Source organism: Indicator indicator, chromosome Z, assembly GCF_027791375.1.
Source record: "Indicator indicator isolate 239-I01 chromosome Z, UM_Iind_1.1, whole genome shotgun sequence".
In the NCBI taxonomy this organism is placed as follows: domain Eukaryota; kingdom Metazoa; phylum Chordata; class Aves; order Piciformes; family Indicatoridae; genus Indicator; species Indicator indicator.
Genome location: NC_072053.1, coordinates 457,006 through 528,117, shown reverse-complemented (window position 1 = coordinate 528,117; position 71,112 = coordinate 457,006). Strand labels below are relative to the sequence as shown.

The 71,112-nt window shown below is 45.4% G+C and overlaps 1 protein-coding gene across 4 annotated transcripts; it reads left to right on the top strand.

Annotated features, from left to right (window-relative positions):
* The first annotated feature begins 46,665 nt into the window (after positions 1 to 46,665).
* NR2F1 (nuclear receptor subfamily 2 group F member 1) lies at positions 46,666 to 57,142 on the top strand. 4 transcript variants are annotated; one of them, XM_054397390.1, is made up of 4 exons: positions 46,666 to 46,746; positions 46,873 to 47,113; positions 50,761 to 51,288; positions 56,862 to 57,142. In XM_054397390.1, exons 1-4 carry the CDS (start codon positions 46,666 to 46,668, stop codon positions 57,140 to 57,142), a joined length of 1,131 nt encoding a protein of 376 aa, XP_054253365.1. The 4 variants fall into 4 exon arrangements, with proteins under 4 accessions (XP_054253365.1, XP_054253364.1, XP_054253363.1 ...); XM_054397389.1 differs by having other exon boundaries at positions 46,666 to 46,788; XM_054397388.1 differs by having other exon boundaries at positions 46,666 to 47,113.
* Positions 57,143 to 71,112: the final 13,970 nt, after the last annotated feature.

The following is a 71,112-nucleotide window of genomic DNA, read 5'->3' as shown; positions in this document are numbered from 1 at the left end:
TGGATGTGATTCTGAGCAACCTGATCTAGCATGAGGTGTCCCTGCCCATGGAAGGGAACTAGGTGATCCTTGAGGAGCCTTCCAACCCTAATAATTCTATGATTCTATGATTTACCTTTATTGACCCTTCCAGTGTTGCATAACCTTGATTTGCAGAAATAATTAAACTCACTTCCCGCCACCCCCCACCCCCAATGTGTGTGCATTTGTTAAATTGTAGTATGTACATTATTTACATGCATTTATTAACCACAAACCAGGAAGCAAAGAGAAGGGAGAGAGGTTCCCAGTTTGCCTAGTATCTCTCCTTAGCATTCTTAGTATACCTAGTCCAGTGCTCTGGCAGAATTTCTAAGGGTTTTCAGGAATGCAGGATCAAGATGTTACCTGCAGCCTGGGGCCTCGTACAGTGTCTCTCAGCTACTGTCATACATGAAATGATATCACAGCCTTTGAAACTTTCTCATGTCTTTGGAGAGATGCATAGGTTCTACCATAAAATGTTATAAAACTTATCTTTATATGACAGGGACTTTGTTTTATACTCCTCATAGAAATATCTAGCTGTAAAAAAAACGTGTGGGACTCAACTCACCCACCTTTAACTGCCTAAAATTTACTTCCTCTCATCTAGAAGTGTTTATTTCCCTCCATGGATATAAAAGGGCAGGGAACAAAGAGACACAGCAGAGCTGGTGTCTTGATGATTCTATGATTCTATGATTTCAGGTTGAGTACCCAACCACCTCCTCTTTGAAAGAGGCTTCTCCATCTGGGCAGGCTTCTCCACCACAGTGTATTGTAGATAGATGTCTTGGCTTCTCTCATTGCCATTTTGAATGGTTCCTTTTTTCCAAAGATTTCATGTGTAGAAGACTTAGAAATAGAGAGTGGTTTGGGGGATTTAAGACAAGGGATGATCCAACATTTTATTCCATTTAGCCTGGAAAAGACCTTTAACGTGACACTCTCTCAAGTCCACTGCTAAACCATGTCCCTCAGCACCACATCTACAGGTCTTTTAAATACGTCCTTCAGGGATGATAACTCCACCACTGTCCTGGACAGACTGTTCCAGTGAATAAATTTTTCCTCGTGCCTAACCTAAACCTCCCCTGAGGAAACTTGAGGCTGTTTCCTCTTGTCTTGTCACTGTTTATTTAGGAGAAGAGACCAATTCCCACCTGGCTCCAACCTCCTTTCAGGGAGTTGCAAGAGACAGAAGGTCTCCCCTCAGCCTCCTTTCCTCCAGGCTGAACAATTCCACTTCCCAGAACTCTCACCGCAAGACTTGTTCTCCAGACACTTCACCAGCTTAGCTGACCTTCTCTGGATGGACAGACTCCAGCAACAAAACATCCTTCTTCTAAGGAGGGGCCCAAAACTGAACCCAGTACTCAGGCTGTGGCCTCACCACTGTCGAGTACAGTGATTTGTGTCATGAAAAGGATGGAGGGAGTGAAGGTCATCATGGAGGAAATCATGCTGCACATCACAGAGCAAGGCTTCCATCCTTGTGCAAGAAAGATTAAATCTGCCATACAGTCTCACATCTTAACTATTTGATTACTATGAGAGGGTGGACTAATGGCAACCTTTGTTTATTCTCTCAGCATCTACAAGACCACTTTGGAAACCAAAGTGAGCAAGTTTCATCTAGTCTGTTGTTCAACAGCTGTGTCATCCCAAGCCGTTCATTTCTGTCATACACAAACCAACCAAACTGCTGCCATTGCATGGAGGCCACACATAAATTATATTCTCCACTCCCAGCATCAAGGTTGAAAAAATTATTTCACTCTTTCTGGGTGGAAAAAGGGGGAAAAAATCAACATTCATTAAAAACATATCTGCTGAAAGTTACCCAGTTACAGATACCCTCCTCAATATCTTTCTTTACTCATGAATGTTTTAGAAGCAGAACCAGATGCTTGAAAAAGTCTGTGGGGATAAAATATATATAAAGTAACCTAATTTTACAGTGTCTGGGGAAATCCTTAGCCCTGAGTTGATGCCTGTCTCTGCTTTGCTGCAACTCAGATCTGTACATGTCTCACCAAAGCTGACATCCAACCCTGTGTCTCCAAAAATGCACGAAGCTGTCTTCCATGTTGATGTTGTTTTATAACTGACTCAGGGATTAGGACTGATCCCCTGATGGTTTTTGGGTGAATGACTGAACTACTGGTTTATGCAAAGCTTGGCTCTATTCCCAAGACACCCCACCCTGACTAGTTCCCTCTCACTTTCTGCCCCAGCTCATAAAAATATTCTCTAAGAGAAATTAAACCAGTCTGGGACGAGATGGATAAGCCACCCAGAAAGCTGATGGCAAGCTTTGGCACCCAGGACCTGCTCACACCTCTTACTCCCACAGAGAAGTTGCCAAATTGCTCACGTGGGTGAGGATTTGGTCCATTTACAGAACAATTTCCTGAAATTCTCATACTGAAGACCTTTAATCAGTTGGATGCACTGAAGTGTAGGTTAATAAAGGCAGATAGATGAAGAGCCAGGCTGTAAATCAATGGCACAGTTGGAGAGTCAGTAATCTTATCAATACTCATCAATATCTAAAGAGTGATTGTCAAGAGGATGGGGCCGGATGCTTCTCAGTGGTGCCCAGTGACAGGAGAAAGGGCAATGACCACAAACTGGAACCTGTGAGGGTGCTGGAGCAGGCTGCCCACAGAGTTTGTGGAGTCTCCTTCTCTTGAGAGATTACAAACCTTCCTGACCATTATGTTCCTGGGCAAGCTGCTGTGGCTGCCCCTGCTTTAGCACAGCAGGGTTGGACTAGAAGATCTCCAGAGATCTCTTCCCATTCCCACCATGCTGGGATTCTGTGTGAGTAATCATTCTCACAGGAATATTGGCCACCTCAGCTGGTGGTGTACACCAGCAGGGAGATTCACCCTGGGTGCTCATCTAGAAGTAGATCACAGAATCAACCACGTTGGAAAAGACCTCAGAGATCATCAAGTCCAACGTACTACCTAATACCTAACACCTCCTGACAAATAAACCGTAGCTCCAAGTGCCACATCCAAGCTTTTTTTGAACACCTTCAGGGATGGTGACTCCACCACCTCTCTGGGCAGCACATTCCCTGGCCAGTTACGCTTTCTGTGAAGAACTTTCTCCTCACCTCAAGCCTAAACCTCCCCTGGCGCAGCTTAAGACTGTGTCCTCTTGTTCTGGTGCTGGTTGCCTGGGAGAAGAGACCAACCCCCACCTGGCTACAACCTCCCTTCAGGTAGTTGTAGACAGCAATGAGGTCTGCCCTGAGCCTCCTCTTCTCCAGGCTGAACACCCCCAGCTCTTTCAACCTCTCCTCACAAAGCTGTGCTCCAGACGTCTCCCCAGACTTTTTTTCCCTTCCCTGGACACATTCAAGTATCTCAATGTCCTTCTTAAATTGAGGAGCCCAGAACTGGACATAGTACTCAAGATGTGGTCTAACCCGTGCTAAGTATAGGGGAAGAATGACTTCCCTGCTCCTGCTGGCCACACCATTCCTGATCCAGGCCAGGATGCCATTGGCCTTCTTGGCCACCTGGGCACACTGCTGACTCCTGTTCAGCTGTTGTCAACCAATCTCTGTGTGAAAAGAGGGGAGAAGTGGGGAAAGGTTGTTTCTCTGCAGTCCCACAGATTGCTTAGGGGGACAACTTTGGAAAGTGTCCTGTCAAAATCAAGCCCTACATCCCCAGCAACAAAGCACATCTAACTGGATGTATGAGAAGCTCCTCCTTGCTCCATTCAGGAATGAGAAAAAAAATATTTTCTTTTTCTCATCTAGGGAAAATGCAAAGAAAGATAGAGTTTAGGTAGCTAACATTTAAGAAAACCATAAAGGATCAGAAACTATTAGCTTGAAACTTTCCTCCTCACCATGGTGGATCATATTTATATGCCTTTTCCTTTTTTTCTTCAGATTAGTCAGTGCAGCACTTCCATTGATAAAATTAATAAACACCACCCAAGCCAAGAGACAACTTGAGGGCAAACAGCAGAACTTGGGTTTTCTTCTCATGAGCTTGCAGAGGACTGCTTGCTGTCATTGGGGTGTCATTTGGCTTTTTTGGTGTCCAGCCAGGGACACTAGGGGCATTACTAACAAGCCCTAGTCACACAGATGCCTCTGAAACATAAACAGTTTATGCTTCCAGCATTGCTGGTTTCAGGAGAAGCTTGTTAATGCTTTTATTCATCATGCCCTTCAGGCCAAAGGATAAATGTACAGTTGTTTATAGTAAAAGTCAATCTCTGTCCACAATAGCTGGTATTTCACACACATACACAACACAGTTCAATTCTAAGCTCAGTAACACCAACAGCAAAGTTAATTTTGGAAGCAATCCAAGAGTTTCAAGCTTAGTTTCCTCATTCACTTCATTCTATTCAACTCATCCACAGCACAACCCTACTGACTGTAAGAGGACTTTAAAAAGGAGTAGAACATCTCTGTGGGGAGAAACTGAGGGAGGTGGGTCTCTTTCTCCTGGAGAAGAGGAGTCTGAGGGGTGACCTCATTCATGTTCATAAAGATGTGAAGGACAGTTTTGGGAGGAGAGAGCTAGGCTCTGCTCAGTGATGTCCAATGATAGGACAAGCAGCAGTGAGTGCAAGCTGAAGCATAGGAGGTTCCATGTGAAGATAAGGAAAACGTTTTTTACTGTGAGGGTGACAAAACACTGGAATGGACTTCCCAGAGAGGTTGTGGAGTCTCCTTCTCTGGACACATTCAAAACCTGCCTGCATGTGTTCCAGTGTGACCTGCTATAGGTGATCCTGATGTGGCAGGGGGATGTTGGACTTGATGATCTTTTGAGGTCTCTTCCAACCCTAACATTCTGTGATTCTGTGATTTACCATAGGTAAGACCAGCCTGTACATCCTGCTGCCCAAGAGGAGGAAGAGCCAGAACTGCACCAGCTGCCAGAAGAGGCAACACTGGCTCAGCTCACCAAAACTCTCTATTTTCATCAGAGTGAAGACTCAAGCACTTTTTAAGGCTTTATTCTATTTTTAAGGGGTTATTCTTCCCATTGACACTTCTCACCTACAGGTCTTGCCTCTTCAGTTAGCAGTAGGTAAAGCTTCTCTCCTTAGGTGAGACGCTCAAGGCTTCCAAAACGTTTATTTGCTTTCTCTGATTTTTATTCCCCCAACTTCAAACTCTCTCAGTGAAAATAATGGACGGAGATCTGAAATGGAATAAGTAATTGCTTGATAGCTCCTTGCTAACTCTTTAAAGTGCTGTGCAGCTGCCGATGTGTGTTTGTGCTGGCATCACAGAGTGGAGCCTTGGGAATAAGGAATCTGATTTCAGAGAAACAAGAGCCAGCTTCAAAGAAGTGAGCAACTCTCCCCAGCTGATAGAACTTTTACTGAAAGAAAACAACAATGAAGTAAGAAACACACCAGCCATATCTCCTGTTACTCCTCTGCAATCCTTTTCAAAACTTTCTTCTCATTTATCTGATTATGCACTTACATTTCTAAATTCTCCCTTGTGTTGGTTTTTACCTTTTCTGTTAGTTTAGGTGTTTGATTTTAGATTTCAGTGTGAGACCACATCACTTCAAAGCATGTTATATTAGTTATTAAAAGTGTGGGAGGGGAGGCTAACTCGTGTAATTGAGATATATCCTTGGAGGTCTTTCCAAAATGGAAAACCAATTTGAGATCTACTACACAACTTCACTTTGCATATATATATAAGTACATATATATATGTGTGTGTATATATATATATGTATATATATGTCTGTGTGAGGTGAGTGTTGGTCTCTTTTCCCAAGTAACTAGTGATGATAGAACAAGAGGCTGCACCAGCAGAGGTTTCAGCTGGACATTAGGAAAAACTTTTTCTCTGAAAGGGTTGCCAGGCATTAGAACAGGCTGTCCAGGGAGGTAGTTGAGTCACCAACCCTGGATTTGTTTAAAAGCTGTGTAGATGTGGTGCTTGGGGAGATGTGGCTTAGTGGTGGTCTTGGTAAGGTAGGGTTAATGGTTGGACTCGATGATCTTGAAGGTCTTTTCCAACCTATATGATTCTGTGATGCATATATATACACATACATATATATGTATATATATATGTATACATATATATATGTACATATATATCTTTACATATCTGTACATATATATATGTAAAGAGAAGTTCTATGTATATATATACACACACATATGTATATATGAAACATACATACACACACACACACATACATATATATATATAACATAGATGAAGAGGCTATTATCCTCTAATGATTATCCTAAACCACAGGGTTTGTTTGCTGATGCTACAGTATGTAAATCTTACAGCTGATCTAGTCTGATCCTAATTAGCCAGGAAGGAGATCCCTGGTCAGACATTGGATCAGTGGTGGTGGTGGTATCACTATCCCTGGAGGTGTTCAGGAAACATGGACACAACACTCTGGGACATGGTTCAATGTCCATGGTGGTGTTAGGTTGACAGCTGGAGTCAATGATCATAAGATCATTATAGGTCTTTGCCTTTTCCACCCAAAATAATTCTAAGACTGTATGACACTTTGGCCACCAAACCACCAAAGTATGTTCTTGGGCTGAAAAACACATGGTGCAAGGGTCTGTGTTGAAAACCTGTGTGTTTTGTCAGTTTCCTTTTTCAGACAAAGAAGAGGAGAAGAGGCAGCCTTTGCAGGACCCAGCCTTACCCCCATGTCTCCTAACATTGATTTGGCAGGTTGCTTTAAGAAGAGTAAGTCCAGATTCTCACAGTTGTAAGTCTACTCACTCCTACAGAGAAAATTCCTGGACTGAACAAAATCAATATATCTACACCAGCCAAAGAACTGTTTACGAGCCAACCTCCCAACACACATTATTGATGCATGATAACATCTCTGCCTTTCACTTGTGGAAGATTTTTCCTTTTTTTTTTTTTTTCCCTCTTAACTTTCCAAGCGCAATTTCCTGACACTAATAGGTTGGGATATTTCCGTGGGAAGGCTCTGTGAAAGTTGTTCTTTGAGCAGGGAGAGAGCAGCACTGGTTTGTTTAGGTATTCTGAGTGTATGATGGATGAAATGTCAGAAGTAATTCCACAGGCTGCTGATGTCTAATCCCAGAGGACAAATGCTGGCATTTGAAATCCCACTGCAGGTTTAATTTGCCCAAATGAATCCCTGTTGCAGCACCTTTTGTTACTTTTGCAAACAGTAATAAAGTAATGCTGACAAATTGTAAACCAAGAGCAAAGGGGCAAGAATTATTAGGTATCACTCACAACTAAATTCAGCTGGTAAACTCATGTAGGTAGAAAGAACTTTAACCAGGAAATACTTTTTCTAGTCCCAAAGACTGAAGACATTAAACATCTTTGGACCACTAAAATAACTTTAGTCATATCTAAGGACACTCAGGAGTCCCATTGATTGTGAACCTCTCTTGGGGGTATAAAGTAGGTGGGATTCTTTCTCTGAATTTGAGAATGTGCGATAGTAGATCTGGCCACAAGGTTTTCACAGCAGTAAAACACTGCATAATTAAAAAAAAAAAAGGGGGGGGGGGGAGGAAAAGAAAACCAGGTGGCCTTCTCACTCCTAGAGTGACATTAAGGGGCTAGAAGCAACCATAGGATCACCTGGTTGGAAAAAAGACCTTAAAATCTGCAAGTTCAGCCATAACCTAACATCTCCCTGTAGAAAACTGTTAGACTGCATCCCTAAACACCTCATCCAAACATCTTTTAAACACCTCCAGGGATGGTGACTCCACCACTTCTACAGGCAACCTTCCTCGGGAAGATGGCCAGAGGGATCATCAAAAATGAATTAGAGGAGAAAAGATGATGTAAATGCAAATTCAATTCTAATTTTACATTTACTACAGACAATAAGCAACTATTGTAATCTAAGGGTTCTTCTCTTAACTTCTGTGGCCTCCCAGAGACTAAAACCAATTACATAACCCTGACAGTTATTCCAAGATCTGCCTGCCCTTACTTATTTCTTAATAAATGAGCCCAGAAGAAGGAAAAAGAAGAACCCAGCCTTGATTTTTGGAAGTGCTCTCTGGTGTTCCAAGTATCACTATGCACCTGGGTAGGAAAAGGTTTGATCTCAACTTGCACTAAACGCACAGGCAGAGAATTTTTTAGCCCTTAAGTTCTCTCACTACATCTACAGTTGTACTGTAAAGACTGCTTCTGTCATCTCACTCCTATTGCAAGTGGAAAATCAGACCCTCACAGTTGTGGATTACCTCTTATGGCAACAGCTCTGACAGACCTTATTGCTCTCTACAGCTACCTGAAAGGAGATTATAGTGAGGCCCCTGTTGGCCTCTTCTCTCGGGTAACTAATAGCAGGACAAGAGGAAATGGCCTCAAGTTGCACCAGGGGAAATTTAGCCTGAATATTAGGAAAAAATTTCTTTACTGAAAGAGCGGTGAGGCATTGGAAGTGGCTTACCAGGGAGGTGCTGGAGTCACCATCCATAGAGGTGTTAAAAAAATGAGCAGATGTGGCACTTTGGAACATGGTCTAGTGGTCATGGAGGTGTTGGGCAGAAGGTTGGACTTGATGACCTTGTTGTTCTTTATCAACCTTAATGATTTGATGGTTCTATGATTCCATTTCACTCTTAGCTGGGTTGTCAGGTTGAGCTTCTCCTTCTATTTATTTACCAGAGATGAGTTTTACTTATGGAGGTTAAAAAAAAAAAGTCAATTTAAGAAGAATACAAATATCAGATAAGTTTGAAAAATCACTATTCCATGTAAGCAGTGTAACAACTGCTTCCCTGGAACAGCAGTGCAGAAAACAGTTATCTTCTCTCTTTGTTTCCTTCCTTTTAATTTTCTTTCCATTTTTTTTTCTTTAAGAATGATGCATAAAGATCCAGGATAAAGAGATGTTCACAAGGTCCTTGACTAGATAGACATTGGCACACAAGATTCACTCGGTGTTAACAGGCAAACTACTCTACAAAAGGGGTGGAGATCTTATTCTACCCTCTCTAGATAATGGATATTTTCATTATGCTTATAGATGCCTAATCCTTTTTGAATCCTACTAATCTCTTGACCTAAGTTTACTAGCAATGAGTTCAACAGGTTAATTACAGCTTTTGTTTTAAAAAGAAAAAAGCTTCTTTGATTAAGTCTGTCTCCCACTTTCTACTTCATTAAACTTTGTTTCTTAGTGGATAAAAGGAAGAATCTGGTTTACCTTATCAATATGATGAACTCTCAGTGATGTTATATCCCTTCTTACTCATTTTTGTCAGCTGAACAGTGCCAGTCTCTCCCATTACAATTTCTGTGAAACCACATGCATTTTATACTGTTTTGTCAGGCATGGTCCATGTTGTGTGGGTCAACAGAAGGCAGTGAAACCATGCCACTGTGCCATCCCAGTCCCAGGACTGTGCATGCTTACGTAAAAGAAACAATCCTGGGAGAAGAGAGTGGAACCAAAGCGATGCCCTGAGCCCTGGAGCCATGCTCCCTTTCATCTTTGTTAGGCTGCCTTGACAAATTCTAAATCCTCCCTTTGACTACAGACTTTTCCCTAAAGGTTGGGAAACATGGGTCTGAGTTGCCTGAGGCAGGAGGGGAAATGGGACCCACCAACCAAACCCTCAAACTCAGATTTCAGACTCTAGCAAGGAAATAAAGACCATTGTTTTTGGTGCAGTTTGAGTGTCACCAACATGGGTTTTGGTCTGAAAATAGTTTCTGTTTGTGCCGGAGCCCCTGCACTAAGTTTTGCCTGGCCATATTGCACTTCAGCAGGAAGTCAGATTCTTCCTTCTATTTGGCATGTAGAGTTCAGCTGTAACTATTTGTAATTACTCCAGCACTTGTTGCTAAACACTGTGGCATATGTTTTGTTGGAGCAATGGCTTCTCAGTGACACAGGTCCTATTACTTCATTCTTCAATGCTGATGTCATCAGCCACAATAACAGTTTCACTGTAAATGCCAGAGTCCCAGCATGGTGGGGTTGGAAGGGACCTCCTCTGCAGATCATCCAGTCCAACCCCACTGCTGGAGCAGGGTCACCCACAGCAGCTTGCCCAGGATCACAATGGACAGGTGGGTTTGGAATCTCTCCAGACAAGGAAACACCACAGCCTCTCTCAGCAGCCTGCTCTAGACCTCCAACACCCTCACACCAAAGACTTTTCTTCTGTTCTGATTGAACCTCCTGGGTTCCAGTTTGTGCCCCTTGTCCGTTGTCCTGGCACTGGGCACCACTGAAAAGAGTCTGATCCCATCCTCTTGCCTCTACCCTTTAGCTCTTGCTGAGCATTGATCAGATTTCCTCTCAAGCTGCTCTTCTCCAGGCTCAAGAGCCCCAGGGCTCTCAATCTTTCCACCTCACAGAGATGTTCCAGCCCCTCAGCATTTTCATAGCCTCTACTGAACTCTCTGCAGTATTTCATTGTCCTTCTTGACCAGGGAAGCCCAGAACTGGAACAAGGACACCACATGTCACCTTACCAGGGCAGAGTAGAGGGGGAAGACAACCTCCCTCAACCTGCTGGCCGTGTTCTTCTTCATGCACCTCAGAAGACCATTGACCTTCTTGGCCACAAGAGCACATTGCTGGCTCATGGTGAACTTGTCCCCCAGTCCTTCTCCACAGAGCTGTCCTCCATCAGATTAACCCATCACCTCTATTGGTGCAGGGAGTTATTCCTCTCCAACTGCAGGTCTCTGTGCTTGCCCTTGCTGAACTTCATGAAGTTACCCTCTGCCCAGCTCCCTGTTTTGTCAAGATCTGGCTGAATGGCAGCACAGTCTGAGTGTCAGCTAGAACATTCAAGAGAAGTGACAAGAGCTTCTCAAACTCTATCAAAACACTGCAACATCAAGCAAAGTAGCACATCTTTGTCAGTGTCTATCAACAAGTGTTTTGGATGACCAAAAGGTGTTTCCAAAGCATCTCATTCACAAGGATAGCTACACAAATACCAAGAATATTGGCTTTAGCTAAGTGTTTATTGATCTTTGTTGAGTTTTGCTGAATTTCAATTCCCTTTTCTGTTTTTATCCATGCTTTCAGTTGGACTTAGGGTGTGATTAAAGGGGTTAACTGGTCTATACTATCACCCAGCTGACAAGACCATGACCAAGACACAGTTTGACATTGCATTGTGACACTGAGGTACTAGATTTACCTTTGTGCCTGCTATTGTGGTAGGTGGGCAATGCTGGAGGCTGCAGACTGCTCCTCTTGGTCAGTCCTAAGGCATTGTTGGTCTTGGAATCTGTGTAAAAATCTGTGAATCATGGTCTCTGTTGCTCTGCTTGAAAAGCAAAATAGAGGTTTGCTGTTCAGTGAAGCAGTTGATCGGAAGCTCAATGTTCATACACTAAACATCTCAACTTCCCTTTTTATTTTTTTCCCAGTGACTTTTTTTCCACAAGGTGGAACTCCTTTCACAGCAATGACTGACAGTGGAGCACATTACAAGAGAAGAAATACTTGTGAGACAGTTTGTTCTCTGCTTACAATGGTGTGTAAACTCCCACAGCTCCTGTGTCTTCAAAGTCCCTCGCAAATGCTAAGTAACTATCAGTTTATCCCCACCTTACAAAGGCACATCATTTAAGGTTATACCTTAAATGGTTTAAAATGGGTTGGTTTAAAATGCCCAACTACACTGAGGCTCTCACAGCACAAGCTCTGGAGAATCTGCTCCAAGGCTGGTAGCAGCAGGTGGTCCTCAAGCATCTCCCTCCAGGAGACTGAAGCACTATGAAACACACACCATCTGTGTCAGAGCCAGGAGAGCAACTTGTGGAGCACTTGAATCCCCACCCTTGCACTCAAATCTTAAGACTTTCATGAAAACTATGTTTAAAATGTCACTATTGTTTTAATGTAATGATCTGTTTTAATGTAATGAACCTGGAATGGGTTGCCCAGGGAGGTGGTTGAGGCCCCATCCCTGGAGGTGCTTAAGGCCAGGCTGGATGAGGCTCTGGCCAGCCTGCTGTAGTGTGAGGTGTCCCTGCCCATGGCAGGGGGGTTGGAACTGGATGAGCCTTGTGGTCCCTTCCAACCCTGACTGATTCTATGATTCCTATGATTCTATGATCTCCATTACTTTCTATCCATGCCATGTCTATGAATTACATTAGTACTGCAACTATTGTTTGCAAGGTTGACAAGCACATTGTCTTTATTTTTCTCATAAACACCCTCAAACCTCAACTATCCCAGAGAACATATTTTGTTGCAGAGTACTTCCTAATGGGACATGTGCACCAGAGAGGAAAATGCTTCTATAGTAGCAGAGAATTGTGCTTTTCTGTGAAGACAACTACAACTGTAAAGTGATCCTTTGAATACCCCTGACATAACATACAGATCCAGCAGAGCAAAATGTAAAAATCCATAAAGTCAAAAAATATGGTGCTCAGTCACCCCACTAGAGGCACGAGCTAGCTTGACCCAAACACCAGAGTCAAACTCTTTCATGTTCCAACTCATCTATTTTGTTTCTTTGCACACACACACACACACACATATCAAGAAAAAAAATCCAAACTAGAAAGAGATGCAAATTTTTATGGCGCTAAGCATTTCCTTCCTTTTCTTTCATAACATGCATCATGTCCTATGACTCAATACAAGTGCAACATATTCACTGAGGTGGGCCCATTAATTATGGTATCTCACTAGACCTTTAAAATGAAAGCTACTGCCTCTGGAGGTTTAGGTGGAACAGAGATATATAACCTCCTAAAATATCTGCAGTAGCCTCAAGTTAACAGCCAGTATTTTTTAATCCTTTTAGTTATATTAATACTCCTTTTTTTTTCCCTTTTTCTTTTCCTGGAATGGAGTTTGCCAGTATAATTTGCAATTATTACTTTGCATAATAAATTCATCATTTTTGAGCTCCTGACTCTGAAAAGCAAAATCACTCTGAATATATTATCTGTGGGAAATGAATTTGTTTGTGTGTTTCACCCAGATATATACAAAATATTCCTCCTCCTGGGGTGGAAGGGAAGGGTGGGATAGATTTTAATAAGACAGAAGAAGAATCGAGACAATTTTTTGTAATAAAATCCTGCCTAAGCCAAGCTCTCACAGTAACAAATCCCCTGGCAGGAGGCCTGTTGGTGGACTGTGTCCAAGACCTCATCCTGAACAGCAGCCAGGGGCTCTGCAGAACAAGCCCAGTGGCTTTATCACCTTTCCCCTCTGACTCTTCACCCCACCCAGGACGTTGCACGAGAGAACTCCCCCACCACACACAGCTTACACACAGCCTGTTTATTCCCTAAGAACTGCTTTGAAGGACACATCCAGGTTGCCTAACCCCAGCTTGTCACTTTTCCTGCATACCAGCCAAAAAAGCAGGAGCATTAGACTGCCTGGCAATGGCACTGGCTCGCTAAACTGTCAGCCCACACTTAATTCAGCACCTACCACAAACCCCATCTCAAGTTTTAACATGTAAAGATGCACTTAAGACGTCATTGCTCAGTCTTGCACTCACTGGCTTTTCACAGCCTAAGGATGGATGCAGAAATGAACTGGTGAGGATGAGGTAAACAAGGGGGAAAAAAAAAAAAAGGAAATTTTTCCTGTTTACCTCACCCTCACCAGTTAATCTCAGTAACCGTTTTTTCCTTTTATTCTTCCCGAGGTTTAAAATTGTGCCGGCAGCTTTCTGCACATTCCTTCCCCTTATTAGTTCAGTTCCCAGGCTGACTTTTTTTCTTTTTTCTTTTTTTTTTTTTTTTGTCTCTGCTATAATTTTCATTTAAGCTAACAACTTACTTGCTGGGCTGCTCATTTGAGTCAATAGTCATGAGGGTTTGCCGAGAACGCTAGCCAGGAGGCAATCGCTTGATGTTGTTTTGTCGCTGCAGTTGTTTCAGAAAGAGAATATAATAATAATAATAATTAGAAACAGTGAGTCAGTGTGGGTGCTCTCGTGGTCAGATATCATTTCTTTCCTGTTAACATGAAGCCACACAATGACTTCTAGGTTGTATCGACATACTCCGCACCGACTCGCAGGTCAGGTTATTTCATTTGCTTTGCTCGTTGCACAGAGTGAAAATTAGGCAAAGAGTTTGACCTTTTTTAACTCTGTAAAGCATTTCACAAGGAGCCTTTTTAGAAACCATCCCCCGCTTCTGTCCTAATTCCATCACTTATTAAACATCCACATTTGGGTTTGTAATATGACTTGGTAAAATTACTCATGTTTGCCTTTCCTTCCCTGTTGATACCTTGGCACAGCAGATCAGAGCACAACAGCAAGGTCCTGAGTTGCAGACAAAATTCATCTGCCTCTTTGCAGACCAGAGGCTGCCTGTGAATACAGTATTCAGTAAGTGCATGAGGAAATATTTTCATTAGCTTTTTTTTCTTTTTTTTTTCTTTTTTGTGAGGCACAATGGACTACAGTTGCTTTTTTTCTCTATTTTCTTCTTTTTTTTCCTTAAGAAATAAGACTGCCACTACCACATGTGATATTAAAAAGCCACTACCCCCACATCTCTTACTTCTGTAGTCAATGCTGAGATCTCAGCCAAGGGCACAGCCTCGGCATTTGCATGTCAAGATGAAAATAATCCATTTTGATCCTCTATAGAAAACGTGGTAATAGTGGAAGAAGATCAGAAAACATTACCCATCTCTCTGTGCCATGGGAGTCTTGAGGGAATAGCATTCCAGAGAGGGGTGTGATGCTGCAGTGCAGTGCTGCCTGAAACGCTGGGAAGAGCACAAAGAGGAATTCAGACACAACAGAAGTTATCCTGACAAAAATTGCATCTATGCTTATGGGAAGAGAGAAATAAAAAAAAAAAAAGGACAGAAAAAGAACTGCAGAAATAAAGGCTGGCTTCATCCCATCTAGTGGTAGCACTTAACTGAGATGTCTAAACTTGGGGTGTTGGAGATGTCTAAGCTTGAAGTATTTGAGACGTTTAAGCTTGAGGTATTTGAGATGTCTAAATTGGGGATATTTTGACCATGGATACTCGGTGGGGAGGGAAAGGATCCTGAGATATTTATTAACAATGAGTGGGTTGAATTAAAACTAAGATGGATTGGGCAGACACTGAAGAGACCAATTTATATGTAGATTTGCAGCTGGGTATCAGACCTGTGCTTTTAAAATGGGTTATGGCTGGGCTGACCTGGCTGGGCAAAGAGCTTTTCAAATCAAGCAGCATATGCTCATACTCCATAACACTCTTATTATTTTTTTCTCCTCTCTGGAAACAGATGATTTCTCCATTCAGAAAGTTTTCAGGCAGTGGGGAGGACCCCATGGCCACTACTGTAGTCATGTATATCTCCTGCTTTCGAGAGCAGAGAGGCATTGCCAAGGTATTGTGCAAGTATGGCAGGTAGAGCTTCTCCTGGGAGCTGTTTTGGATAGTAGGTTTTGGAGAGCACCACATTTTTATCCACCTCCTCACCTGTGAATACCCTTTTTCCTCTTTGGATCTGGAAGAGGAACTTTGCCTCAGGAGATGCATTATTTCAACCTTAGCTGAGGTGGGTGGAAGGACAAACAGATTTTGAACCTGCACCACTCTCCTGAGCCACTTTCTCCCAGGGCTCTCACTAACACCCAGCACTAACTCTAGACCCTGGTCTTCAGGGGCATAGTCAACTCATGTTGACTTAAGACTCCTTAAATAAGTTATGGCTACAGGTTGTGATGGCCAAACAAACACAAAAGCTAACTTACAGGAACTGAGAAAGCAAAGAGATAAAGAGTGATCACATGAGTCCAACCCTCTCCAGTGTTTTCAGCCTTTCCAGCTGAGACACCACTTTGCTTGCACATCTGCAAACATCAACAACCCTGATTTTAAACGTGGCCTTTAGAACATCTATAAAGTGCTAGAGGAAATGCTCCCTCACAGATCACCCCTACACATTTAGTTAGCTCCTTCCTCTTCTTCAGGACCTGGGCAAATAAAAACTCCCCATGAACTGAAAAGAAAGAAAGGGGAAGAAGAGACTTGGAATTGGGAAAAGCAAATAATACAAAATAAAAATTGTGGAGAGTAATATGCAAGAAATCCACAGGCTTAAAAAGAAATCTGCTACAGGCCAAGTTTTAACTAGAAGAGTATTTCTGTGTATTAATGAGGTAACAATGATGATGGACAGATACTGGGATTTATGTTTTTCCTTAATTTTGGGGTTGTAATCCCCCTCATTTCAAATATGCACTTTATTTATTGCTAGAACCTTCACAGAAAGCACACCCAATCTGTAAGACTGAAATATGGGAGCCAGGAAAGTAGCTCCCTGCTTGTCTTTCTGCCTCTCTTAATCCTCAAGGATTCCTCCTACCAAACTCTCATTTCTTTTCTTATTCTCCTCCAGAGCCAAGCTACTTTCCATGCTCTTCTTCCTCAGATCACCTGAGAATTATCCAGGGTCCTAAGTGTTAAGACTGAGAATTTTTTTGCAGCAAAACCCTGTGTTAAATCTCCTGGATATTTGGTAGGAAGCAAAGAGACTCCAAATCTGCAAAAATAATATGTGCTAAAATTTGCGGAAGGAATAAAATTAATGCATATGCCACGGCACTACCCTGTGCTACTTCCCATCTGGGAGGAAAGAAATAGGCATTTCAGCTTAATAATATGCATGGTTCTCCCATTAGATTCCAGAATCTCTTAATGTAGATACACATCATTTTCTGGATATCAACAAACCACTTGAAGTATTATTTATACTCAAGGCTAGAATGATTGCCATGAGAATAATTGTGTAAAGGCTGGAATAGGAAAACAAAATTAACATTGCTGAATGGTATTCAGGCCTCAGTGATTTGGCAAACTTAGCAAAGATCACATGTCAGTTAAATGACAGATATGAGCCGTTGCAAAAAATATAGTGGTATTTCTTGAAAATATCTGATAGAGTAAAGGTTAATGTTATTAACATTCTGCTTGGTATGTAGTTGGTGTGAAAGCAATATGTTCTTTATGATTTCTGTTTTCAAATATCAATGATACTTGTGTTGCTTTTTTTTTATGTTTTTTTATTAATAGTGTGTAAGGACGTATTGATTTTCATCTTTTTTTTCTTCTTCCCTCCCCCTTTCATTTTTAAAAATAATTAAAGCCGTTAAGCTTGGAAGAAAAAGACCTAAACAGATTAAATCCCAGCCTACATAACTGAGCCTACGAAACTAATGTTTCCATCAGTCATTACAGCATATTATTATTCTTGGTTAAATTCAAATTCATTTTCTGCTTCTCTCTCTGAGGTTTAAGAGCTCCTTCTTTCCAAGTCAGACTCTCTCCAGCTCCTTTGGGATGTATAATGTTTTAGATCCACCTTTGCACCCTGAATATGTGCAAATTCTGTGAAACCAAGTTCCAAAGAGGCAGCACATACTGTCCCCGCAGCGTCCCTGGTTCGTGGACTGATTTATCCTCCTCTTCCTACAGTTGCTTTGATTCAGAAATTAGGCTATTTTAAGTGCAAGGAATCATAGAATCATAAAATCACAGAATTGTTTTGGTTGGAAAAGACCTCTGAGATCATCGAGTCCAATCTACAGCCTAACACCACCACAGCCATTAAACCGTGTTCCAGAGTGCTACGTCCAGACAGTTTTTTAACACCTCCAGGGATGGTGACTCCACCATCTCCCTAGGCAGCCAGTTCAAATGCCTGACCACTCTTCCAGTAAAAGTTCATTTTGCCATATTCAATCTCAAGGCAATTTCCTCATGTTCTATTACTTGACACTAGGCAGAAGAGACTGACCTCCACCTTACTACAGCCTCCTTTCAGGAGTACAAGCAATATGCACACAGTAGCTTCTCTGAAGCCAACCATATATGTTAGTCTTTATCAAGATGCTTTTGTCCACTTTTCAAACAAAGGCTCCCAGCCTCCATCATCCCTTCCTGCTAGTTGAAGTTCTGCACCTTGCTTCTCATTTGCTCCCCTGTCTTTCTTCTCCCCAGTCTCAGTTTCACAGGCACTGGTTTCCTTTCACTTCCCCAGTAGGGAACTGCAAACGGTTCTGCAGTTTCCATAAGGACTGATGACTCCACAAATCCCTCCAGTACGTGAGTTCTCCAGTAGCTCTTGCAGAGTTTAAGGAACACAAGCAAAAATATCTTGCCTGGTTTTCTGCATGTTAGTTATGCTAGAGCTATGCTCTAACAAGCAGTGGTGGGCTGGGAACACCACATGTGAAGCCCTCTGCATGGTGAAGGAGATGGCCTCTAATGAGAAAAAGGAGATGGCCACTGAGGAGAAAGCAGTCACCAAAAAAGCTGACAATGATCATTTTCCAACCAATGTTTTAGAGCAATTGGAAAAATAACCCAGAAACATTCATGCTATGATGACAATTAGTGAGTTACCAATAAATGTAAGGACAGGAGAATGATGCTGGGAAGGCCCAAGTTTGACATCCTGAACCAGATGCATCCAAACTGTTGCTCACTGCCACTCCATGGCCTTTCCTCCTGCAAATCTTTGCCTGATTTACCTTTTTACCCACACATTACATCGTGTGTCATCACACACCATTCCCATGTAAGACGTCCTAAAGGTAAGAGAATTTTCTATTCCAACCATTCATTCATTTTTTTGTGACCCTCCACCTTCTCCATTCTGACCAATCTCTTAATCCACTTGATTTTAAAACTAGGCAGGCTTTGATTTTACCCCTTGCTCACCCTTTAAACCTCATTTCTTACCCCCTAACTCAATTAACACAGCTTAGTTAAAATTGTTGCAAACATCTTTTGGGGGATTATCCTCTTAATCATAATTTTAAAGTGAATGGAATAGTCAATAATCTGTACTCATGATATAATCAGAAATACTTTTTTAAAATACTATGAAAGCTATTTAATAATATTCTAAACTACTCAGCATTTAATTAAGGTTATTACAAGATTAGAAATGAGATAGAAAGATGAATAAGGAATAAATCTGAAGCCTGCAACCATTGTTTCTAGAATGAATGACCACATTAAGGTCTTCCCAAACCTAAAGTGGCAATACATCTTTCCTCCCACAAGATTCTGCTTTAGAAACATGCTTTTGTGTTTGGGAGGGGTAAAGGGAGAGGATTAAAAGTCTTTGAAATCATTCTATAAATAATGTGAACCCACTGAGTATCAGCCTGTCCCTTCACCAGAGCCAAAACAAGCACCCAAAACACCAGGATCACCTCCCTAACCAGAAGAAAATTCCTCTCCCTGCAAAACTATGTTGAGGCTGCTGCACAGAACCCATGTGGGAAGATGCTTCAGAACGCATACCAGAGGACATCATGTACCCTGTCCCTCAGACATGATGGTGTCTGGTGTACCCACAATCACCTCATCCCCAGCCCATGGCACCATGGGTGGAAACTGGGACACAAGCATCCATAGACCATCATGATCAGGAAAACCCAGCCAGCAATCCTGGCTACATCTGACAGGCAGATGCGAGGCATAAATGTTGTTTTCAGAGGTTTTCACCTTGGACACTCACACAGATTTTGAGTCTGGTCTCTTTTTTATTTCTTTCTTTCTTTCATTTTTTTCCCCCTTAATTTTGTTTCCTTGTGGCCATTGGAAGGTGAAATGCACCTCACACTAAACCTATTCTAGGGGGATTTGGGATCTGATTGTGCATTTGTTCTACAAATAACTCCCACCCCAGCCTGCCAGTCATTCCCCTTGCATAATTTCCACAAAAGCCTGAGGGAGTTTTTCATGCAAGAGGACTTGAGGGTCAAGCACACTTTAGAAGAGATTCATTTTACTTCTTTTTCTTTTTTTCTTTTTTTTTTTTCAAAGTAAACTTAAACAGCTTTAAAACTCTTGCAGCATTCCCAAGCTGAGATCAGAGCCAGGCACAAAAGGGCAAATTGTGGCCCATGGTTTAGGTGTCCAAGGTTTTCAGCAAGGAAAAAAGGGATCACTCACTGCTCTGAGCCCTAGCCCCAAATTTCAACCAAGGTCAGCATGCATGGACCAAGGGTGTGAGGCTCTTAAAATCATTTCAGTGAAGTCAAAGGCTCAAAAGCTACATCTGAGAAAAGCAGGAAGGAATTACATTGCACACTGTTAGAATGTTAGCAACCACATTTTTTTTCCTCTCCTTTTCTTTCTTTTTTTTTTTATTTTTTTGAAAAGGCAATTTATTTGTCCTGAAATAAAGAGTTGATTATATCTCTTATTACTGTTGCAAGAACTTGATATATCACAAAGTGGAAGAGTTACAGCATGTACCAACTCTCAACCAGGAAAAATGAACCTGATTCATAATTCACTTTGAGAATGTCTAGTTAGTCAATCAAGTGATTTGTAATCATAAAGGCTGCCAGGAATTGAATGAATAATAGACCGTACTAAAATCCTCGGATTTTCTAGTATTCTTATTTCATTATGTGACTTTTATTGCTGTTTCTGATAGTTGTCTCTCTTTCAGCAGAACAAATTAAACTATTCATATTTACTGGAAGGAATATATTTGGCTGTTTAATGTGCATAATGCATACACAAATGGAGTGACCACCAGATGTAACAACAGAATGGGAAGGGTTTGTTTTTTGGTTTTTGGGTTTTTTTGCTTCACAGAAGCTAAACCTTTAGGTTGTGAAGCTTGGATAAGAACAGTCATTCCCTCTCCCCCCACCCCTTACCCCCCACTCTGTTTTTCCTCTTGAAAGGATTTTGGGGCAATCAATCCTAGCATACATCATATTGTTACAGAACATTTTCTCGAGTTGTTTTATAACTATGGAAATGACATAATTCATATAGCGTGGCATCTGTTAAAGAGCAACTGCTTCACCCTCTTTCTGTAGTTGAGAAGCATCTTTACACTGTATGATTATCTAATAAGATGTGACCTCCAGCTCTGCATTTTTACCAGTAATCTAGCAGAATCAGATAGATAGTTCTAGACAGAGCTGGAGGAAAGAAACAACCACCCTGAGCATGAAATGGTGCAGAAGTTGTAGCTTAATATGTGTTAATTATATTCAAATGTGCAGATTTCTTAATGTTCAGTTCCTTTTTCAGGCTTTTGGTGAAGAAAGAAAAAAATTTTAAAGAAAAGAAAAAAAAGGGAAAAAAAATTCTTTTGGACCACGCAGCTAGCATTACCCAGAAAGTCTCTGAACTGCAGATTTCTCTTACACTGAAATTTAACTCATTGTTTGCTGTACTATTTTTTTTCTCATGCATCCCTAAATATATTTTTGATACCCTAACAACTGAATCAGGCAATGCTGTGTTTTTAAATGATTGTACCCACATTGAGAACTACTTTATTCTTGGCATTTCCCTCTAGCTACCCTTGCCAACACCCAGTATCAAGAAGCCAACATCCCTTAGTAGGTTTCTGCCCTTTTTTCTCATTTTGAGAGACCTGGTCTGGTGGAAGGTGTCCCTGCCCTTGGCTAGAGTGTTGGGACTAGATTATCTTTAAGGTCCCTTCCAACCCAAACCATTGTATGAGTCTATGATTTACGTTTATGTTGGTGCTATTTTATTTTTGCTTGATGGGGGTTACGTATGACAAAGAAAAGAAGTGTTAAGCAATAAAATTAAATTCTGGTTAAAATACAATTAAAATATTTTGTTGATATCTTCACCAGAGGGATTTTTAAGGATTTTGTTGGCCCTGTATTTGTCATTCAGATGTGAGGTTTAGACTTTCCCAGTAAAAACAAAAGTTATTTCTTTGTTAAAAAACATCACACGGGACATGGGCATGGCTTCACCCAACAGTACAGCATAAACAAATCTAGGATCAGAATGTGGCAATGGGAAAACACTTATTTCAGGAGATTTTGGATCAAGCTCACAACTGAACCTGAATTTAGAAGACCAGTAGTCAGCCAAACTGGAATATAGCCAGGACACTGCTCCTGGAGTTACAAGCATTCTCATGCTATTTTACACCTTCTCCAAAGCTGTTGTCGTCTCAAAGGGACAGTATCAAGCCAAATGTAAACTACAACTGAAGTCTAACTAGTTGCAAACATAAATGTGCCTCGGGACATCTTTTGTTTCCACTAAAAGCACAACATTCTGAACTAAACCCTGTGGAAATTCCCCTAGCCCAGAAAGGGTGCCACTACATCAGTGTTTGAGAGGAGATATGGAATGTCAAACAGCAAAATTGTCAAGAAAATTTTCTGTGTTAACTAAACTTTAAAAAAAAACAATAAAAGCATAATAAACATTTAAATACTCCAATCTTTACTATTCAAATGCTAGAACAGTCCCTAAAACGTTAATCAGAAGACAAAAGACAGTTTTGGTGAAAAATATCACAGGTAATTTTAATGTCATTTCTGGCTACTAAAGCTGTTTGTTTAAAAAAAAAAAAAAAAGCTTAAAACACACAAAAAATAAAGGACATGAGGTCAAAAAGTGGTGTAAGTCCAGTGTGCAGTATTGGCTGGAAATATGTATTTTTTCCAATACAAGTCACTGTCAATGTTTCTAAACGAAGGGGAACCGTAGAAGATGGTCAACAAACTTCATTATGGAATCCCAGTATGGTGGACGTTGAAAGACACTTCCAGAAATCATAGAATCATAGAATCAGTCAGGGTTGGAAGGGACCACAAGGATCATCCAGTTCCAACCCCCCTGCCATGCCCAGGGACACCTCACACTACAGCAGGCTGGCCAGAGCCTCATCCAGCCTGGCTGCAAACACCTCCAGGGATGGGGCCTCAACCACCTCCCTGGACAACCCATTCCAGGCTCTCACCACTCTCATGGGGAAGAACTTCTTCCTCACATCCAGTCTGAATCTCCCCACTTCCAGCTTTACTCCATTCCCCCCAGTCCTATCACTACCTGATAGCCTAAAAAGTCCCTCCCCAGGCTCCCCATCATCCAGTCCACTCCCCCTGCTAAAGCAGGGCACCCACAGCAGGTCACCCAGGATTACAATGGCCAGGTGGGTTTGGAATCTTTCCAGACAAGAAGACTCCACAACCTCACTGGGCTCCTGCACCCTCACACCAAGGAAATTTCCTTATAAAGATGGAGCCTTCTGGGTTCCAGTTTGTGCCTGTTGCCCCTTGTCCTGTCACTGGGCACCGCTGAGAGGATCCTGGCCCCATCCTCTTGCCTCCCACAGGCCCTTTAGCTCCTGCAGAGCATTCAGAAGATCCCCAAATTTCAGTCTGCTTTTCTCCAGGCTAAACAGCCCCCAGGACCCTCATAAGAGTTTACGTTGAGCTCTCTGGAAGAGGATGTTCAACTAGGATCATTTTCCAGTCACAAGCTCAAGCTCCCATGCTATATTTGTCATGTTAAAAATCAGTGGATCTTGGGATGAGACCACCATACTTCCTTCCCACAACCACAATTTTCACCATCATACAGGTATAGTTTGCTAGTGATGATCTTCTTGGTATCCTGAAAGAGAGTAAAGCTCAAAAGCTGCTTAGAGCCAGAGCTATATTTTTAAGAAAGTGTAAATTGAAAGAAATTACTGCTGCAGCTAGTTTTAATAGCTCTGGAAATACATAGGATCCCTCTACCTTTATTTCGCTGCTGGTGATGGTGATAATGAAGCACTGGTGTGGTAAGCCATGTACTTTTAATTTAAAAAAAAATGAAGTATGAATACAACGAGTGCTGTAAAATCCAAAGTGAGAAATCCCTGCTCAGCTGTTTGGTCTTTTCATTCAAGCCCATGGTGGACAAGCAGAGATTTGTTACTAATTGAATACAGAGTTCTACCTAAACAAGGTAGATTTAATTGTGCCATATTTTCCATGTTTTCCCAAACTACAGAACTTTGATCTTTAATACAGCAACAAGTACAGCAGGGAGGTGAATTTTACTGGTGCTGGTATAAAAGCCCCATAATAGCAGAGGTTAATGGGTGGGCAAGGGGCCTTATTTCCTCTCCTTACACAGTTCAGAAGCTCAGGAGTGTTAACTACTTGAATGATATTTCCTACATTAAGCAACTTTAAATTTCTAGGTGGCCAAAAAGAAAAAGAAACAAAAAATCCTGGGAAAGTTGCAGTTAACCCTCAGTGGACTTTTAAGTGACCAATATAGCAGCTGGTGCTTATGCTTGTCTGCCTCCATGGATAAAGTGAAACAATTGGACTCGAGGATCTTAAGGTCTTTTCCAACCAAAACAATTCTATGATTCTCTGATTTACCAAGACAACATTTGTGACAAGCAGGACCCCTGTACTCAAGTACTGGTAAGGCTACATCTAGAGTACTGGGTTCAGTCTTGGGGCTCTCACTGTAAGAATGACATTGAGGTGCTAGAGCAGGTCCAAAGAAGGGCAACAATGCTGGTGAAGGGTCTGAAGAACAGGTTTGGTGAGGAGTGTGGTTGCTTAGCCTGGAGAAGAGGAGACTGTGGGGAGATCTTCTTACTCTCTAGTGTTACCTGAAAGGAGGTTGGAGTCATGTTGGTGTTGGCCTCTCCTCCCTAGTAACAAGAACAAGGACAACAGGAAATGGCTTCAAGTTGCACCAGGGGAGGTTTAGGCTACATCTAAGAAGAAATTCCTTGGGTGAAAGAGTTCTCAAACACTCAGCCTCCTTTTCTCCAGGCTGAACAACTCCAGCTCCCTCAGCTGCTCCTTTTAAGACTTATTCTCAAGACCCTTCACTTTGTTACCCTTGTCAACTGATGTATTCCTCTAAAATGTTCTCCTGTCAAATCAGCAATTTGTTTGGAAACTGTCCTGGAGGATAATTTTTGGCCACTTCATAGATGGGCCAGTTGCCAGTACAGGTCCTGTCCCACCATGTATGCTGGAGTTCCTTCTGATGTCCCATTCAATGTTGGACAGCAGGTTTCAAGAATCAAGCAGCTCCAGCACGAGTCAGTTAACTACTGCTAGAAATGTGCTTGGGGTAAAAACCTCAACCCAATAAAGAACAGGGCTCACCACTGTGCTGAACTTGGCGACCTGGCAGCACTGGGTTAACAGCTGGGCTTCATGATCAGAAAGGCCTCTTCCAACCAAACAATTCTGAGATTCTATGATTCTGTGACTCTATGATTCTGTGAACAAAGCTGTGCCTGCAGTCCCTTCACAAGGACCACTAGCTTCTTCCAGACCCTTAATCCTGTGATATATGTGCTTCCCACAGTAATGTTCAGCCCAGTTGCTATGGTTACAAAAGGGGTCTCAGACCTCTACCCCTTTTAAGCTAAGCTTGGATTCATGGGACTGGGATGCCATCAACTGCATCCCCTGGTAGGTAATACATAGAGGATGGTTTAGGAGCTTTTAAGAGCATTTGGGTTGGTTGTTGCAAGTTTCAATTTGTCTCTTTCTCCTTCCCAGGGGGACTGAGGTCCACTTTGCCCACTCCTCATTTCCCTGGGAGGAAGCTCCTGACAGCTCAGCTCCAGCATGCTGCCTCTGCTCTTAGCAGCTGCTCCTAGCTCAGTCAGTGCTGTTCCAGCAAAAGACCATGAATGTGAAGCTTCTTGCAGCCCACTCAGCCCAATAGGAACCCAAAACATTGTTTGCAAACATTTCCCTCCAGCCACACATAGCCCAGAAGAACCAAAGTGTAGTATTTTGAGCAGGTCATGGTTCAGTGCACTAACAAGGACTGGGTATGACCATCTGTAGAGGACACACCTGCCTGCAAGCCTAACTGTCTCAGATAGCTCATCTTCTCAGTATACATCTCAGCCACAGAAAGCTTGGGTAGAAAGGCACTGTCTCATCCTCATCATCTCATCTCAGTTTCATCATCTCATCTCACCTCATCTCGTCATCATCTCCTCTCCTCTTCACCCAGCTGCCTTTATCAGGCAACTGACACTGGCTGAAGGCTCTTCACAGGCCACCATGGTCCCTACTGCCAGTCAGTGTCCTCTTTTGGGCACCCTGCAAGGAAGACAGGTTCAGCTGAGTTTGTTCTGGGGGGTGCACATCTCTTCTTCCTTCAGTGTACTTGGAAGCCCACAGCACAGTCATTTCTCCTTCAACCAAGGGATGGAAAGTTCAATATTTGACATCTAAATATTTGGGTGGATCAGACTCCAAGAAATTGTTCATGTTTAATATACAGGCTCAAACAATAAGCATTTATTTTCATTGAAACAGCTAAAATAAGTCTGTTTTCAGAAATGCACTGAACTTGCTGTTACTTCCGTGGAATTCCTGTGTGATGAGAAGAGTTAGACTAACACCAAAGTAGGGTGTGACCAGAGTCCAGCCCAGTGTTTGTACCTCATCCAGCAAGCCCTAGGCAGCAATCAACCTGTGTTTTTATAGCATGGAGATTACATGTTTTAATGGGAAGAATGTTTGGCAAATATATTATTCACCCTGTTCCTTCTTTTTGATTAGAGAAGGGGGTAAAGAAGGAAAATTTTGGAGAGGAGTCTCTCCAAAATCAGCTGAAAGTGGGGATATGCTGATACACAGCCAGTGAGATCCCCACAGGGACTCCAAACCCCACATGGGCAGAGTTCAAGCACTGCTGTGCTATTTGCAGATCCAAGATTGGCACAGGTCTGTGTCTTGCCCAAAAAACGAGCCGATCCCAGGGTCACAGCTGGAAGTCGTGTGTGGTCTGTAGGCGGCAGAACCTCGGGGTAAAACATGCAGATTTCAGCTCATCTGCAGTGTGGATGCCAGAAGCGGGAACTGAGTGGTTTAGCATGTTGCCTTCGCAGAGCACAAATGGCTTTTTCCAGCCCCAGTCTGTTTTGCTCCCTGGTGGGGAACGCTTCTCCACACAAACTTCTCCACGATCAATAGAGTGACAGCCCTAATGTATAGTTAGTGTATGTGTGAGGGTCATACAGCTGTCCCTTCAGTAGACATTAATCCTACACCCAGAACTATGCAAGAGGTTAATGTTTGCTAATCTAACAGACTCTGTTTCTCTCCAGTCCTGCAGGGATGAAAGGATGTGAGCTTCACTTAAGCTTTTTAAGTTTGGTCTGTGATGGATTCTGCCTGTTTTATTGCAAACGGGAGAGATGGGGGTGGAAATCTGTCTCTGCTCCTAACTCAGGCTTTCCAAGCCAAGAATACTGTTATCATTATTTACCAAGAGCAAAACTTTCCTCAGTGCCTAGTGAAGGAGCAGAAGGATTCTCCTGTGTGAGCCAAAAATGAGAATCAAGAAGGACGGGGCAGAAGGGCTGGGAGAGTTTGCTCCCAAGCAAGACAAGCTCTGCGTTCAGAGCCAAAGCCTCCCTGGGGCTTGGCTATCCAAGCAGGAAAAATGTGAACTGTTGCATTTTGTGCCTTTCCTTTTAAAGTTGTTTGACAGTGAAAAACCATCAGGAGTGAGAACACTAGGCAAAGTGATGCCAGGAAAGAGAGGGGGTCCCTGTTCCACCAGTGAAGTCTTTGAAGAGACGCTTGCAGCATTCCCCAAGATACCAGCATTTTCCAGGCTGCTGTGCCTGGAGGCAGCTACCCTTGTCTTACTGCAGGCTAACCCACGCTGCAGGGTTTCCCCAGACAATATAGGTATTTCTAGGAATTCCCAAGAGCAAAAACATAACCCTCTTTATGGCAGTCCCTTCACAACCTGCATTGTGTGTAGAAGGGAGAACCTAGACTCTGCGCAGGGCAGAGGGATCTCATTCGAGTAAATACACCCTCCAGTCAGGGCAAGGCATATTTGTTGACATGACGTCAAGGAAATCATGCTGTGGCCCAAGTACTGGTATTTGGATTCAACCTGAAATTACAAGAAATTAAAATAGGAAGTAGCAGGCTATCATCCTCCTGGAAAGCCAAAGACAGGGGGAAAAAAGAAAAAATATGAAAGAAAAAATGAAAGAGAGAGAAATAATAGGGATGTAACTTCAGTATTTCCAAGGTTTGCAGTGTGCTGGATCTGTGCTATCTGCCATGGTAAATTTACCACCCTTTTGAAAGCAGCTATTGAGCCACTCTCATCACAAGGCAGAAAGAAAGGAGTGAAATAAATGCTTCTCTACCCTCAGTGCTAGTTAAAAGTGCTGTTTCAACACAGCACAGCTTTTCCCAAGCCCAAGCTGGAAAGTCATTAGCACATGACAACATTACTTTTTACTGCAGGACTAATTACATCCCAAGTTTAACTTGAGAACACTAAATCAATACCATTTTTTTAGCCCCACATTGTGGGAACAAATATATCAGCACAGCTGACCCATGTCTGCTGTCAGTGAGGCAGGCCTGAAAAGAGCAGTGCTGTGGGTGGAAGAGAAGCAGCCAGCTACACAAAGTGTGGGATCTCCTCTCCCCACCTCACCCTTCCCACAACCCTGCACTGAAAAAGGTACCCAGATGTTTTTTTCCACCACATCTCAGCACTTCAAGGACTGATTTTCCAATCAGATTATCCTGAAAGAATGCAGACAAATTGATCTGGGAGAGTCCTGTCCTATCCACCCCCCTCATCAGACTGGTGACTCCAGGTCCTGGCACAAACCACATTTCTTCTCTATACCCCAGACACGCAGATGGGTCAATAATAGATTAGCTATAGGCAGCCCTGTGATTTTAAGAGAGGATGAACTGAGAGGTTCACTCAGTTCTTCAGTGGTTTCTAACCCTGCTCTTTGAACATGAAACTCTTAAGTTTAAGGGAGGCAGAGCACTGGAGCAGGCCACCCAAAGAGATGGTGGAGTCTCCATCTCTGGAGACGTTCAAAACCTGAATGTGCTTCTGTATGACCTTGTCTAGGTGAACCTGCCTTGGCAGGGGAGTCGGACTCAGTGATCTCTAGAGGTCCCTTCCAGCCCATATCACTGTGTGATTCTGTGATTCTCCCGCCACCAAATGCCCACCATTCACATGCATTCACTCTTGTTGAAATTGCTCTTGAAACTCCACAATCTCCACACCAGGACTCTGCAACGTTTTACATAACAGGGTAGTGGGGAGAGAAGATGGACTTGCTTTAAGAACTGGTGGGTTTACAACACAAGGGAAAAAACTTCTTTATGGCTTTTCTGGGACTTGAGGATTTTGTGTTTCTATTTTTATAAGAATGGGCTGATTTGTCTTAGGCTATTACTGTCTATTACTGCTGGAAGTCCTGGGGAAAGGTGGGAAGCAGAGAATTCTGGCAATCTGCCTAAAGAGAAATCAATGAAACAAATTAATCCTTTGCAGGCTGCAATGACACAGTAATCCATCATTCAGAGCTGCTTTTATACACCAAATCAGAGAGCAGAGGAAAGAGCCCTGGGGGACATCACAGACAACAACTTACAGCAACACTGGGAAAATACTAAGGAATCAGTTTATTTAAAGAGGATAGATTTCAGTTGATTGCCTATTTCGTTTTATAGAGATTTTTTTTTTTCTTCCACAGTGCTGAGAAGTTCTGGGTGGATGGCTCTATCTGCTGAGCACTGGCTCTACAGGTCCCTCCCTGGGCTTCCACAAGGGTGGGAGGGAGTGGAATTACATACATACATAAAGAAAGAAATAGATAAATAAATAAATATTCTTAAAGTAGTATTTTTACCACTGATGGGCTGAAATACTGACTTTTGTAGGTGAGGAGGGAGAGGGCATTCCTGAAATCTCTCCTGGTTCTGTTGATCTTGATATACCTTTTCAGCTTCATGGGATGGGTGTGGGAATAGAAGGGAGGTGCAGAGGGAGCCCGCCGCAGAGGGGCTGGGCAAGGTCAGACCCGTTCCATACCTACACTCCCCCCCTGAGATCACCTTCTCGGGAAACCCAGTTTGGGAGAAAAGAGGATTTGAAACCATCGAGCTGTGCTTAGAAGTGGTACCCAAAGGGCTGTGGGGGGAACAGAAGGAGGGCGCTTTCCGGGAGAGATGCTCGCTTCCGGCAACACCCCCTCTTCCACCTCCCCCAGAAAAAAAATCCACTCATAGTGAGGGCCGCGGAGCCTGAACGGTCCCAGGCTCCTCGTCCCTCCCTGCTTGGATGTGACCGACATCTCACATACTGCGATGATCCTTCATCCCCAAGGGCGACCCCCAGTCTGGGACACCCCCGCAGCTGCGGCTTCTGCCTCTACGATCCTTGCCCTGCCGAAAGCAGGAGGGGGGAACGAGCAGGAGTTAGGCAGAGGTTTGGCCACACGCTGGAAACCAGCGCGAAACGGCAAAGCGCCGGCACCGAGGTGTGATCAGAGGCTTATTATGTTATTTTTTTTGCTCACACACACCCTCAATAATTTTGGTAGCCCTCTCGCCGATGGTTTCACCACCTTGGGCACTTGGGAGGCATGTATTATTCTGGTTTCCCCCTCCTTTGAAGATATGGATAATGTAAGGACCTGGTGGTGCTGCTGGGGTCAGGAGAAGTATGCTAATTGGGGAGCCTAATTGCTTCAAGCAGTCATGCCTCTAAACACGGCGAGCGCGGTTGATGGAGTCAGTCTGTTCCTAATAAAATGAAGAAGCGCTGAATTAAATTCCCAAGAAAGCGACTATAAAAGTTTCCACAGTGTAACTAAATGACTTCACCTATACTATTACCCCTCAGATGACATCTTGAGAGAAGGCAGACTAAATACAGCTTCCATATTCATAAATTGGCTGTGCTTAGGCCAGTGAATCTGGACTGATTTTAAAAGGCTTTTTCATCCTCCCAATCAAATGAAGTAATTGCTAATTAGATGTTTTCTGTTAACAATGTCGCTCTTCCCTGTGTTACCTGCTCACACATTTAGTGAACTCCTTACAACATCTGGATCAGCAGATTTTTATTATTATTGTTATTATACCGTCAGGTTGCAAGGTGTTTTCCCTCGTGTGACTCTCCTTTTAGGGATAAATACCACTCACGCTGCTCCTGACAGGGTAAATACTCTTCTGGATGTTTTTAGTGGCCATCAATGTCCCTGGGAGGGGCTACGCAAAGAGAGAGTCCTACGAACATCCTCTCCTGAGAATAAAAGCCCGAAGGGAATCCTCACTAGGATGACAAAGCATCCCTACCTATCCCCACCCACCCGGTTTTGGGGTGCTGATCGCAAGCAGCAGATCAGTGGGGCACAAGCTGAGAGAGGCACAGCCTTGGAGACAAGCATGCTGTGGGGTGGGGGGGAAGGAGAAATTAAAATAATAATAATAATAAAGAGAGAAAGAAAATAAAGAAAAGTTGGGGGGACGAAAAGGAGGGGAAGGGAATGGAGGGAAAAGAAAGGGGGATGTGAGGGCGGAGAAAGAAAAGGGAAAATAAAAAAGCCCCCAAATTTTCCCCCGTTAGCTCCGGATGTTTGCAAACAAAAGAAAACCGCATCTCCAGCTCCTCGGGCTCTCCCCCTCGCAGGGAGAGGCACTTCTGGGTTCGTTTCGCTCGGTTTCAGTGGTTTATAAGAGATGTGCCGTCTGCTTGCTCCGAGGACATGCGGGAATACGACTTTTCCCTCCTCCCGTCCTCGCCTAACCGGAGGCGGGACACAGCCCGGGTCTCGGCTCTTTTAAACCCCACAGCAAATCATACAGTTGATGAGAAGGGCCCGAGTAGTTTCCCAACAGTTCTGATGGGGTAGAAGGTTTATCCCAAGTGCTGTCCTGCCGCGGATTGCTGCGCAGAGATGCGCTGAGTGAAGTGTAAGTTGAGCCCTGCCTTTCCCAGGCTGGCAGGAAGAAAATAGGAGTCCCGCTTAATTAAGTATAGCTGGGGAACGGGGGGGGTTGCCAAGAGCTTTGCACCTAAAGCGGTGACCTCTTCAGCTTTCCCCCCGCAATCCTTTGTGCCATTTAAGCCCCGTCTTCATCCTACTTAGATTCAGCCCTCTGCTTCATGTGTCTCTCTCGGAATTGGCTCCAAATAAACGGATCACGGATGTTAAACTATCCCCCCAAGACATATGACTAAGAATTGTCAAGGAGACTTTGGTCCACTCTCCATGTCTATTATGCCAGTCACTCATCATGATCCCTTGTGGTGTGTCGTACGTCATCATGACACTGATCCATGACATAGTTTAATGCTATTCGGGGATGCTCCGGCATCGCACAGCAGCCTCCTGGCCTGCAGCCCTGCACTTTCGTAACTCGCTGCAGATGCAGCCCCTTGCACCCTCTCCAAAAGGACCACTACATTAAAAACCACCATTCCAGGCGCTTCCTACCCCAAACCTCAGGATTGCACGCTAATTAGGGGTTATTTCCGCTGTCCTCCCCACCTCGTTCTTGCCTTGAGTCCTTCAGCGTCCATCCCCATTCTTTCTCCGCTCACAAGCCCTGAAGGGCTTATCTCAGTGGGATTCTTCTGCCTCTTACACCCAGCGTTAAGCGTTCAGCGGTCCTGACGTTAAAACCCAGAAAGATTTCTGTCCATGCAAGAGGTAGACGAGTTCTCGAGTGGGAGAAAGGCAGTATCCCCGTGCTGGGTACAACGCTGGGCAGACATGGAAGACAGGGATAAGGGGTCAGGGGACAGAGGAATTAAGAAAGCCAGCTCACTGCTCTCTGAAACCCCGTGGATGTTTAGCGGGGGGGGAGAGGGGGTATGCTGGCAGAGCGTTGAGGCCATCACCCGACCCCCGAGCACCCCCGGGGCTGAGGGAAGGAGGCAGACAATAACACCTGCGATCTATCACGACGTGGAAATGTGTACAGTAATGCGGAGTAATTGCTCTTTCCGCTTCCAGAGGGAGCTCAAAGCTGGAAAAAATCAAGGTTAGAGTCTTCCAAACTGTAAACAATTTCCACAGGGCACATCCGAAGAGCAGGCAGATAGACAGAGAGACGGGCAAAGAGTGAGAAATCTCCCCGTTTGTCTCAGAAGGGACGTTAGGATTCATTTAACATCCTGCGAGAGGGGATAAAGGCTCTGTCAAGGCGTATTAACCCGTTTAGCTACGGCACAGGGCTGAGAAACGTTTACCTGCGTGCAGCAGGGAGAAACACGGGGAGGGGGGAAAGGGGGGGGGGAGGGTACAAGGTGAACTCCTTGCTCATCACATTACCCGGGCTGATGCGCTGCAGGATCAGCGCTGAGTTAATTAATTCACTGCAGACCACAGGGTTGTTTAGCTGGTGCATAAAATCCCGTCTAGAAACAGCAATTTGTTTATGTCACGTTCACGCAGGGACCTCCACTGCTTGGAAAGATGCTGATATCCCGCCTGGTTTGGGCTTGATTTCGGGTGTTTAGGTTCGTGTGATGCAGCCGGGCGTCAGGCTGTAGCGTGGGATGTATGTATTATATACATCCATCCCTGCTCGCGCACCTTTCCCTGTAAGTTTCTCTCCATGTAACTGCGCTCATCCCTGCTCGCAGGGATGTTATTAACCACGGAGAATCCCACCCGGCGGTTCGCAGCTCGGTAACGGCTGACACTAAAAATTCAATGATGACTCGGAAGTGTCACACGCTAATTAGAAGATGCGTCTAGCGCGGACCCCTGGAAGAGAGGCTGGGACTTGGGATCTGGGGAGAGAGGTTACTTCCCCACTGCAATGGGTTTGGCCAGTGCTCAAGAGGTCGAAACCCATCTTTGTCTTCATCCTTGTCCTCATCTTCATTTTCATTCTCATCCTCATTGTCATTCTCATCTTCATCCTCAACCTCATCTTCATCTATCCTCATCCTCTAGCCCGAGTTGTGACCACCCCGTGCTGCCCCCCATCATGCCTCATCTTGAGCTTCAGATCTTAGACACGGTCGCTACCTGCAGCTTCCCCATCATTTCCCGCAAACCCCCAGGAGTTGGCAGGGGGTCGATCCCCTCTCCCTGTCCTGCTGATCCCCGCCACTGAGTCAGCGCCGCACCCACCTTCCCCCCGCCCCGCTCCCCCCTCCAGCCTGCCAGGACTCGGAGCAGTGTCATAACCCCTGTGTAAATCACCGGGAACAAGCCGGAAGTTCGTTTCCTTCGGGGAAAAATAAACAAGTAAAAATAAATAAATGAACATGGCTTTATTGCTCTTTTAACAGGGAGATGGCTTATAAAAGGAGGGAAGGGGGACAACAGAAGAGGAGGGAAAAACAAGAAAGTACATGAAGGAGTCAACACCGTCTCCCTGATAAGTCATTAAGCCTTTATCCTCCACCAATTAACCATACCCCACGGGGCTGCTGCTAGCAGATAAATTGGGATGAAAACTACAGGATCCCCTCCAGTCCCGGCGTGTGCCCCACCATCAACCCTAGAGCCGCAGGTCCTGGGTCAGCCCCCGGGAGCAGGGCCGGGAGCTGAGAAATAGCCTCCGGGAGCAGGACAGGGTCAGCCTCCGGGAGCGGGACAGGGTCATTCTCCGAGAGTGGGACAGGGTCAGCCCTCGGGGTTGGGTCTGGGAACCCCGGGACAGCCCCCAGGAGCGGGAGCTCCGGACCGCCCCCGGGAGGGTGTCTGGGAGCGTCACGGCAGCCCCCCAGAAGCGGGAGCCCCGGATAACCTCCGGAACCGGGACAGAGTCAACTCCGAGCATTCCCCCAGGAGCGAGTCCAGGAGCTCGGGGCATCTACCAGTAGCCGAAAAAGTTCAGACCCCGGGAGAGGGTCTTGGAGCCCCGTGGCAGCCCCCAGGAATGGGTCCAGGAACTCTGGGCAGCCCCCGGTAGCCGAACACTCTCATTACCCGGGAATGGGTCCGGGAGTCCCGGGCAGCCCCTGGGAACGGGGCCGCAGAGCCGTTGCGCACCCGCGTTGGGAGACATCAGAAACGGAGAGCGCAAGGATGGGGTCGCGAAAGTGTCTTCGGCCCCGGGATGCTCCTTTAGAGCACAGAGCCCTGGGGTGACTCCTCTTTTGGGCTGCCAAAACTTTTCCTGCTGCTTTTTCTTTCGTTTATGTATTGTTATCCCCACCCCGCAACCCGCTGGCCCCAATTTTTAAACTTGTCACCCCGCGCTGGAGCCCTGGTCCATGCAGCGTTGTCCGGCAACAATAGATATTTTCTGCTACATATGGAGCTGCGAGGGGATGTGCATGAGTATGCTAAAATGCCACCTTCCTTACCTGTTGTTTTTCTTAGCTACTTCGAACAAAAGGCACCCCGGATGCTGCGCCTTTTCTCTCTCTCTCTTTTTTCACTGAATTAATTCCAAATATTTGGTACACAAACTTAGCGAGCCTAAAGGAGATTAATTTTTCCAGAGTAATCCAATTAAAAGATTTCTAAAGTAATCTTTTTTTTCTTTTTTCTTTTTTTTTTTTTTAATAGTGCAAGGCTAAAAGAGGAAAATCGTTTTTATGACAGTGATTTATTGTACCAGTTTGGGCTGTAGAAAGAGGCTTTCCTCGCTTGAAGACCATTCTTCCCCCTCACATGCACCTCTGAGGTGGCAGATACACCCTAGTATAGAAGTGGCTGAATCTGTTTATCTGATTTTATTTAATTTTTCCAGAAATGATACCATCCAGGCAGGAATCTTCTCCATCAACGTCCCGATGAAGGGAGTTTGATCGCTTACAAGTACCCTAGACTTTCTAAAGTGCTAATAGATTTATGGTCTCTTTTCCGACGCCCATCCAGAGTAATTAGCACATATGTTCTAAATAGATGATAGTTTTGTGAGCAATAAAGCAATTACCCGTCGCTGGAGCTGACAGTTCCTCCAACTAAACTCCAACCAGCAGCTAATTGGAAAAGTCATTTCAGCTCCATTGTCTGCAATTAGTTCTGCTAAACTATTACACCCAAAATACCTGGTTTGAGGTTTATTTTTTTCATTTCTATTTGCATTTATAAACGTTTACCAAGTCACGCGTAACTTTTACAGGCGGCCAGTGTCTCTAAGGCTGGGGGTTTTTGATTTGTTGTTTTTTTTTTTTCAATCCCTCTTTTCGCATCCAAGAAGCCACGCTCCCATCTTGACGATGCTGGAGGACACAAACGTGTCCACTCTGTTGAGCTGGGGGGCAGGGGGATGAAAACCTGATTTTCCTGGCCAGTGCAGCCAAGCGAGCTGGCTAGAGCGGTGGGGAGGAAGGAAAAGGGTAATTTAGCTTAAAAATAAACCCAAATTCCCCTTCCACAGCAGCTCTGAATTTAAGGACAGCCTGGATCACGCACCCACCCCGCTCAACTCCAGCAACGCAACTCGCAGGTAGCTCTGCGTTGGACGTGTCCATCTCCCCCCACTCCCAGTCCTACTTGGAATCAGGGTATTCATCTGCACTAGGGAACTAGGGGAAAGGTCGGTGGGTCGGGGGATGCCCTGTTCTGTCCCACTCCCATTCCTACTTGGAATCAGGATATTCGTCTGCACTAGGGGACGAGGGGAAAGGTCTGTGGGTCGGGGATGCCCTGTTCTGTCCCACCCCCCAAAAATGCCTCCTCCTCGGGGGTGAAAACAATTAAACAAGACGCGTTCGGGGCGTGAGGGGTGAGGGCGTGTGTGTGATTGTGGTGTGGATGAGGACTTGTGCACAGTGAGTGGAAAAAATGAGTTAAACATCAGTTTGACGCCCCACCGGAGCTTCAAAGTGTACACCGGCTGGATTCCTTCTACTTAATTTAATCTTTATTGGACTGGGTTTCTCCTCACCATCTATTCACCAAAAGTCCCAGCAAAATGTACCACAGAAGACAAGAAGAAGGACGGGGGGAAGGAGGAGGGGCAGCCGGGGAGGAGGGGGGCCGAGAGGGGGGAACACGACAACACACGGAGAAGAGGGGAGGACTGTTTTAGTCCTTCATTTGAACCACAGGTATTTAGCAGGGAGGCACTCCAAGGAGTTTGAAGTAGGTCCTCTTAAGTCAAGACTTCTGCCCAGGACTTGAGCTGGTCCTGGAGTGAGAAAGATTTGCGTGTTGGGATGGGAACTTTGTAGCCTTAGCAACAAAGTAGTCACTTGAAGGAATTTTACAGCGAAACCATCTCAAGACTGAGAAAGAAACGACAATTTCTGAGCGGCTAGGAGGGAAGAGACTGCTTGAGATGGCTTGAGCCTCTAAACAAAGCTTTTTCTATTTGCCAGCGGCCCCCAGGTTTGCCAGCCTTTCGTTCTCCTTTTTTTTTTTTTTTCTCTCAGTTAAGTTTCTAAAATAATATTAGTAGTAATAATAAAAAGAAAAGAATAACCATCTTTGGGAAAGTGACCCGCAGAAAACAGCGGGGACCCCCGTCGCTGGGCAAAGTCACAGAAAACCGGCAGCCCCCCTCCGAAAACCACCTTATCCCGGGCATCTGGAGCCAATTCCTTTTCTTGACACCCTCAATAAGCGCAAATTAAGCGAAATTCCGGATTTCGAGAGTGAGGGAAAATAATGTCGGGCCGCTTCTTCGTGCTGCTCCTCCGAGCATCACGCTCGGGGAAGGTCCCTGCCGGCCGGGTGTTGAGAAAGGATGGGGGGTTTCTGGGGTGTTGTTTGTCTTCCCAGACCCATTCTAGTGGGGGAAGGGGGGTGGGGGATGAGGAGTTACAGTTGTCCCTCCGCAGGCGCGCGGGGTGCGCGCATGGCAGAAAGCTGCTGTAAAGGGCTGCCCATAAGGGTCACTAGTGCGCGAGCGCCCATGGGCACGCACCCCTCCAGTAAAAGCATTTTCGTTGCTGCCAAAGCACACACACCCCTTTCTCTCCGTCTCTTTTTTTTTTTCCTTGCTTTTTCCATTACGAGCGATTAGATGGTGTCTATTCAAAGTTGCTGATCCAAAGAGAAAATAGCAGTAGATAAAAGGAGATTTCAAGTGACCTCCTCGTCCCTTTCACACCAACCTGAGCCCCAGAATAGCCAAGGATCAACTCGGACAAAAGCCTTTTCCTTTTTCCCTTTCAGCTTCAGAAGATTCAGTGCAAGGGGTTAACAATAAAACATATAACTCTAGCCCCGTTTTTTGGTAGGATCAGGCAATTTTGTGTACCTTATTAACGACACTGTTGTGTATGCCCGGGTTTCATCCCTTGAAATGTGTGAATAATACCCAGGAAAAAAAAATTAAAGAGGAAGAAAGAAGGAGCGAGGGAGAAGCAGCCTTTTGGTGGTAAAATACACAGCAGTCATTTACAGCTTTCGTGCAGGGCTGGAGAGATTTGCTGTATTTATTCTGTTTCGTTTAAACTTTTATCTGAAGCGCATCACCGTCCTCCCCACGCAAGGCAGAACTCGCTGTAATAAACATATCTTAACTCCTTGACAGCTTAAGCGAAAACGCTGAGGTTTATTACTCAAATCAACTCCTGATGAGGTAAATTTGATTGTATTGCTGGCTGTTCTCACCAGAATTTACTGTATTTCTTTTTCGCCCTCACCAAAATCCCTTTTTTTGTAGCGTCTTGTCTCGGGTGTAAGGGGAGAAAGTGATGTTATACATCTAAACATCTCGAAGGAGACCTGTGGAAAGTCCAGCTCGAATCTACTCCTGACATGAACTAATCACCTCAGTAAAAAGAAATGGGATCTCTGACAGGTAACTATTATGAGACTGATTATATCCTGCCGCCGGTTGTGTTGTCAGGACAATCTCACAACTTCCCAACTCGTTTCCAAACGTCAGCCCTATTATCAAAAGCTCCAGCCCAGTTTGGGATCATAAATAACCCCCGAATTCATCCTTAACAGAAGCTGGGGAGGGGGGTTTAGCTCACGCTCAGAAGTGTTTCAGAGCAAAGCCTCCTGTTTAATAGATTTTATACCACTGCTTTTTGCTCCTTTTTTTATTTTTTTAATTATTATTAATATTGCTGTTTCTTTTGGCTTCAGTGCTGGGATCACCGCAGCTTTATTTGAGTCGAACATAAATATTTAGTACTGGTTTCAGCAGCGTGTGTGGAAAATGATTCCCAGATTCGCTTTATACAAGGGGAGGGAGGTTTGATTTGCATCAAGAGGTCATCAATTCCTTTTCCCGGAGCTCTCACTTGGAATTGCTGCTTTATGCTATTAGACAAGTGGCCTTCAGTCTGGGGGCTTTTCTCTCCTCTCTCCACACAGACGTGGTGTGGTTTGGGTTTTTGCTTCTTTTTTTAACTTACAGACGTAGGTTTAATTGGGTGGGATTTTTTCTTTCCTTTTTTTTAAATCTTATTTAAATAAGTAAATAAATAGAGGCAGACTTTGGGATGCTCAGGCACTTCAATTTGGAGGAATGGCGAGTTGTGATTTAGCTCCCTGGTTTTTCTGGGTTGTCACCGATGCCCGGTAGTTTCTGAGCATGGCACAAATGACAAACCCCCAGCTCCAACATGTTCCCGCTGCCGGGGATGCTGCAGGGAAAGCAGATTGTCTTCCCGAGGGGGTGGCAGAGATGGGGAGAGGTAGAAGACTGCAGGATTGGGGTGAGGGACCGCTGTCACACTGCTTCTTTGTCAATCCCATCTGAAATAATTCCAGGGAAGCAGAAGGTGTGCGTGGAGGGGAAAGGGTGGTGGCGGGTCGAGGTTAAGCATATGTGGAGATTGAGGAGCACTGGCCAGGGACACACACACACACACACACATTTATGACACGAGGACCCTCCCCCCAGGGGTTGTGGACCTGCTGGGATGTGCAACCACACTGCACAACACAGGGATGTTGGACACGACCTCAGAAGGGTATTTCTGAGCAAAGGGAGGAGGATTCTGCTCCTAGAAGTAATGATACTTTTAAAAAATAAATAAATAAATAAACGAGTATGTGCATGATGGGGTGGGCCAGGGGTGCTGAGCACAGAAAGGTGGAGGCCCTCTTTCCCAAGGCCTTCGGTGAGAGGTAGAGAAGAAACAACCTGGTTGATGGATTTGGGTGATAGTGACAGGGATACCTTGAGGGCAGCCCACCCCAGAGGTCCTGGTGGATGGAGTTGGTGAAGGAATCCATCCCTCCATCATCGAGCTTCCTTTAGAAAACAGCAGGGGTGGGTACAAAGAACCCCAGGGCTGTGGCTCCCGGGCAGGTGCTGCGGGACAGCAGCCCAAACTGCTTCACCTCCTCTGGAGAGTCCACTCTGGCTCCCTCTCCATCCTCCGGGCTGCCCTGGGTGATGCAACCCACCAGAGACCCCTTTTTGAGGGCAAAGGTGGGGATAAAATTGCCCCTCCTAAAGCTTAACCTTCTACCTGCACATCCTTAAACAAGTTGGTTATCCTTCAGGTCTGGTCAAGAGTTTCTGCTGGAGGAGGGGGAGTAGATGTGGTGGAGTGAAAAGGAGGAGAAAAAGAGTGAGGAAAAAAGGGCAAAAGAAGAAAAAAGGCCTTGGGAGGAAAGGCCCCATCATCGATGATAAGAAATGAGGCCTCTCCGGGCATTGCTGGCTGCTGAGGCCTGGCCTCAGCCCTGGGAGTCCTGGGGATGGCTGAATGAGCACAGGGACACACGTTTAAAGCTGGGTCCAGAGGAGTCTCTTTGTCACCAGTTACATCCCAGCTCCGGAAAAGGGGCTTCCCCGACAGCTCCCACCGAAGAAGGCACCTAGGGAGGTGGCTGAGGTGGGACAACACGCACAAGGGAAGGGACCCAAAGAAGACCCACTCTGATCTTATGTCTTAAAGGTGTTTGCTGGTTAGAACAAGAGCTAAACACCCTAAAAATGAGGAGCGAGAGGGACGTTTTGCACATCAGAGCTGCTCGCTGCTCCCTGTGACAGCAGCCTGGCATTTATTGTCCTCCTTCCATCTCACTCCCTACCTCCTTGTGTACATACACACACAGATATATATATATATTTACACGTATATATGTACATCTGTGCCTCTGTAAGTGTATTTTTTTATATATATATGCTTCCTGGTAGAGCTTTTGGCAGGTGAAGCAGGCACTTCACTTGTGTTTTGCAAAATGCAGACTGCAGACAGCAGCTCCCAGCCCTGCCACTTGCAAAATAATAATAATACCATAAACTGGGGGTTATGTTATAGTCTGGCCCCCTTCACAACTCAACCTCCACCAGAAATAGCATGTCACCATTAATCTCCAAAAGGAACTTTTCCTTTCCAGAGGGGGCAAGAGGGATGCAGAGCGGAGAGAAACCATCACCGTCCCGGGTTGGGTTACACCAGGATGGGGAAGAAAGAGAGACATAGAAAAAGAGGACAAAAAAATTGGCGGGGGGGGGGGAAGGTGGGGGTGGAGGGGGTGGGCGGAAAAAGACCCTACATTCTTCCAAAACTCTGCCACCCTCAGATCCCAGCCTGGACCTTGGCCTGGGGAAAACGGGGACTGGGAAGACGGAGGGAAAAATTAAGCCTGAGCACATCCCTAGCATGGTCTCCTCTCCCCACTCCAGACCCGCAGAGGTTAAAAAGCAATCAAAGCTCATTTCCCAATTAAATGTGAGTTGTGACCATTTCTAAGTGTCCTTGCAATTTGTCGGGGAGAGGAAATACCTCCCGCCGCTTGAACTGTGCTTTAACCTGGTCAGCTGAGGCATGAGGCTGCTTTTATTGATGGATTCCCCCCGCCCTGGCCCCCATCCTGGCTCCCTCCCCAGGCTCCAGCACAGCCCCGGGATGCTGCAGATGGGATTTCCCCTGAGACTCCAGCAAACTTCACCGGCCCTTTCCGCATCGGTTAGTTTTGAAAACCCTACATTTAAAATTCTCCTTCCCTCATCACGCAAGCAAATAAAAGCCACCAAGCGTTTACAGCCAGGCGAAGGGAGAAAAATACCTCAGCCGCTGCACACACACAAATCCGCCCCCCTCTTTTTTTTTCTTTTTTTCCCCTAGACCAGCGCAATTTGAGCGGGTTTTGGCTTCCACCTGATTGCGGTTGCTTGCAGCCCGGCTGGGAAGCATCTGATAGCTACCACTTTAATCTGTTGACACTATCACCCCGGATAAACAGGCTGCCATCGATCTTTTCATTAGGTGATCAAATAACAAACAGAGCAGGTGAAAGAGCTTTAGGATGCTCTCGCACTTCCCCAACGCGCCGTCCTGCCGCTGCTGCTGCCGCTACAAGTTGTGCTGGGCTGATGTTCGTGGGGTGGATACATGCGTGGGTCAACCTTGAGAGTCACCACGGAGCTGGGGGGGGGGGGGGGGGGGGGGCGGAGAGAGGGGGTACAGTGGAAATATGCACACACGGTGCTGGGGGGGGGGGGGGGGGTGGAAAGGAAGGGGAAAGTGGGGAGGGAAAGGGACAAAATGAGGGTTAAACGCTTCTCCCTCCGCCCAAATAACTGGATGGCGGAGGGTGAGGGGGCAGCTCGGGGTTGGGAGGTTTGGAGGGTGGGTTGGGGAAGATCTCCCCGCCAAGTGTCGCGGCCACACTCCCATCTCTCCTCCCCCGCCCCGAAACCCCGAGGAAGGAAGCGGCGACTTGCCTGGGGTGTCCCGGCGTGGTCGCGGGAGCCGGGAGGAGCCGGGCTGCGGCTGCTGTGGGTCCGTCCACCTTCTCCCAGGCTTTTCTGCCTCTGTCTGTGTCTGTGTCTCTGTCTCTCTCTCTCTCTCTCTCTCCCCCTCTCTCTCCGTGCCTTGCTCTGCCTCTTTTACTTCCCTGTCTCTTCACAGTCTGGGGAGTAAAATGTAGATGATATACATACCGAGCTTGCCTTTTTTGTCCGATTTAATCTTATTCGTTTCACCTTTTCACTGACCAAGAGACAGGAGCGAGAGTTTATTTGGAAAGAGGGGGAGAGAGGAAAGGAGCCTAGTGTTGCATAGTCAATAACATCCTTTTTATCAATGCGATATACAATAGAGATAGCTTGGCCAAGGGGACTCATTGAAAATCTCTTCATTATTTCGGGGCAAAATCAAGCATTTTTGTTGATCTCAGAAATGATGAAGGATTCTCCTCTTCAGCCAGCTCCGAGACTTTGCATTTCAGAGTTGACAGGGAAAGAAAGAAAGAGACAGAGTGAGAAAGAAAGAGAGAAAGAAAGAGAGAAAGAAAGAGAGAAAGAAGGAAAGAAAGAAGGAAAGAAAGGAAAAAAAGAAAGAAAAGAATCACCATCACAATACATCAAAGTTGAGAAGAGTTTGTTTATTTTTATTTTTAAATGAAATCAACATCTCTGTACAAAAATTAACAATAAAACTTCTTCCATATCTTTCAGCTCCCTTTCCTCCTGTGCAGGTTTTTTCCTTGCTTTCCAGTCTGATTATAAACTTTTAAAGGACGTAAGAAGAGGTGAGTTGGGTGGGGATTTGTTTGCAGCTTCTTTTTTTCTTTTTTTTAACAGTTCTTTCTTTCTTTTGTCACTTTCTTTCGACCCAAAGCGAATTTCAGACCTCTGGCAGGAGGGGGGTGCTGCCAGCGAGACAGGCTTGGTGACAAAAATGGGATAAAAAATGGGAATTTCGAGGTTTTTCTCTCCAGATCGGTTTTCTATGAAATATAAAGTAGGGGGGGGAAAGGGGCAATTAATATTTTTAAAAAGAAGGAAGGATGTGAAAGGTCTCAGAGACTGGCATACTAACCCCCCACATACCCCAAGACCCCCCCTTGTCTCCCCCGGGCCTCCGGCTCGGTGCCCACTAGATGGCAGCCGGCGCCAGCGATTCCCGCTCCGCGCCGCCGCCGCCGGGGCGGCGGAGAGAAGCGCGGAGAGGAGCGGAGCAGTGTGACATCCACTCAACCCCCCCACCACTCATCCTTCCTCTGCCCATCCTTTCTTCTTCTTCCCCTTCCCCACCACCTGCACAGAGCAACTCACTTGGGGAAGGGTCCCTTCTGGGTGGGGGGTCAGGGTGAGAGGAAGGGGGTTGGGGATGTTCTGACCACTCATCCCTACCCCCAAAAAAATAAAAGTATAAGGGGAGTAGGGGGAAGAAAGTGGATGTGTGAGGGGCGGAATGAGGGGTGGGAGGGCGGGAAGCTAAAAAAGCCCGAAGTGGAATGGGGACGTACAGGGATGTAAATGTGTGCGGAGATATGTGAGAGGGGTGCGGAGACGTGCATGTGCAAGGATGCGCGCACACGCGCGGCTGCTCCCTCCGAGCAGCGAGCTTGGCTTCTTCTCCATCGTTAGCCCCCGACACCGGCGTGAATTTTGAGACTGGGAAAGGAGAAAGAGAAATCCTGATTTCAGATGAGAAAGATTGGGTGGGGGCATAAATAATTATAAATAAATAAATAAATAACCCACCAACTTTTCACGGGGAGCCCGCATCGTCACCTTTTAATTCCCCCCCCTTTCCGCCTATCGCAATGCATCCTCTGCTGCTGATGGTGGGAGAGAGCAGGGCGGTGAGGGAAGAGAGAGAGACCGTAGACGACCCATGCTAATCAGGTCTCAAAGTAAATAGCAGCGCAGGGCGATCTCAATGTAAATTGTGCTTGTCAGAAGAATCCCCTCTCCCTCCCTCTACCCTCCCTCACTCCCCCCCAACACCCCCTCCCTCGCTTCTCTCCTCCCATCCCAGTCAGTAGGTAGCGAGAATGAAAAAAAAAAAAAAAAAAAAAAAAAAAAAAGAAAGAAAGAAAAAAAAAAAAAGGGGGGGGGGGGAAAAAATGGAATAAAAAAAATAGCGGTGGGGGGGTAACCAATGGAGTGAAGGAGGCTTGGCTAACCTTAGCCTCCCATTTTCTCTCCCCCCCAATTCAGGGCTCTGACCAGTCAGTCGCCTTTGATTATCAGTTGCCAGCAGCCCTTCTCTTGGCTCCTTGACACGAGCTCCATATAAGGCAGCGATCTCCATAGAAACGTGTCAGTTTCAATAGTAGTGTCAAAGTTCACTATATACAGACATTCGCGCAGATCCCCCTTTCGGAAACATTGCTCTGCTAGGCTTCCCGTTTAAACGCATTCATTTTTTGGGTCTCTCTCTCTCTCTCTCTCTCTCTCTCTCCCCCTCTCTCTCTCTCTCTCTCTCTCTCTCTCTCTCTCTCCCTCTCTCCCATTTCTTGCATATTCTATTAGTTGTCTGCCTTTTTTTTTTTTCCTCCCCTTCATCTCCCTCTTCTCTTCCCTTTTCTTCTTTTTTCCACCCTTCCTCCTTGTGTCTTTCGCTTCATTCCTGCAGGAGAAGAGAAGAAGAGAGAGAGAGGTGAAACTAAAAAAAAAAAAAAAAAAATCCGAGAAAGGAAGGAAAAAAGAAAGGGGGAAAAAGCAGAGAGAGAGACAGGAAAGAAAAAAAAAAAAAAAGCCCGGAGAGAGAGAACGCGTTCACATCTTAATACCGTTATTATTTTGACCGTTCTTGCCTATTTTTTCTTTTTTTATTTTGGGGGAGGGCTTCACCGCTGGCTGATGAGTTTTTGCTCGAAATACTTTTTTTAGGCGAACAAACAGACACAGACAAAAAAGAACGTTTTGGGGGTAATTTCCACCGATTTTTTTTTTTATCCTTTTTTTTTTTTTCCTCGCAACCCGGCATCGTGCGCTCTCACAGGAGAAGAAGAAGAAGGAAGGGGCAAGAAAGAAGGAAAGAAGAGGATTTATTTACCCGACCTACTTTGGATCTCTCTTTTTGCTGCGCGTGTCATTATTATTCCCGTTCTCTATTTTTACACTTCGCCGTGAATTCGTCTCCTCTGCGAATTTAGTCACATCCGATTTTTTTTTCCGATTTTTTTTTTTAAGGAAAAAAAAAAAAAGAGGAGAGAGAGAGCAAGCGAGCGGGAGAGAGACAGAGAGCGAGAGAGAGAGAGGGAGCAGCTCGGGAGAGAAAGAGCAGCGACCGGCAACCTCCTCCTCCTCCTCCTCCTCCTCCTCCTTGCCGCCGCCACAGCAGCTCAAACTGCCTCAGCCCCCCGCCCGCCTCCACCGCCGCGCTGCCGGGCTCCGCCGCCCTGCATGGCTGACTGCGCCCTGCCCTGGACCTGGCCCCCGGACACCTCCATGCCCTGATCTCCAACACCGAACGGCTTATTTCTGCTCCTCCCGCCTTTCCCACAACCCGCACCGGCTACAACAGCAGCAGCACCGACAGCGGCAGCAGCAGCACCGACAGCGGCAGCAGCGGCGGCCGGGCCCCGGCGGCGAGCGGCGAGCGACGACCTCCTCCTCCTCCTCTTCCTTCCCCTCCTCCTCCTCCTCCTCCTCCTCCTCCTCCCTCTCCTCCTCCTCCTCCCTCTCCTCCTCCTCCTCCTCCTCCTCCTCCTCGGCGGCGCGGCGGCTTCCTCTATGCCCGCACATCCTCCGCGCCCGTAGCGCCCGGACCGCGTGTGGTGGCTGTGCCCGTGTGTTGTGTGGTGCTGCCGTGTGCTCGAGTGGGGAAGAGCCGAGCCGTGTGCCGGGCGTGTGCTTGCGTGTGCGTGTCCGGCGTGGTGGTGGTGGTGTTGTTACTCCTCTGAATGCCTCTCCTCCCGACAGCCTTGTTTGCCGTTTCTGATTTTGCAACTTGAAGTGGCGGCGGCGCGGAAAGGGGGGGGGGGGGTGGTGGTGGTGGAGGAGGTGGTGGTGGTGGAAGGAGGGCGAGGAGAAGCGGTGAAAGCCGGGGAGAGAAGGAGCGGAGTGAGGAAGAGGCCAGGAGGGGTGTTTTAAAGAAGGGGGGGGGGGGAAGAAAGAGAGAGCAGGAAAGGGAAGAAAAGGGAAAGGGAAGGGAGGAAGAGGAAAGGGGGGAAAAAGAAGAGAGGGAGAAAATCCTCCGTCACCCCCTCCCCCTCCCTTAAAGGAAAAAAAAAAAAAGAAAAGAAGAAAGAAAAAAAAAAACATTAGCGAGAGGAGGGGGGCTCGCGGCGAAAAAAAATAAATAAAATAAAGAAAACGGCAGGAGCGGCTCCATCCGGCGGCAGCGGCGGCAGCAGGGCAGCGGCATCCGAGGCGGAGGCAGGCGGCAGGCAGGGTCCTCTCGCTCCCCGCTCGCCCCCGGCTCCCGGCCGGCCGCCTCGCCCCCCCCACCCCCCGGCAGCCCGCAGCGAGACGCGCCCGCGCTCCCCAGCACTTTTTTGGGCCCGAGATATGGCAATGGTAGTTAGCAGCTGGCGAGATCCGCAGGAAGACGTGGCCGGGGGAACCCCGAGCGGCCCCAACCCCTCCGCCGCTCAACCGGCCCGGGATCAACCAGCCCAACAGGGGGGTTCGGCAGCACCGCACACCCCGCAAACACCAAGTCAACCAGGACCCCCATCCACACCGGGTACGGCCGGGGACAAGGGAACGGGTCAGCAAGGCTCGGGGCAGAGCCAGCAGCACATCGAGTGCGTGGTGTGCGGGGACAAGTCCAGCGGCAAGCACTACGGCCAGTTCACCTGCGAGGGATGCAAAAGTTTCTTCAAGAGGAGCGTCCGCAGGAACTTAACTTACACATGCCGCGCCAACAGGAACTGTCCCATCGACCAGCACCACCGCAACCAGTGCCAGTACTGCCGCCTCAAGAAGTGCCTCAAAGTGGGCATGAGGCGGGAAGGTGAATATTTCTTCCCTATTATGCTATCGCTCCTCTTCTTTTCTTTTTATTTTTTCTTTTTTTCTTTACTTTCTTTTTTTTTTTTTTTTTGAGGGGGGAGGGGGGTGAGGGGAGGTATTTGGGGGGGGGGGGGTGTTGGGTTGTTTTAATCTTTTCTTCTGCCCCCCCCATCCCTAACCCCATACCCTTCCCCATCTATCCGTCTCCCCACTCCGCGGCTTTGCAAGGCTTGTGTGAGTGTGCCAAGGGGATTTCTCTGGCTGTAATGTGAGCGTGTAATATGCTGTACGAGTACCTATATGCCCTATATATCCACACACAGGCGCGCACACGTGTGAGCCTGTGTATATCTATACGTATAATCTATACCTCCACGGAGATCTAGGTCTCTCTCTCCTATATCTCCATGCACATGTCAATCTCTCCCCCTTGCCTGCACTCCCATCTGGCAGCTTTGCGCCAGGTTTTGTTATTGTTGATGGTGGTTGGTGGTGTTTTCTTTCTTTTTTTTTTCCTTTTTTTTGTTTTGTTTTTAGCCTTGCTTTTCGGTTTGTGCTTTCCTGCCCTCCTCCCGCTCCTCCCCAGCTAAACACCCCACCACATACACCCCCTTTCCCTTTTTTCTTTTTTTTTCCCCAGCACCGCCGCGCTTACCCCTTTCCCCTTCCTCATTGTGCTGATAATTTATTATTAATATTAATTATTATTATTACGACCGCTCGCTGAAATATTTATGGTGTAGCTGCTACCCACGTTCCCCCCCCGCCTTTCCTCTCACCGCTCCCCTGTGTGTGTGTTTGGATGTGGTTTTGTCTATTGTTGGCATCAGACCGGGGGGGTGGGGGGAGATACATCTCTCTCTCCGTACGAAATGTGCTTCCATTCAGCTTCCTTCCCCCCCCAACTCCCCCCCACCCCGCTTCCACATCCCCCCCTTCCGCCCCATCATTTTTCCTTTGAAAACCCGCAACACTTCTCGGTAAACCCATTTCTCAGCCTCATTTGTTTGTTGTTTTTATTTATTTCTGGTTTTCTCCCTCCTGAAAGAAAGATGAAAGACATGTAAGTAGGGATTAAAAAAAAATTTAAAAAAAGAGGAAAAGGGGTGGAAAAAAGAAGAAAGGGGGTGGGGGGAAGAGAGAGGGGGAAATGTACTACTGTATCTCTGCTTCCCTGTGCTTCCCGGTGCCCCGGACTGTGCCTCTGTGTGAGATTTGGCCTTGTTTTCACTCCATGCGTTCAAAGGAAAGTTTGTGACTGAACCGGGTTTCTCTACTTCTGTCATTTCTTTTCTCTCTCTCTCTCCTTTTTTTTCCCTTTGCCTTAGCACGCTGCTCATTTTATTTCTTCAGTAAACTCCACCCTCTCCTTAAAGCCTGCATACAAATCGCGATTTATAACCTTTTCACCGGTCCTCCTCGTTTTTTAGCAGAACTCGCAGCCTTGCATCTGGCAGCGGGCTCCGCACCATTCCCAGCTACACCTCTCTTTATTTATTTGATTACTTATTTTTTTATTTTCTTCCTCCTCCTCTCCTAGAGTCACTGTAGTTTTCCTCGCTTTTTCTTGCGTAGGAAGATTTCCTGACCTCTTTTCTCCTCGAAACGTAATTTTCTCGGTTTGCAGGAATAAGTTTTACCCTATGACATGTCGTTAAAGATGTCTCAGAGTCATGCCAAGGAAAAAGTCGATTTTATTTTTTTTTTTTTTTTTTTTTTTTGGCGGAGCGGGAATTACTGCTGCCTTAATTGCTTGGGTTTGTTTTGGTTTTTTTTAAATTATATGTGCCACGAGAAAAAGGAATTAGGCTGATCCAGCTCTGGGAAAAAAAAAAAAAAAAAAAGAGCTCGGAATTATGACGACTTCATTGGTAGCTTCAGGGGTTGTTGTTAGGAGTCTGGGAGAAAAGGAGGGGGGAAAGAACAAAATTAAGGAAGGAGGTGGAAAATTAGAAAGGAAAAAAATCTAAACACGTTACAGTGGTGCTCGCAGTTAATTGAAAAATAACTGCCAATTTTACAAGCTGATGTAAGAGGCAGAGGTGGGCTGGAGGGCAGCAAAACGAGAGATGTTCCGGGAAAAGAAAACGAGGAAGTTGAGTTGAAAAAAAAATAAGAAGAAGTGTCACACCAAAAAAAAAAAAAAAAAAAAAAAAAAGATGAGTGATCTGCCTGTGCGTGTGTGTGTGCGTGGTGTGGGTGTGCAGGGAAGGAGCCGCATCTTCCTCTTCTTCCCCCCCCCTTTTTTCCCTCCTCCTAAAGTTACCTTTGTTTACATGGCATGCGGCTGCGAACGCTGGCACTGATGGAGTAAAACACACGCACACGCTTTAAAAAAAAAAAAAAACCACCCAACTTTGGTCAGCTTTCGGGACTCGAGGCATGCTTACGCTCTGTGTGGAGATGGTTAATGAATCCAGTGTTTTTGCAGTTGCAAGCTTGTGCATTCACTGTGCAACGCTGACTGCAGGCTTTTTGCAGTGGCAACAGCGCACCAAAAGATATTAATTGCACCGTGCCCTTTTTTTACCACGAATGTTTGGCTATTGTAAGTTCGGACTTTTGTTGTTGTTGTTGTTGGTTGGTTGCTTGTTTGTTTTATTTATCTTTTTTCTTTCTTTCTTTCTTTCTTTCTACCACTCCCCCCCACCCCCCACCCCCACCCCACCCCTCTCCCTTTCCCCTGATAACATTTTAATCTTTCTCTTCTTTTTAGCAAGGAGAACTTTGCCGGGTTGGGGAGGAGGTTGTTGGGGTTGTTGTGGGGGGGGAAGGGGGAAGTGTCCTTTATGGGAAACTGGTTTTGTGCAATAAAGTTAGCTGGGGAGGCTGCGACCTGTTCCAGCTCGAAGGGCAAAGAAGAAATGTTTTTGAAGAATAAGGATGAATCTGGTTGTTTGGGGGGAGGGGGTTCCTAGGGTGAATTGGTGTTTTGTTGGGTTTTTTTTATGAATTAATTTATTTTATTTAAAAAGCGACTTCACTTGTAAAATCTCAGTGCAACCAGGGCAATCGTCTGGGATCCACACCAGAGCTGGGCTATATATTTTTTAACAGCTGGCTGCGATTTTTAACCCCGTTTTCTCAACCACCCCGGAGGATTTCTTTGATTTTATTTTATTATGTTTTTTCAACGTGCGGGGTTGCCTTTTGTTGCAAGAGGGGAGGGGGGCCTGGTGAAGGTTGGGGGGGGTGTTGTGTGGATTTGTCTTGTTTGCCTTGGCTTCTTTTTTTTTTTTTTTTTCCCTTTCTTTCTGTTTAATCTGTGTTTATTTTGTAAAGCCTGTCTGCATTTGGGGGGTGGTGGGAGGTGGAAGGGGGGAGTACGCGCTTGGCTGCTGCTGGGTCTGCTTGAGCAAGGGCGTCGGGGCCGATGCTGGGGTCAGGGCCCGGGATGGGGATGGGGGATGTCGATGCAGCTGCCCGGCTCCGCATGCCTCTGTCTGTCTGTGCTTGTGCGTGTGCCGGGGGCAAGGGGAGAAGGAATAAGAAGGGGAGGAGGTTGGGGTTGTGGGGTGGTGGTGGTGAGATTGTTGGGGGTGCAAGAAGCCCAGGCATTGTCTCCGGCTGGCTGGCAGCGCCGGCGGGGAGATGCCTGCGATCCTCCTGGATGCACATTTCCTCTCCTTCTTTCCTTCTTTTTGTCAGCGGTTCAGCGAGGAAGGATGCCGCCCACCCAACCCAACCCCGGCCAGTATGCCCTGACCAACGGGGACCCCCTGAACGGGCACTGCTATCTCTCGGGATACATCTCCTTGCTTCTGCGGGCCGAGCCCTACCCCACCTCCCGCTACGGCAGCCAGTGCATGCAACCCAACAACATCATGGGCATCGAGAACATCTGCGAGCTGGCCGCCCGCCTGCTCTTCAGCGCCGTCGAGTGGGCCCGCAACATCCCCTTCTTCCCCGACCTGCAGATCACCGACCAGGTGGCCTTGCTCAGGCTCACCTGGAGCGAGCTTTTCGTCCTCAATGCTGCCCAGTGCTCCATGCCCCTCCATGTGGCCCCTCTCCTGGCCGCCGCCGGTCTTCACGCATCCCCCATGTCGGCCGATCGAGTTGTCGCCTTCATGGACCACATCCGCATCTTCCAGGAGCAGGTGGAGAAGCTGAAGGCGCTGCATGTCGATTCGGCCGAGTACAGCTGCCTGAAAGCCATCGTCCTCTTCACTTCAGGTGAGGGGAACGGGCTGGGAGTGAAGTGGAGGAGGAGGTTGGGAGTGCGCCGTGGGGAAAAAAAATGTGGACAAAATGGGGAAAAAAAAAAAGAAAATTTGAATTTTTGGTGAAGAAAACATGTGAAAGGCCGAGGGATTGTAGAGCCTGAGGGGGTATGAATTGGCCCAAGGATCAGCCTCTCCTTCAACCTCATTGATGTTAGCATTTTAACCCCCTCTCCACCCCAAAACCAACACTAATACACGTGTATGGATATAGATATAGATATAGATATATAGATATATGGAGAGAGAGAGAAAAAGAGAGAGAGAGAGACATAAAACACCAAATTAAGTGGAGACCGTGGAAACATGCATGTTAACAATTTTTTGTTGTGTTTTTTTCTGTTGTGTTTTTTTTCTTTTTTCCCCCGGTGATAGATGGTTCGAATTAACTAGCGGGAAAGTGCATTAGCGTCGCCTTTGAAGTGCTCTGGTCGTAGCCTATAAGAATATAATATGTCTTCTATTATTGTAACCTGCAAGGGAGAAATTTATAAACATCAAAGGCAAACGATGTGGAGGAAATATAGGAAATGGAAACAAGGCGAGATAAGAGCCCTGGCACTGTCATTTTTTAATTATTATTCTAATTATCACCACGAATGGGCTAATTGCCACTTTTTCTGCTTGTTTGTTTTTCTTTCTCTTTCTTTCTTTCTTTCTTTCTTCCTTCCTTTCTTTCTTTCTTTCTTTTTCTTTCTTCCTTTCTTCCTTTCTTCCTTTCTTTCTTTCTTTCTTTCTTTCTTTCTTTCTTCCTTCCTTTCTTTCTTTCTTTCTTTTTCTTTCTTCCTTTCTTCCTTTCTTTCTTTCTTTCTTTCTTTCTTTCTTTCTTTCTTTCTTTCTTTCTTTCTTTCTTTCTTTCTTTCTTTCTTTCTTTCTTTCTTTCTTTCTTTCTTTCTTTCTTTCTTTCTTTCTTTCTTTCTTTCTTTCTTTCTTTCTTTCTTTCTTTCTTTCTTTCTTTCTTTCTTTCTTTCTTTCTTTCTTTCTTTCTTTCTTTCTTTCTTTCTTTCTTTCTTTCTTTCTTATTTTTTTCTTTTACCCCCCATGCACTTTCCCCTTCCCATCTTACTCCTCTCTTGTCCTCCTGCCCCCTACCCCACCATCCCCTCTATTCCAAACCAGTCCTCCCAGTTAGCCATCTAACTAAACACCTCCGATAAATCTGGCGTAAAACTAGGGCCGAGGCAAAATGAAAAGCATTCCTGAACAAAGATGGCAAATCGTTCAAAAAAAAAAAAAAAGAAAGAAAAAAAAAGAAAGGCCCTTGTTTAACAGCCAGCAGTTTTCACATCCATCAATATTTGTTGCCTTCCACGCATGAAAAATAGTATTTTCATTGTATTAAAATGACTCTTAAATTTACACAATATTGTAATGTAGCAAAATGCAGTATTAATATCGATTTGAGCATCGGGTAATTTATTTAGACAGGAGTCTCTAATTTGTATGCAGGGTGGTCGGAGACGTGTACTGTGACTGCCCCCTTTTCCTTCCAGTGCAAATGCAGTCTCACAGCCTTGGGAAGGGAATTATTTCTTTGCAGAGGATAAAGTGGGGATCTTAAAACAAATGGAAGATTTACTGAATAGCCGGCTCGACATTTTAATGCGTTTTATCTTAATAAGTCTTCTGGATGGAAACATGTTTTTCAAAAGTGACAAAGAGACCTCGCCGGCATTTATCAGGCTGATTTAACTCCGCAGGACTGCCTGCAGACTCGCAGACTTTCCCTTCCCATCCCTTTTTTTTTCAAGGGTGTTCATCAATACTCAGAGAACCCTTCTTTTTTTCTTCTTCTTCTTTTTTTTTTTCCTTTTTTTTTTTTTAATATTTGTATTAGTAATGTGACTTTATTTTTTGGTGGCCAGACCAAATTTTGAGAGACTGATGGCCTGTTCCTCGGCCCTTCCACTCACCAAAGGAGCTGAGAAGATTTGGGGGGTTACTTGAGGGGCTAATTTTAATTTTTCTCCTTTTTTTCTCCCTTCCTCCTTTCCCTTCTCCTCCTTTTACCTTTCCGAACCCAGCAACCTTGGCTGGGAAAGCGGCTTTAGAGGAGCCCTTCATTTACATATATTTAGAACCAAACGTGATAACTCAAAGTTTGCAAGGGGAGCAGCGCCTTCCCACAATGGACCAGAATGTGAATGGAGTGTTGAGGAAGGGAACAATAATATTATTTTGGGGCAGGATAGAGCGGGGCACCTCAGAAAATGGAAATCCAACTGTCAGAAGTAATCTACCCCTCTCTCCCCACCCGCACATTTTCACTTTTCACTAAACTTGTTTTGATTGCTTAGCCAGAGGGGAATTCATGGGAAGCCTTTCTCAAAGTCATCCAACTTTTAAACAAACTTTTACTTGATGGAAAAGACATTTTTTAGGCATATTGTCAAAAAAAAAAAAAAAAAAAAGAAAGAAAAAAAGCCCTCTACGAAGGGGACTAAGTATTTAAAGCTGGCAGGGTTTTCTCCTGTTGTGGTTTTTGCATTTGGGCTCTGGGTAGCATGAATTTAATCCATAAAATTCTGGACACCATCCAACGACTAGGTCGTGACCCAAAACCTGTTCTTTTCTTGGCATTTTTGGGTTTGGTGTTTTTTTTTTTTCCCCCTCCAAACTTTAAGGTTATTAATTCCTGCACCTACCTTTTCCTCCTCATTAAGAAAGGTTTCCAGGAAGGGACAGAGCCAGATAACATAAATCAAATAAATCTATTTGCAGGGCAATAAGAGCTTTGATTTCTAGTTAGATGCCAGCTGATTACATCTATATTTTCTCAACACTAAACTCTTCTGAACGTGTAACATGAAATACACTCTCGCCACTACAAAGCGGAAAGGCTGGAGTGTGCTGAGCAGTAATGGTTATTTATTTACATAATTTCTTTTCCATAGACTGCAGGAAGAATTATAGAGCTTCCCTTTATTGACACACTGCCATATAAAAAAAAAAAAAAAAGTACGAAAGAGGAAAAAAGTATGAGGCACAGGCAGGATTTCCACATTAACTCACTTTCTGGGATGGAATAATAATTTACGTCTGGTAAATAGGGGTTGTATTGGTTTGTGTCATGGTTTGCACCTCTCTGGACTCCACAATGTAATCGAGCTGTGCCTCCCTTAATTATAATTATTATTATTGTTATTCTGTTCTGAGGGTAGAGTTAAGTCTTCCCACAGCCACCTTCAAGGATGTGGAGTAAAACCTGAGTAAAAGCATATGCCAGGCCATTTAAATTAATTAAAGCTTGGTGGATATTAGCAGCATGAGGAAATCCTGAGTGTTTGGAGGTCCAAAGCAAAACCCCAAACGTATTTTTTTCCTATAACCCACTCCTTTCTCAGCCTGCAACGCTTCCAAAGAGCAACTTCCCCATCCACACTGTCCAGTGACCTGCGGTTGTAGGTGCACTTACTGTAAATAACTGATAAATATTTTACTAAACTTAAGGGTATGACATATGGGGCATAAAGGGGAAAGGAAGAGAAAAAAAAAAAAAGAAAGGAAAAAAAACCACCAAGCCCAGCTAGGGTGGTTGTAAGAACCTTTCATATTGCATTGTTTGGAAGTTGAATAGGATCCTAATGCATAATGGGCAGATAATGCATGTAAAATAGCAAGATATATGTAAATATGGAGTGTGATTTGTGGCAATCAACATATGAACAAGGCCCATGTTTTTGATATATATTGCAAACAAGGGCAGGCCTAAGCTTTTGATAGATCTATATGTTGCAACCTAGTGCTTTAGATGTCACAGAATATCATTGCATTGAAGGTACAGTATGGATTAGCAGAACAGGATGGCTCGGGTAATTGTGTATCTGAGGGATGCCAGGTCCGCAGCGCAGGTCAGAGGTTCTCCTCCTCAGAAGCTCCTGAATTATGGCTTGTTTTATTTGTCTTTTCGCTCGAGGCCATCAGATTGTAGATGAAGGTGCTCAGAAATCTTTGTAAAGCCAGTTCTTGTATGGGGAAGACTTAAACTTCAAAAAAATGAAGTTGCAACCGATTTTTTTCCTTTCCTTTCCTTTAATTTTTTTTTTCTCTTTTTTTTTTTTTTTTTGGGGGGGGAGGGCTTTGAACAATTTGTTGTGCTTTTTTCCAGGGTCATAATTCTACATTCACAATTTTGTAATGTCCTTTTGGGGGCCATTAACATGCATTAATTCATATACAGATCTATATATTAGCAAAGTCTGGCTTTGATCTGTGTTAAAACCGCACTGCCAGCTGACTGCCTCCCTCTGATCCTGATGTGTTGGGGGTTTTTTGTTGTTTTTTCTTTCTTTCTTTTTTTTCCCTTTAAATATTTATTATTAATCTTTGAAACAATGTAGATGGTTTCCACTACCCGGCCATCCACCCTGCCACTTTTCCACCACTCTAATTTCCTTCCCAAGTCCCTCAACAAGCAGCCAGTGCATGAATAACCTCTGTTTTGGGCTATGTGCTCACAGAAAGAGGTTGTGTGCCTGTGTATAAGAGCAGAAATGTCATCTATAGATCCCTGCATGCACCCATATACATGCAGACATATATAGGTGCAAATCCATGGATGAGAAAGGTTTGTGTGAGTTTGCCTAGGCTGCATAATCATGCACAGTGCCAGGGATGCATTTTCTGACCCTGTATATGTTTCATAATGACCTACAGGGGTGGATTCTCCCAGGACACTTTTAGGCAGTCACCCCAGCTTTGTGTCTGAGAGATGGAGGCATATTAGGGCTCAACACAAGACAGGACTTAGTCCAACCGTTTTCTGCCCAGGGTTATGGCAAAAAAATGTGGTTAGTTTGACACGAGCAGGGGACAGAGGAGACTCTTTTCCTTCCCCCCAGCCCTGGCCGGCTCCCTGCCAGCCTCTTCAGGTCCCAGCCACTGCTTTCTCTGATGTGCAGCCATGTCAACGAACTCCCTCTGCATGTGTGCGCCTCCACTTCTTTATTATTATTATTACCATTACTATTATTACTTCTACTACTATCATTATTTTCCCCAACATCCCCTTTTCCTCCCCATTTCGGTCTTATTTAACAGAGGAGGGAGTGCGTGTGTACGGCTGCCAGTTGAAAGGGTTCCTTGGAGCCGGCGTGAAGTGTCCTGGGGGAGGCTATGGGAGGGTGTGAGTGGGTGATGGGGATATGTGCACATCCCCCCTGTGCGAATACCGACGAGAGGAGGGGTGTATTTATTCGGGTGGAGGTGTGGGATGGGGATGGAGTGGGGTGGTCTGGTGGGGTAGGGTGGGATGGGGTGCAGGGGGTGCGCCTTTTGAAGGGCGCCCCCCCATCCCGTCGATGCCTCCCTGCCACTAACCATCTTCCCCCCCGCTTCCTCCTCCTCCTCCTCGTCGCCTTCCTCATCATCATCGTTTCATCCAACTCCCCTCATTCTCCCCCCCCACCCCCATCCCCACCACCCCCATCCCCATTCCCACAACCATCCTCATTCCCAACCCAAATCCATCCTCCCCGCTTCTCCGCCGCTCCGCGGCTGTTTCCGCGGTGCGGTGCCGGTGGGTAGACGCCTGCGGTCTGTCGGATGCTGCTCACATAGAGAGCCTGCAGGAGAAATCCCAATGCGCCCTGGAGGAGTACGTGAGGAGCCAGTATCCCAACCAACCCAGCCGCTTCGGGAAGCTGCTGCTGAGGTTGCCCTCTCTGCGCACCGTCTCCTCCTCCGTCATCGAGCAGCTTTTCTTCGTCCGCTTGGTAGGTAAAACCCCCATCGAGACCCTCATCAGGGACATGCTACTGTCGGGGAGCAGCTTCAACTGGCCTTACATGTCCATCCAGTGCTCCTAGAGCCCGGCCCGCACCCCCGGGCAGAGAAGGACGCGGAGGAAGCGACGGCGGCGGCGGTGGTGGTGGTGGTGGGCATCGTCCCGAGGAGGGGGCGAGTCGGGGTGCGGGGGTGGGGGGGTGCCCCGGGAGGCGGACACTGAACAAAAGAAAGGGGCCGAGTAGGAGCAAGAGGTGTGGCCGTGGTGGTGGTGGTGGGGGAGATGGAGAGGATGGACCTCGGGTCCGGTGGAGGTTGTGGTGTTTTTGGCTTTTTTTTCGTTCGGTTTTTTGGCCTTTTCTTTTCATTTTTTTCTTTGGAAAGAAGGAAAAAAAAAAAGACTTAAATAACAATAAATAAAAGAGACAAAAAAAAGGCAAAAAAAAAATTAAAAATAATAAAAACTACAAAAAAATTTAAAAAAATATGAGTATTGAGGGGATATTAATCAAACCTGAAGGGGATACTGGATCTTCCAGGATTTATTGTGGACTGTTGTTGATATATGCTGTACAGTAACAAAAAACAAAATGCGTTGAAGCTGAACTGAACCTTGTGTAGAACGAAAAGCAAACAAGCAGATAAAACCAACAACAACAACAACAAAAAAAATTCCACGTGCAACCACTTACCACGAGCATTGTTACTCATTTTGTAAAATATTAGTCTTTATTTTCATTTTTTGTAAAACTTAAAACATCATTATGCGCATAAAGGAAGTGGAGAAAAAAAGGAGAAAAAAAAGAAGAAGAAGAAGAAAAAAGAAAAAGGAACAAGAATTAGGGGAAAATAACATTTTCCAAATAATTATAAAAAAAAAAATTGTCCTGTGTCTATGTATCTATATCTGTTTTGTATTTTTTTCTGGTTCCAAACCAGGTTTTCCTGTGATTCTATACTAATAATTTTTGATATAACCCTTTGCTTCTTATAATGAGTGCGATTATATGTTGTCGAAGCTGTTCTTCAAGAATTAAAATTGAAGTGAGAATTTAAACAAAAATAAAAGAATTTAGCAAAAAAAAAAATCAACTTATCATCCCACAACCCACGAGTCTTGTTGCTTGACACATGCCAACAGTTCACCCCAAAATATCAATTAAATTCTTTTTAAAAAAAAATTCAAAAAACCCAAATGCAACAACAAATCTCCCTGGATGTTTAATCTCCACTCCTGCTGTTAAAAGGGAGAAGTTAAAAAAAAAAGGACCAAACCCAAAACAAAACAAACAAACAAGGAAAAAAACAACTTGTGAGGGGTAACCAAGTTATGTAAAGCCACATGATGTCCCAAACCTCGTTGGACTGTGTATGAATTTAGGGCTGAGCTGTCAGGGCCTAGGAAGAGCGAAGCCTGGTACAATGTCGTGGTTGACCTTACCACACTGCTGCTGCTGCTGCGCTAGAGGTTTCTCTACCAAAGCTGGTGGGCCCATCACGGTGGTCTACACCTGGGTTTTTTTGAAACAAATTTTGCCATCAGCTGGAGGTTCTGCTGAGTTCATACCTTGCTGCTTGCTCTTGGGCACAATGGTCACGGACTGAAGTCGCTGTATGCCACTATTGCTCATTGCTGGCATCTTGTAGCCATGACTCCCACTGGTTGCAGGCATGGTGGCCTTCTGCTCTCAAGGGGATTGGAGTGGGGTGGAAGGGTTGTTTGGTTTGGTGTGTTGTTTTTTTTTTTTTTCTTCTTTTCTCTTCTTTTCCACCACAAAGACTCACAGACCCTGGCCTTGCTGTCAGCTGGAGCATCACTCTTGCTGTTTCTCCTGACTCCGGTGGCTGCACGTGGAGTGTGTTCCCAGCCCATTAACACAGAAATCCAGCTGGATGCCGGCTTGTTGGGTGGCAAGCCAGCTTCTTCCCTGTGTGTTCCTGTGCTGTGGCCATGTACAAACCATGGGTTGTGGGCCCCCTGGCCCCCAGCCCACTGTTGGCTGCTAGAGCCAAAAGCCCTGCTGTGTTTCAGCTCACCCCACCCCCTTTTTTAATTTTTTTTTTCCCAAGGAAAACTAAAAAATGATGTCTGTAATGGAGCTCCTTTGAAGGTAAAGGCTTCACAATACTTCTAGTTGGTGGTGCAGATCTCCGTAACAGCTTTCAGCGCATTAATGTTTTATGGGATCTGAGACAGAGCTGTAAGAACACATACTACCAAGGGAGCTCTTCCTTAATGTATTAATAAAGCTGGATCTTTAAAAATAACATAACCCCCCCCACCTTTCCCTGCATGCAGACACCTCCCGTGCCCTCCAAACAAGCCTGGATGAGGAAGGGCTTTTCAGTTTGTGGAGTCATGGGCAATGTTTTCCTTTTAATTTGCTGTCCTCCATACTCTCCTTCTCTCTCCCTGCTCGCTCTCTCTTTCTTTTTTTTTTTCCTTTGCATTAACAAGATCCTTCAATCCAACCCGCTTGGGGTTTTTAATATTCCAGGCGCAGCAGATCCGAGGCGAGAGCAGCTCTCTATACAGTAGGCACTTATAGCTGGATAATCAACACCACCACGAGCAGGTCCTCGGTGGGGCCAGAGCCCATTTCAGGGTGGAGAAGCAGCCTGTGTGTGTGGTGGTGGTGATGGTGGGGACAAACACACACCACAGGCATGCTGTCATAGATGGGTGCACAAAGATGGGAGTTAGACAAATAGACAGACACCTTTTGCTCACTCATAGGTTGCTGCATTGGGGACAGCTTTGCTGCTGCTGCCTTTGGGTGCCTCCCCTCCGCCATGGAAAAGGGAAGAGAGGGTCCAGCAGTCCATCCAGGCTGCCAGAAGGGAGTAAGGGTGTGAGGGGAGATGCTCAGCCCTGGGAAGTGCTGGAAAAGATTTTAAACATTGCTTTCTGGTGGGAGTGGGCACCCAGATGGGTTAAGCAGTTAAAGAAAATAAACTTTTTTTTAAAAATCCACAAAATGGAAGAAAATCCAACCAAACAAAAACAAACCAACACACCCACGAAGGAAAAGAAAGAAAAAAAAAAAGAAGACAAAACAAAGAAAACTACAAAAAAAACCCCAACAAGCCCTCCAACAAAACAAAGAAGAAAACCCACCAAACCCTCCAAGAAGCCAGGAAGAACAACAGCTAATATTAATTAAACCGAACAAATGGGGATATTGGAAGAGAAAGACAGGTCTTGGTTTCTTCCAATGAGATGTAAATATATTCATTACAGTGTTATCCCACTGATGAAAACAAATAAAACTTTCCCCCAACCCCACCCCACCCTGTAGGTCAGAAACATATTTTTCAATTAATTTTCATATTTATGAATAACAATAACAAACCCACTGATTGCCAAGAAACTTGCAGGTGTAGAGGAGGTGTACAAGATGCACTTATTTCCATGTATGTGCCTAGAAAGAAAGTGTTTCAATCCCTTATTAAACTTTGCTTATAAGACAGTTATCGTGTTCTGATGTGTTAACTGCCCAGCCTGTGTTGCATTGGGAGATGTTTTACCTTTGCCTTGCTCCAGCTTCTTGAACATTCACACAGTGGCATGACATTTGCTGGGGAGGGGGAGGGGAAATGGAAAAAAGAGGAAGGAAGGAAGGAAGGAAGGAAGGAAGGAAGGAAGGAAGGAAGGAAGGAAGGAAGGAAGGAAGGAAGGAAGGAAGGAAGGAAGGAAGGAAGGAAGGAAGGAAGGAAGGAAGGAAGGAAGGAAGGAAGGAAGGAAGGAAGGAAGGAAGGAAGGAAGGAAGGAAGGAAGGAAGGAAGGAAGGAAGGAAGGAAGGAAGGAAGGAAGGAAGGAAGGAAGGAAGGAGGGAGGGAGGGAGGGAGGGAGGAAGGGAGGGAGGAAGGGAGAAGGAAGGAAGGAAGGAAGGAAGGAAGGAAGGAAGGAAGGAAGGAAGGAAGGAAGGAAGGAAGGAAGGAAGGAAGGAAGGAAGGAAGGAAGGAAGGAAGGAAGGAAGGAAGGAAGGAAGGAAGGAAGGAAGGAAGGAAGGAAGGAAGGAAGGAAGGAAGGAAGGAAGGAAGGAAGGAAGGAAGGAAGGGAAGGGAGGGAGGGAGGGAGGAAGGAAGGAAAGGAGGGAGGGAGGAAGGAAGGGAGGGAGGGAGGGAGGGAGGAAGGAAGGAAGGAAGGAAGGAAAGAAAGAGGGAAAGAAGGAAAGAAAGAGAGAAAGAAGGAAAGAAAGAAAGAAAGAAAGAGAGAAAGAAGGAAAGAAAGAAAGAAAGAAAGAAAGAAAGGAAAGAAAGAAGAAAGAAAGAAAAAGGAAAGAGAAAGAAAAAGAGAGAGAAAAAGAAATAAAGAGAAAGAAAGAAAAAGAGAGAAAGAAAAAGAGAGAAAGAAAAGAAGAAGAAAAGAAAGGAAAAGAAAGAAAGAAGAAAGAAAAGAAAGAAAGAAAGGAAGAAGAAAGAAAGAAAAGGAAAGAAAGAAAAGAAAAGAAAGAAAAGAAAAGAAAGAAAAAGAAAGAAAAGAAAAGAGAAAAAGAAAGAAAGAAAGAAAAAGAGAAAAAGAAAGAGAAAGAAAAGAAAGAAAGAAAAAAGAAAAGAAAGAAAAAGAGAAAGAAAGAAAAGAAAGAAAAAGAAGAAAGAAAAGAAAGAAAGAAAGAAAAGAAAAGAAAGAAAGAAAAAGAAAGAAAAGAAAAGAAAGAAAGAAAAAAGAAAAAAGAAAAAGAAAGAAGAAAAAGAAAAAGAAAGAAAAGAAAAAGAAAGAAAAAAGAAAAAAGAAAAGAAAGAAAAGAAAAAAGAAAGAAAAAAAAAAAGAAAAAGAAAAAAGAAGAAAAAGAAAAAGAAAAAAGAGAAAGAAAAAGAAAAAGAAAAAGAAAAAGAAAGAAAAAAAGAAAAAAAAGAAAAAGAAAAAGAAAAAAAGAAAAAGAAAAAGAAAAAGAAAAAGAAAAAAAGAAAAAGAAAAAGAAAAAGAAAAAAAGAAAAAGAAAAAAGAAAAAGAAAAAAAGAAAAAGAAAAAGAAAAAAGAAAAAGAAAAAAAGGAAAAGGAAAAAATAAAAATAAAAACAAAAACAAAAACAAAAAAAGACAAAACAGGGGGAAAAAAGAAGTAAAAAATATTTTAAAAGAAAAATAACATCTAAATGTGGAAAGGTTCTGCTCGTTTTTTCCTAACCTTCAATATATTACCTTAAAACCAACCCCAGATAAATTTCTCCTGCCCTGCTTTCACCCAAAAATGGTTCTATGGTCTCCCCAAGTGTCTGCTGCATCCTTCAGCCTCCTTCATCCCTCCATCACCCCTCCGCGGCCCCTCCATGCTCACAGCGATTCAAAGGGGAGAAAAGGGGGGAAAAGCAAGGGGTGGGTGGGATTTGGGGGGGAAAGGAGGGGTGTGACCCTCCCACCTCAGCCCGGAGCAGCAAACCTGCTCAGATACAAAGGGCCCCCCCACCTCTTTGCTGCTTGCTAACTAGCTTGCCTCCTCCCACTGCCCAATTAAGGCCTTTTCTATATATTCAATCGAATAAATATTTGGAAATGCTGCTAAGTGGTAGGTTGAACCCCAGCTGAGGCGAGGGGGCTGCGAGTTGCCGGTAGTGGAAGGGGTCGTGTGTGTTCCCACTCCCAACCCCTGCACCTCCTCCGCCTGCCCGGCCTGGGAAAGGGGCAGCAGCTGCTCTTTTCCCGGGGCTTTTCAACACCTACAACCCCGGGGAGGATATCGTTTGGGCAGTTCATCGTCCACCTAGCCCCTTCACCTGGGGGTGGTGAGCCCACAGCCGGGGTGAAGGGGGAAGGAAGCGTAACCCCAACTTTTCCCCTGCAAATTAGGTGGGATGGGGGAGTATGGGGATGAGACTCCATCACAAGTGGACACCCCCACCTTGGGCCACCACTAATCCAGATGCATAAATCTCATTTGCTGATGGGTGCGTGGAGGATCTGGTGTGGGAAGATCTGAGTGGGGGTCCTAGCAAAGTGGTAGCAGAAGAAAGAAATGCCCCACTACCCCCCAAAAAAGAAATTCTGCATTGTTTCACTCTCAGGAAAGTGTTTGTCCCTCGACACAAAAGGAGAACTGTATTTTATCCGAAGGAAAGGGCTTAACAGACCCTCCAGGTTCTTTTCTTTTGTATATTTCAGTTTATTTTTTAGTTAGCTGTGGTGTGTCGCAGCCAGGCACCCCCTGCCCATCAGACCCGCCGCCCAGGGTTGAGCAGAACAGGAGTTGGCAAGGGACAGTGATCCCGGCTGGTCTGGAGGGACCCTGGGATTTAGCAACAGAGCGATGGAGGGTGGGAACAGTGTGTGATGGGGGTTGGGGGGGGGTGTCAGAGCTCGCTGCAGCCCCACCAGCAGTGTCCAGGCGCTCAGCCATTCAGCAGCAATGCCCGCGAAGGCGTGTGCACGGCTATTAAAGGCACTGTCGACATGCTTCCTCCGGTTTCATGGGGCATTTTGACTATTCAAAGGGTATTATTTTAAGTCTTGAAATAGCGAGTTTGGGTATTTTTTTCCTTTATCCTTTATCCCTTTTTTTTTTTTTTAAAGACCCACATCTTTCCCCTGGCTGCTCCCTGATTTTCTGGGAGAGGCAGGAGCCTCTCCCCTCGCCCCCTTCCCCACTTCCCGTTTCTTTATGTCTTGGAGATAATTCCAGAAGCGGCTTGACGTCCGCCAATATATAGACCTCCTGTCTATTTATTTATTTTTAAGTCTCCCTTTCTAATTGGCTTCATAGCCACCGACTTTGAGGTGAGATTTTAGTTTTTGTTGGGTTTTGGGTTTTGTTGTTGTTGGGTCTTTTGACACACATACACACCTTCTCCCATTTTAATCCCCGGTAGGTTGGGGCGGGTGAGGATGAGCATTCTGAAGTGATTCCAAGAAGTACAGGAAAAATGACAAATAAGTCCATTTCAAAATGGATTTGGAATGGAATGGATTTGGAATGGAATTTCCATGGGCAGACAGGGTGTCTCCCCGGTGACGTGGGGGATCTCTCCTACCAGAAGGTGGGTTTGTGAGGAAAATAAGAGGGAACAAAATAGTAAAAAAAAAAAAAAAAAAAAAAAAAAAAAAAAAAAAAGGGGAAAAAAGAAGGAAGGGGAAAGAGGAAGAAAAACGGTAATGAAATTTAAAATAAATGAAAGGGGGGAAATAGGGGTGTAAAGGAGCGAGAGGGGGAAATGCGAGAGCACAAGTGGAAAGTAATAAAACTCTTGTTAAAGAGCTTGCTCAGGACCTATGGCGTCACTAGGTCTTTTACTTCGGAAGCCAAAGAGTTTTAGTCCTAAATGAGTTAAAGAGCCATTTACCTCTGTCGTGTTCTATTCATCAAGCCACAAGTCGAGAGTCCCTAACATGAAACTATTTGTTTGCTTACACAACCAGCTGGGTGCAATTTCACGTCTGAGATATCTATCTGAAAGCGCCTCTCATTTATTATCCTTACTTGTCAGCGAATCCATTTTCCAACTTTTTTCCCCCTTTCCCTTTCCCAACACCCCTCCACACCCCTCCCTCCTCTCTCTTCTCCTTCTTCATTCATCGAAAGCACTGAGTTTAAACGTTCCCTTAAATATTTCAGCACCTACCCCCTTCTCCCCCTCTGATCACCTCCAGAGCAAGAAATAACCAGGGAATAGGGATTGAAGCCGCAGAGATGGGGAAGACGACCACTTTCCAAGGTGACTTCCTCTACCCCATCTCCTACCCCTCTCCCCACTTTTTCCAAGACTCTTCTGACAGTGATTTGAGGTTCTCCCCCACCTTCTTAGTTTTGCTTTAAGGGAGAACATTCCCGCTGGACATTTTCCCACGGCTGAAAAAAATCAAATGGCATTATCTAACTGCGGGGAAGGGTCAGAAACCCCCCGCCCGGCCACTGTAGATGAAGGGGAAGGGGTTCAAGGTGCTCGATTTTGGTGGTCGCTGGAGTGATAAGGGTTAGTGTGCCCTGGGATGAAGGTTTGAGGAGGGATGTCAGGATATCTTCTCCTACCCCCATGTGGCTTCCACTAGAAATACAAAAGAGGTGAAATGGGCTCGATCGGGTTATAAACGGGGGGAAGGGAGAGGAGGGGGGTTGTGAGTAGGAAAAAAAAAGGAAGACAAAACCGAAAGCAAACTGAACACGAACAACAACAAAAAACCCCAACCAACAACAAAAGGGATAGTGGGAAGTTTATCTCCCTTTCCTTTCTGTCAAGCCCCAATTTGGGGGAAAAAAAAAAAAAAAAAGAAAAGGAAAAAGAAAAGAAAAAGGAAAAAAATCAGGATAATTTGAGTAGTGTTTCAAAGCAGGACCGTCTGGCTGACAAGAGCCTCACTGTTAGCAATCTCAGTGATGGCTGTATAATAGTGTATATACATCTCCTTGTCTGCAGAACCTTCCATCAGGATTAAAGCCATGGATCAATTCCAAAACTACAGATATAACGTATCCCCAGTTGTTTAAAAAAAAAACAACAAACAAACCCCCCAATCCCTCTCCCCAAAAAAACCCCAAAACAAACAAACAACCCCCCACACCCAAAAAAAAAAAAAAAAAAAAAAAAAAAAGAGAGAGAAGAAAGGATGGAGAAAGGCAGAAGAAGGAGGAGGAGGGGGAAAGGCTCCTTGGAGGAGAAGTGGGCTGTAAGCTATCCTATTGTGTTGACTTGGGAAGACATTTGCTGTGCAGAACGTTGAAGGCTTGGTCATACCACTGCTTGGCCAGATCAATAAACCTCCATCCAAAAACAGTAAGAGGGGGAAACGTCAGGGTAGATCCCCGCGAGGGGTGGGATGTCCCTGTGTGCCAGGAGGGAGTCTCGGCTGCACGCCACTCGCCAGGGGCTGATTAGCATTCCCTGGCTAGCCCCTGGACCTTGCAACTGACATCTAACAGATATCCAGCTCACCATCAGGCCTCTCCTTCTCTCTGCAACCCCCGACCAGCAGAGCAGACCCCCGACTCTGCTTCACCCCTGCCCGCAGCTCTGTTCCGACCCTGCACTTACCCCTCACCACCCCAACACCTTACTTCCAATTTTGTATTCTCCCACCTCTATCCACCCTTTTTTTCCTCTCTGGATGTTGAAGATGAGGGTGCTGCCCGCAGCCCCAAGCATTCTCAAGCCTCTCGGGGTCCACAGCCAGCTAGGGATGCCCTTTTTTCATCCTATATCTTCACGTTTCATGATTCTTTGCTGGGTCGGGCTGGGCTGGTGGGCTCCTTCGACAGACACACGAGTTTCTCTTTTCACTCTTTTTTTATCTTCCCCCACCCATCCCCTAACCCCAGCTGTTATTTTGGGGGAGCTATAAAGGGCTGAACCCACTCCACGCAAAGAGTGGGTCAAGAAGGGCTTGGGACTTAAATCCACAGGCCAGAAAAGAGCTTTAAACTTCCACTTTGAGCCAAAACCTACATTTCAGAGCCACACAAACTTTCATCAAAGTAGCTGCGGCTCCCTGAACTGGTAAATAAAACAAGTCAGGTCCCCCCTTTTTTCCCCTTCTGTCCTTTTTTTTTTTTTCCCTCTCCACAGAGCCATACAAATTGGTCCGTGTTGACAGATGTTTGTCACTTAGTAACTTCTTTCCAAGTTTTTTTTTTTCCTGTCTTTTTTTTCCCCCTCCCTCTCCCCTCCTCTAAGCCTTCTTCCGAGCTTGCTTTGTTGTTTTAAAATATGCATGTCTCTCAGGAATGCAAGTCACGAGTCCAAACTTCGTGTCCAACCTCCCACAAGAAATGATCCTTTTATAGGGAACCCGATATGTCTCAATCTGCACTTCACTCAAAGCCTCTGGATATAGGGCACTGGGTCCCTGCTCAAAAAACAAAAACAAAAACAAAAACAAAACAAAATACCACCAGCAAAAAACCCAAACCACCCTCCACTGAAACGCCTGTTCCACCTAAAAAAACAACCACCAAACAAACCAACAAAATACCCACGAATGACTCCCAGGAAAGAAATATAGCTCACATAATTAAAGGCGGCAGCGCTCAGAGGGGAATACTGGAGGGAAAAAAATGTGGGAGAAAGAAAAAGAAGGAGAAGAGAAAAAACAAAGCAAAACGGGTAGCAGAGAGTTTTTATTTTTCTACTGGGCCGTCATTAGCAGCAGGTTTATCAAGACGAGCCTCTGTGACAGCTCCGGGTGCGTCAGTCATGAGGAGCAACAGAAGAGGAGAGAGATTAAGGAGCAGAGCCCAACTCCGAGAAAAGAGTAAGTGACCCTCAGGACAATGCAGGAGCCAGGGGACCGCCGTGCTTTCAATCGGCAGCCAAAGTTGGCTTGCGAGTGCGAACAATGGCATGGGAACAGGGAGAGGAGAGGGGTGGGATGGAATGGGATAGGATGGGACGGGGGTGGGGGAAACCACTGGTATACCCAGGGTGAGAGTGAGCGCCTTGGTCCCTCAACCCTTCCCCGTGGGGTGTCTGTGTGTGGGGCTGCGGGGGAAAGAGCATGGGGATGAAGATGAGGATGGAAGTCAGGGTGGGGATAAGGATGGGGATGAGGATCAGAATGATGATAGGGATAAGGATGAAGATGGAGATGAGGGCAGAGATGAGGATGGGGATAATAACGGGGATTATGACAGGGATGAGAATGAAGATGGGGTCGAAGATTGGGGTGAGGATGGGAGTGAGGATAGGGCTAATGATGGGGATTAGGATGAGGATGGAAATGATGATGGGGATAAGAATGGAGAGGAGGATGAGGATGGGAATGAGGCTGAGGCTGGGGCCTGCTCCCACTTATTTATGTGGATTAAAAAAAAAAAAAAAAGAAGAAGGAAGGGCGAGGAAGGGAGTGGAGAGAGAGAAAGTTCCCAAGTGATGAGAAACAGATGAGCTCCTGCCTGGGTCACGTTTGCTCCCCGGCCCTGATGTGAAGTGACGTCAGCAGTTGCATACCCTATCGTCGTCAGAGCGAGCGGGACAGGGAGAAATGGAAGGAGGGGTGGTGGTGGTTGAGCGGAGGAAAAACCTTCCCTGTCCCTCCCCTCCCTTCTCGGGACAAACTTCCATCAGGAATATGTAAAGCCGTGCCCGAGCAGCCTCTCGATCGACTCGACACCTTCCCCTCCGTGTGCCACGCTGTCCGTACATCCCCCAACATATGGAAAGCTCGCGGGCCCCGGCGCCTATATGAGAGCTGATAGTTTTGGGCGGGGGTTTTGTGCCTCCCCCTTTTTTTTTTTCTCTTCTTTTTTTTTTTCCTCCCAGCAATATTTACAGCACCGCTTTTTTAATATACACCAGATGGTTCGCGACGAGTCTGCCCCAATCAGCGAACTCCTCGGGTGTTCCGGGTTTTTTTGTTTGTTTGTTTGTTTTTGTGTGTGGCTTTTTTTTTTTTGGGGGGGGGGGGGAGTTGTTACGGGGATGGGTTCTTTTTTTTTTTTTTTTTTATCATTATAATCCATGCTAAGCTAAATTTCATTGGTGATTGGTGTCCTATTTTTATTTTTACACACACCCCTCCCCACCCTTATTTGCAGCGTTTTGCTTTAAAATAGGATAAAAATCATATATAAATCACATCTCTCCTCCACATCATTGGCACAGGGGTTGAAGGGAGGGAAGCAGGAGAGGTGGCACCGCAGACGAGCCTCTCTCCTCATCCTCAAGCCGTGAGACGCTGCGTTGTCTACATGTGTGCACAGATAAATAATGCATATGCATATTTATTCATTATATTTGATCAATAACGTGCCTATTTGTTAAACCTCAAGCCGCCCGCGCTCGCCTGCCTTGATAACAAACATCACAAGGCGATAAATATTGCATACGCTTAATCATCACGCATCGGCTCTGCCTTGCTCCTCTTTATGTACTCAGCCCCCCCTCCTTGTTAAAAAAAAAAAAAAGAGAAAACAACAACAACAACCCCTCAGCAGCTCCTCACAAACACCAACGTTTCTCGCAGATTTTTTTCCTTTTTTCCCCCCCCCCTTTTTTTATTTTTTCTGCGGGAGAGGCAGGGGAAAAAAAAAAAACATCCCCTTGAATTCTCTGGGAATTCTTAAACATTGACAGGAGGAAACTGTGGCTAATACATTCCTGTGAGCTAAACGCTCTGCTGTTGAGGAGAGAAGGAGAAATCCTTTGGCTAAAAAACATCCCAGGGCTTTTAATCCAGAGCTCGGGATGTGTTAGCACGTTGGTGGGAAAAAGAAAGCTGCAAGCCTGGACCGCGTTTTTCTCGCGGAGTTTTGCAACCCCCTACTTCTCCTTCCTTCTTTTTCCCTTTTTTTTTTTTTTCACTATACAGCCAAAAAAAAAAAAAAAAAAAAAAAAAAAAAAGTCTTGTTTTCGGCGTGTCGGTGTAAATACCTAATTTACCCCTTTGCAGGTGTGTTCTCCCTTTCTCCGATTTTTTTTGTTTGTTTGTTTATAGGAGCTCCTAAAATAAATATAGATTTATTTCTTTTTCGCCTGCCCCTGCTAAAATCACAGATGTGTAATTTTATTGACATAACCCACACCTTGGTGATGCTGAGAATAATCCACCTTCAACTAACAGTAATTTAGCAAATAACAGAGGAGCTCTGGATGCTTTCCAGCCTTACACGTGTAAGCGGTCATAAAATGATATGTGAGAGATGTAAGAGAAGAAGAAGGAAAAAAAAAATAACATCTGCTTTCCTAAAATAAAATGTGGCAAGGAGTTGTTGTTTTTTTTTTTCCTTCATGAGCACTTCTATCATTAAAAAAAAAAAAGTAGAGAGATAAACTGGCATCCATATGTATAGTATATTTATAATGGTTTTAGGATTTTGAGATAGCTATTCATTGCTTAAGCCATTTAGAACTGACGTTTTAAAAGCTACTTAACCTCAGACATCCCTCAGAAATCTTACAGAAGGGGGATTCCCAGCGATATTATTTAAAGAGGAATTTGCTGTAATTTAATTGCACATCAAGGCGGAACGGTGCGCAGGCGATGGCCCCCTCGGATGCTGTGTTCAACACCCAGCTCCGAATCAGATTTTTATTTACCTGCGTCCTCAACACGTCCTCTTTCTCCCCCTCTTCCCTCCAAGAACAGATGCCCGGGGAGGTGCGATGCAGCTCCCTCCTCGTTCTCCTTTCCTCTTCTTCCCACATTTGTCCCGGGGACTGAAGCGATGCTTCCCGGCGCTCCTCATACCCGGGCTATTTCATCCAAGCTTTGTCCTTTGTTTGGGGGAGGGCGGGGGGTAAATCTACATCCACCCGTGTCTTCTTTTCTTTTCCCTCTCTTTATCTTTCTCTTTTCTTTCTTTCTTTTTTTTCCCCTTTTCTTTCTTTCTTTTCTCTTTTTACCATTTCTGCAAGAAAAGGACAGACATTTTTGCCACAGCAGCCTCCACAGCGTTTTTGCAGATGTTCCCTGCACCCAGCAATGACCACCACCTCCTTCCTCCTCACCCTCCCCCCAAAAAAGGGGCTCCCAGGTGCTCCACTTGCTTTGCCCCCATCGGAGCTAAGAAGGCAAAATTTGAGAGGGGACACCATAAAGTGACCCTCACCCTGGGGGTGTGAGGAGAGGGGATCTGCATCCCCAGTCACGCAGCACATCTGGTGTGGCCCCAGCACAGGGTCAGGGTATTATACCGGGGGAGATACAAACGTTAGCCCCATTTCCCCCCCTTTCCCCCCCCTCCCCAAGGGGGAACCCTCCTCACCGTCCCCCCAAAGCCTGGGGCCTACTCTTACCCGGCCGTACAAACCGAGAGTGGCAAGGTATGGGGGTGGGGGGCTGCTGTCTTCCACCCGGAGGGGTCTCTGTGGTGTATCCCCTGCCCGTGTCTGTGTGCATGGGGGGCAGAGTAGGCCGGCTTGCCCCATGTGTGTGTGGGGGGAAGAGAGGTTAAGAGAACGGCCCCTTTCTGAGTGACAGGGTACTTGTTTTTTTTTTCCTGAAGTCCCTTTTAAAAATATTTTTTTTCCCCCCAAAGGCCGATCAGAAAACATTTGCTAAGACGAGCAGGGGAATTTCCCCCCACCCCCGCTATTTCCTTTGGTGGGGTGGTGGGGCTTTAGTGCCACCGAGGGAAATATGGATTGCGGGTGTGTGAGTGGTGTGTGTGTGTCAGCAGGAAAAAGTA

Bases quoted from the DNA above. Each gene is read 5' to 3' on its own strand.
- NR2F1 (XM_054397388.1), top strand. From the start codon at position 46,666: ATGGCAATGGTAGTTAGCAGCTGGCGAGATCCGCAGGAAGACGTGGCC. The intron at 47,114-50,760 runs GTGAATATTTCT...TCTTTTTGTCAG, and splicing joins AGTGGGCATGAGGCGGGAAG to CGGTTCAGCGAGGAAGGATG. The intron at 51,289-56,861 runs GTGAGGGGAACG...GCCGGTGGGTAG, and splicing joins CATCGTCCTCTTCACTTCAG to ACGCCTGCGGTCTGTCGGAT.